The sequence below is a fragment of the Bos indicus genome, chromosome 18, assembly GCF_029378745.1.
Source record: "Bos indicus isolate NIAB-ARS_2022 breed Sahiwal x Tharparkar chromosome 18, NIAB-ARS_B.indTharparkar_mat_pri_1.0, whole genome shotgun sequence".
Classification (NCBI taxonomy): domain Eukaryota; kingdom Metazoa; phylum Chordata; class Mammalia; order Artiodactyla; family Bovidae; genus Bos; species Bos indicus.
Window position 1 is genome coordinate 26,564,550 of NC_091777.1, and position 71,720 is coordinate 26,636,269.

Here is a 71,720-nt window from a genome sequence, read left to right on the forward strand (position 1 = left end):
TCCAGGGTGGCCTTTTGTTGTTTTTTGACTTTGAAATGTTATTACTAAATACGACCTCAAAGAAAATGTTTTTTATAGTATTGAACACACAAAAAAGTATATAAGCAAAAGCACCATTCTCTCCAGTAGTAATCACTGCACAGTTCTTATGCATCCTGTGAGATCTTGCAGGTGTAGTTACATAGGCTCTTCTCCGCCCCCAAATTGTTTTCCCTCCAGAAATATTCGATACGGTAGAGTTGTGTTAAGGGGTCAACTTTTGTAAACTCAGCTGTCTGTGGCAGGGTCATTTCACTAGCCCCAGGCACATGCCCTAGAGTAACTGGGAGCTGGGAGAGTGGTGTTAAGATGTCAGTTCTTTCAAGTGAGTCCAGTGGTTTTTTTAAACACTTTTCTTCTAGGTTCCTAAACTCAAGGCAAGTACTTCATCTGGAGCTCAAACAAGGAGGCGGTGATCCATTCCAGTGCTGAGGAACACTGGACGTGCTGATGGTCACACAAGGGCAGGTGAGGCTTCAACGTGACCCCTTCCCAGGGGGTTTAAGAGCAATCTGGCACATGCGCCGTTTTGTCTAAAGCTCCACTTGAGACCCGCCCCCCCAGGATAAGATGATTCTAGGTGATATGCTATTCATGTTTCTTCCCATTTAGTTTATCTTGGGAGTTGTTCCAAATCAGCATCTATAGACGTCCTGTTCTTTCAGTGCTTACTGCAAGCTACTTCACCACATGAATGTATGGGATGTTCTTCGCAAAGAGTTCTATTTTCATACCATAAAGAAAGAGAAATGTCACCAATTAAAAAAAAACCAACACACAAACCAAGAACAAATTTACAAACCAAGAATATAACATTTTATTCATTTCCAGATTATGAGCACTACACAGCATATACATATATTTAGATAACATATAAAAGAAAGAACAAACCGTAGGAAGAAATATCGGTCTGAAACTGCCTTACGGGACCATCTTTAATTCTGTAAGTTCGTGGTAAATCTCTCTCCCTACACATCAAGGCAGGCAGCGAGATACACTCCAGCATTCACGTATCAAAGGACGGCTTATCCCTCACTGTACTTACAACGCATGGCATAGTCACTGGCGTCCACGACGAGGGACGCCAAACAGTAGGTAAAAGAACCACAGCACAGTGAACTAATACAAATATCTGTTTTTTTGCATTGTCCTCCAGATAGTTTCCTTTTTAAACTAAGAGTCATATCCAGGGTCTATCCCTTGAGCTGCGTTCCAGTTATTGCTGAAGGGAAAAGAAAAAAAAAAAAGAACAAATGCATCAGTTTAAGTTATTAGAAAACAGATGGTCAATGGCAGCGACCCCCTACCCCTAGGGACACTCAAGGGGATGCTGGCCCACGGGGCGGTGCATACGTGTCAGCAGTGGGCAGGCCCAGAAGCGCCCGTCATTGTGCCAGAGGGGAGGGGTCGGCTGATAACAATTGGGGCTGATGAAGAGGTTCAGATGGAAGATATTCTTCAGGGAAGGCCTGGGAGCAGGAAGGAGCAGGATGCCCCCCAAAGGGGCAGGGTCACTTCACGGAGGTGAGGCAGCAGCTCATGGGATTATTCCTGACTCCCTGCTGGTAGCAGGCCTAAGATCTTCTGATGTAAAGGCCCTCCATACTCCATGTCAACAGAGAGAGGGTCTGCACCTGACCTTGTAGAACGGAGCCCTTTCCGGGGACACAGTTTCTCCAACTCACTATCTGGCCTTCCTCTGAGGAAAGCCGGCTCACCTTTGCCTTGTTCTGAACTGGGAGATACAGTTTGAACTCTGCTGGTAGTTCGTCTTCTGAATAGAGTCTGTCTGAGAAGTAAACCCGTCGGATGCGACAGTTTGCATGGATCTGTGGATGCAAGACTTAAAATAAGTCTCTTAAAGTAAGAGGCAAATAATGACTGTCTTCCTTTTTTTCCTGACTCTCCTCCAGCCCCCTCACCCTGCATGGTGCTGTCACAAGCGTCATCTCTTTGGCATCTCCTCAGCTTGGCTTAGGCAGAGATTCTGACAAGAGGGAAATGTTGCTTGTTGTATTCTCCACCATGAGGCTTCCCTGGTGGCTCAGCGGTAAAGAATTCGCCTGCAATGCAGGTGTGGGTTGGATCTCTGGGTCAGGAAAATCCCCTGAAGGAGGGCATGACAACCCATTCTAGTACTCTTGCCTGGAGAATCCCGTGGACAGAGCAGCTTGGTGGGCTGCAGTCCATAGGGTTGCAAGAGCTGGACACAACTTAGTGACTACATCACCCCCACACTCTCTACTATTGCTGAGCCAATGCCTGAACAGGTCCTGAGCCTCTGAGGTTAAAGCCCCCTGGACGGTGACTTGGGAACTCTAGCCAGAAAGCCACAGAGTTCTGCCACCTAGGTCACAAGCTCGGAGCAAACAGAGTGCAGCCCCCTCTCCCATCTGGGGCTCCCTCTTGAAAAGGAGCCAGTACCTGCACCCTGAGGGTCTCAATGTAATTTGTGCCATAGGCCCGCCGAGTGAAGTCTGACAGGTTGAACTGAATCTGGTTCCAGCCGTCATCCAGCCGCATGGGCATGGTACAGATGAAGGGCTTGACCCGGGTGGTGCTCTGGTAGTTGCTTGCCCGAAACCGCCGACGCACGTTCTTATCATCTAGTACCTACGAAATATGGAGAGGAAGAATCACAGTAATTCCATCTTGGAGCAAACAACCTTGGTAAGACCAGGACCTGAAACTCCCACAGCCTGGTTTCCCAAGGCTGAGACCCAAGGGAGAATAAACAGACCCACATGGGTCACACTGGATGCAGATGGCCCGGAAATAGTGAGTTTATCTTGTCTGTTGCCAGGACGACATCAGCTGCTTATGACATATGACACATGCATCAGGCCCTCAGACCATAGCATGATTCCATAAACATTCTTCCCTTTGAAAAATTAAAAATGCTAGACTAGAGACCAACAATAGCCAGCCTGATATTAAATAGTAACTTCCCAGATAGATACTCTTCCAATCCTCAAGCTTTGAAATCTTTGAACTATTGATTAGATTTTCTGGATGCTTTACTGCTTCTTTTAAAACTTGGCATGAAACTCAGATTACTAATACTGAAATTATGTCATATTAATAATGGCAGAATCAAGTGTACAGCAGAGGCAGAAAAGAATACATTCAAAAGGATAAAGATACTTTCCTACGGTTACTTTTTTCCCATAAATTGACCAGCCACCTCTCTGGTATAGTCGAGAGTGTACAGATTCACATGCATATGCTTACCTGTACTTCAAAGGTAAAATATTTCTTCAGGTTTTTGATGATCATGACAAGGAAGGGAAGTTTAATTCCCAGTGTTTTCTTTGGGTCTGCAGGACATGTGATATACGTGGTGCTGTAGAAAGAGGAAACACCAATAAACACACCACCAGCCTCTTCCTTTGTGATAGGCAAAGCAGTAACAGCCCAATAAGGTAAGCTGGAAAGCAGATCTAAAAGATCCAAAGATCCCTTAACCCTTAAGTTAAGCTAATGCTTCTAAAAAAAGTGCCAGACTCTGAAACAAAAGCTTAACACAGCGCTAGATACCAAGAAGAAAGTATCTGAAAAGCGAAAGCCAGGCCAGCAGATCGGATGAAGTTCTTCCAGTGAGAAAAGATTTAATTCTGTTCTAAGAAACTATTAAGTGAAAGAAAACCAAAACCAAGACCACTGTAACACTGAAAACTACACTGACCACCCACTGGGTGATTCTGGTAACACCCTCAACCTCCCCCCGAAAACACTGGGGTTAAATATTAATAACTAAGACTTACATAGCCCTTACTATGTGCTAAGCAGGTTTTATATATATTCACTTATTTAATCTTCACAATAATTCTCTAAGGAAGATGTATTGTTCTTATTCCTATTTTACAGATGAGGAAACTGAAGCCTGAGGGATAAAGTGACTTGCCCAGGGTGAGCCCTAAGCAGCAGAGCGGGATTCACACTGGACAGTCTCGCTCTGCAGTCCCCGCTATCAGCCTCTGTGATGTGCTGCCTCTGGGCATACAACGTCTCTGGGAGAACAGGCTGGCAACCTACCTGACATTTGTTCCTTCAATCTCTAGCACCAGGGACTGGATGTCATTATCAGTGATTCTTTTGATGTGGCCATTTCGTACCTACAAGGGAGAAAATTAAACTGGTGAGTACTGAAATATTTGGCAAAAATTTTGTTAAGATTTCGAAGGCTGAATGCAACTATTTAAAGAAAACTACAGTAGTCCAAGAGGCATTAACACAGAAGTTTGTGACATGATATGTTGAAGCTTCTATGTAAATAAGCCACGCAATTACCTCTAGATAGGGCCCAATCACCCACCACAGGAACTGCAGATAGCTGGGCCATCTATAAATCAGGACCAATTTCTTCCCAAAGAAATCAATTCAATTTCAATGTAGCTAATGTTTACCAAGTGTCTGCTAAGCACTAGGAACATTCCTAACAACAACAGCAATCTCAGTCCTAATAAGACCGACAACAAAAATCACAAGGTCAGACTTCCCTGGTATATGACTCTGCCTGCCAATGCAGGGGACACACCGGTTTGATCCTTGGTCTGGAAGATTCCACGTGATGTGGAGCAACTGAGCCCATGAGCTGCAACTATGAGCCTGTGGCTCTACCGCCCGGAAGCTGCAACAACTGAGCCCACGTGCTGTGCTGCACCTACTGAAGTCCATGCACCTAGAGCCTGTGCTCGACAACAAGAGAAGTCACCACAATGGGAAGCCCGTCCACTGCACGGACTAGCTCCTGCTCGCTGCAACCACAGAAAGCCCGAAAGCAGCAGTAAGGACCCAGTGCAGCCAAAAGATTAAACAAACAAATAAATGTGGAAAAAAAAATCACAAGGTCATTGGTGTTGTTTCCACTTGACAGATGTGGACACTGAGAGGCAGGGAGTGCAGATGACAAGCCCTAAGTAAGGAAGGCAGGAGTAACAGCCAGGCTTTCCACTGCCCGATACTGCCTCACACAGATGGTTCTTTGGCCAGAAAGGTCAAATGCTGAGTGTCACTGACAGGGAGGGTGGCAACCCAAAAGTGAACATATTATTCCCCGAGGTTTACTCTGACTTCACGCTTCCATATCTTCTTTTCCCTAAGTTTCTACTTTTTCAAGTATGACCTCAAGTCCCATCTGAGCCACACACAGACGCCTTCTTTAGTACTGTCAGCCTACACTGACCTCTCTTCTCTCTGATTTGCTTCTCTGGCTCATGCAGCCCAGACTACGTGATTCAGCACCTCACCCTGCGTTGTTTTGCACTGTTTGTGGCATATGTAGGGGTATATGATGGAGAGGAATCAATATGCAGTATGGACTCCTCCTCTCAAAAATTATTTAGGAAAGCACAATTATCTTCAAGTATTACATTCAAGCACTGTAGATGGACAGAACAGAGGCACACGGAGGCACTTCTGTGATGGGGCTGCCTCTTCAGGCTGAAAGTATTAACTAACACATGAAAAAGATCAAGCAGGGTTAGAACTGCATGCACCGGAAAGGTGAGCACATGGTCTCTTAATGGGTAGAGGGAAAGCGGCTGCCTGCGCCGTCACAGTCAGTGATTATCACGTGGCTCGCCATCAGACTTGCGTATAGGGAGAGAATACCGCACTGACTCTGACAGTTACACTGTTCAACATGGATTACTGGTAACATGGCATTCTGTCTTGAGACCTCAGTCTCTGTGAGCTCGTTTACTGTGAATTTGATCCACTTGTGGTGTGCTTGGTATTCCCCAGGTGACCTTGGGTATTACTGCCCATCTTTTTCTGCAAGATGTAACTGAATTTTGTCGCCTCCAAAAAGTATAAGCACAACGGTAAGGATAGAGCATGAAACACTGTATGTTCTACAATGCTCACTACTCTGCTAGGCATCAACTAAGCATTCAAATATTTGCTGACTTCTGGAATTTGTCACGCTAAGAGTTGGCACATCTGAAGAGATTCAAGGAGGGTTTTTTAAAAATTCCTGGATGACATATCCACCATGGACTATTATGGGAGGCCAGAGATCCCAGGGTATATCGCAAAGACAGTGCAGTTGCCAGCATCAAGAATGCCTTCCCACAAATCACCCTTCAGGACCCATTGTCAGAAACAGAATGCTGGGTGCATGGGCCCCGGGTCTCTGCCAAGGCAGCATTTCTGGATTCTCAAGTCACAGACACCACATTGAAGCTCAATCAAAGCTGGCAACATCCAGTGCCCTCCTGCTTTGAATTCCGGGCCTCTTTCCAGAGGAGATTAAGAGCACAAAGGCTTGGATCTGTGTAGCCCATGCCAACACTGCCCACCTCATTCCCCACATAAATGCTCCCAAAGTGGCAATATTCCTCCTCTATTTGCTAGCCCACAGCTGCTGTGGAAAATCAGGCTGACTCGCTGGTAAAGGAGGAATTCATCCAGAAATTCTTCCATATAATATGATGTAGTCATATTGATAAGAACTGACAGTACCCCACTAATTTTATAACACACCACTAATTATTCTCTGAAGAGTAACTTCATTCTTTCTTAAAAAGGTACAGAATGCAACAAACCAAACAGATGGGTAAAAACAAAGAATTAAGCAATCAGGGTCCAGAAACTACTATTGCTAAAAGGCAACACATTGCAATTTATCCAACATTGTTTAAAAGTGTGACCTCCTGGTCACACTGGACCACCACCTCTGTGGTCCAGTGGTTAGGAGTGGAACTACCAATGCAGGCTGCCTGGGTTCGATCCCTTATCAGGGAACTAGATCCCACATGTGAACTCCCAACCAAGAGTTCGAATGCCACAATGAAAGGTCCCTGGTGTTGCAAACAAGACCTGGCACAGCCAAATTAAAAGAAAAAAGAAGCAGCGTGACCTCAGATCTTACATCCTGGATGGTCTCTCAGATCACAGTGGACAGGAAGCCTCCCTCAACTTCAGAAAATTCTGCCAGATTACACAGGGAGGAAATGTTAGGAAACTTGCCTTCTGCCCATCTCAAAGTTTACAGCATACGACTTCACTCCAGTAAATGTGACCACTCAGGTCTTTACAGAAGAAAACAATGCCTTATACTGCGAGCAGAAGCCAACAGACTAAAAGCCAAAACAGACTTTGTGTATTCTTACAGACTTCTGGCCCGGAGGCAAGTTAAAGCTGGACTGTCAGAGCTTCTTAAGAGAAATTTCTTTCACATCAACATCCACACTCACAAACTTAATTCTTACAAAATTAGTTAATGCAGCCCATAAAAACTCAAAAACCCAGAGGAGAAAAGGCAGTTTTTTTTTGAAGGAATACCCACCAGTTTCTCTAGAGTTTTAACCTGCCCAGTGGTGAGAAGAGTCTAAATAGAGCTATGCCCAAGAGCAAAGTTCAATCCTCAAAGAAGAAAAGCACAGGTACGGTCATATCACAAGCTGCCAGAGCCTTAAAATCAAATTGAATTAATTTCTTAGTGAATTATGATTTTTCTTCTTCATTAAGTTTTAAGCACTATAGATACAAATTCACTGGAAGAAAAGAGTGGAGTGGGGATGGGTGCAATTAACCAGAGATATGAGCAGTTAAAGAGTAGGAAACCTCCCAAAACCTTTCTCTAGGCTCTCAAACTAGGATCAAAGGAGAAAGAGACGTGGTCAATTTGGGGCAAGGCCTCCCAACCTCCCTGGCAATCTGCCTGTCACTGCCTTAGCCTGTCAAGGTCTTCCAGGAAGCAACCCCCTCCTCAGTCCAGCTTCTGACAAACATGGATAATAAGATACGTGGCCTCAGAAAGTATCAACTTCCTTTCCTTACCTCCTTCCAGTTCAGAGGCCACTAGGCAGGCCTCGCTGTGAAAAGAAGATAAAACGCAAGAGGCGGCATTTATTGCTCGTGGTGAAAGTAGGTTTTATTTTACTTCCTTCATCTAAATTAGAAAGTATCTTTTGTTTCTGAATTGCTGTGAGTGTGTGCTCAGTAGCTGCAGCCATGTCAGACTCTTTGCGACCCCATGGACCCATAGCCCACGAGGCTCCTCTGTCCATGGGATTCTCCAGGCAAGAACACTGGAGTGGGTTGCCATTACCTCCTCCAGGGGATCTTCCTGACCCAGGGATCCGACCTGCATCTCCTGCATTGCCGGTGGATTCTTTACCACTGAGCCACCGGGAAAGCCCTCTGACTTGCTAATTCTTTTTATTTCATGACAGGTTCCTGCAGTGTGACTTATAAGTGTTTCATTCCTCCAAAATAATAATAATAAAAAATAAAGCCAATCTTACATTTTTTAATTTCATGAACACCTCCCCTCCTACCCCCACTCCCACCCCTACCCATGAGCTGGAGGTACTTTAGAAGCTTCAGAACCCCAGGCTACTAGCAATTAGCCATCAGAATGGGTCTCAGCCTCTGCAGACAGCAAAAGGGAGCCTTCAAGCCCTTTTTTGCAATCACTCTCCCAGGCTTTCCATGGTTGCTGGGGCAACTAATAAAGAACACTGATTTTTTTTCTTTCCCAAAGTAAGCCCCAGGGAGGAGGGTCACGCTGAGGCGGGGAAAATACTACTGGGATGGGGAGGAGGCTGTCCAATGCTGCTTTAAAAATAACAGGAGCTGTATCCACTCCCTACTCCCACTTTTCTCTTCTCTGGCCCCACCCACTTATCGTGGCAGACAGCTGAGCCCTTGGGCCATCTGGCATCCTAGTCTTAATGACACATGTTCCAATTTACATTAAGCCTTTAGAGCTGTCCATTTCAGCGGCAAAGTTTCCACCCTGAGCTAGGGGCTGGGCTCTAAGTCAGAAAACAGGCAGAGGGAGACCTCTGTGGGGAGAGCTGGGCATAGCGGTCTCAAGGCCTGGGCCTTGCAGGCGCCAGCGGGTCAAAGGCTTCTCTCCCTTTGCGGCACTTAACAGGGACTAACCAAACAGCAGACAGGCGACTCTGCATTTACAAGCAGCCTTTTAAAGTAAAGATGATTCTGTGTACCATAACCAGTCTCTTCCTAACAATGCCTTGGAAGGGCAAGTGTAAAACCCAGGCCTTTGCCCAATTACAGTAAAAGCTATCACTTGGAATAATGAAGAACATCCTCAGACTGACTCAGGGATAGTCTGAAAAAAAAAAAAAAAAAAAGTGCTACTACTTTCATGTCCAAACGCTCTCAAGTCTACTATTGGAAACTGCATTAATTTAACGTGTGCTAACACGGTTTGCTAATTAAAAACTAGGGTGTGGGGACTTTTTTTTCTGCAAAGAGCCTTCATTCATTTTTAAAATTAGGAACTGAATGGGAATCTAATATCTTCCAGCAACAACCACAAAAACTATGGTTCTAATCCTCTGGGAATGTGGAGGATCAGCAGCAGCTGAGAAAAAGACAAGATGAGAGGAAAGAAAGATAGAGACGCTTATTATGAATTATCAATCTCATGTAGCAGACTTTAAGGATATTGCTGGTAAAGCCTAAAAGTTATATGTTTTACACCGGTCTAAGTGGGAATGGAATCTCCTGGTATTTTCTTTACAAATCAGAAGTAATGTTTACATTAAACATAAAGAGCCCTTTAATAATGTAGTATTTGCTGATCCCAGAAGTTAAGGGATTGTTAAGAAATCCCTGATATGTGTTTGTGTTTAGTCACTCAGTCCTGTCTGACTCTTTGTGACTTTTTGGATTGTAGCCCACCAGGTTCCTTTGTCCGTGGGATTTTTCAGGCAAGAACACTGGAGTGGGTTGCCATTTGCTCCTCCAGGTGATCTTCCCGACCCAGGGATTGAACCTGTGTCTCCTGCATTGCAGGTGGATTCTTTACCCCCTAAGCCATCAGTGTGTGTGTGCTCGGTCACTTCAGAAGTGTCTGACTCTGCAACCCCAGGGACTGCAGTCCCCCAGGCTCCTTTGTCCCTGTCAGTGGGATTTTCCATGCAAGAATACTGGAGTGGGCTGCCACGCCCTCCTCCAGGGGATCTTCCCAACTCAGGGATCAAACCTTCGTCTCCTGCATTGCAGGTGAGTTCTTTACTGCTGAGCCACCGGGAAAGCCCCTAATTTCTCCTAAATTCTTGGTTTGAAAAACTACAAAGGTCTCTATCAGGAAGCTTACCATTCAGCCAGGAATATAGATCCTGAGAAACTAATTTCAAGTTTGATGAAAAGGAAATGGAAGTGGATATAAATTAACCTAACCTGAGGAAATGCCTTTGAGCTGTGACCTAAGACTAATAAAGGCGGAAAAGAAGAAGTGGGTCCCAGCAGAGGGGCCGGCAAGTGCAAAAGCCTGAAGCTGAAAGGCTTCCTTCAGCTCAGTAGGAAGTCACTGCTAGATGGGGAGGTGAGCCTGGAGAGCTAGTTAAGCAAGTACCAGCCCACAGGCTATGTGTCCTGAGAGCCATGTTAAGGTTTTGGACTGGGAAAGCCATGGCACAATGACTAAATTATCCTAATTTCAGAAGTCTGAATTTACTGGACTTCCTGTTCTAGGCATCTGAATATTGGGCTCAGTTATAAACTATTCCTTTACTCTTGAGCAAATGCCTCAGTTCCCTGCTTTATTTAATACTGTATGCCCTAACTGTTGCTAAGCATTTATATACCTCTTCATTTAATCATCATAACCAGGAGAAGCAGGTGGCGTTATTACAAGATGAGAGAACTGAGTGAAGTATTGTTCAAGGTTACACAGCACAGGACATTACGTCAGAGCCAGGACACAAATTCAAGGTGTCCGACAACACCCAGCACTGGGGTTTCCAGGTGAGATACTAGTCTTCCCCTTAAGGAACCTGTAGTCTAGCGGAAGATATACAGTAAATAGGCAACTGCCATACGGTGTGATACAGAACACCACAGGAGCACACCCGAGACATAACTGAAGTTCCCACTGAAATAATGTTTAAGCTGAGAGCTGAAGGATGACATGGGGGAAGGGCTAACTTCAGTGTGTCAGATAAACGCAGATATTGTAAATGTATCCACACCCACAAAATGAGTATGACTATGGCATTCACTTCTCACATTCACAAGACACAGAGCCTAAACAGAAACCAAACCTAATTTTTCCAAGACTGTTTTTCACTATAAACAAATGACAGAAACTCTCTCTATAAATTCGGGAAGGAGAATAGTAAAGTTTTGTGAAATCAAAATATGTAATAACTAAAAACAGGCAGTTATAGCCAAAATGCACCTACTGGCAGGAGGCAGGGTCATTTCTAGGTAAGTGTGGACTATCCTTCCTTTCTTTATTATAACTCTGCCTTATTCAGAATCATGGGAGTGGGGAAAATGTCTTCTCTAACTCTATCTTTCCAAATCTTCTCAATGCCTCACTTAGCTGTTGCTCAATAAATCCTTGTTAAGTATATCAATTCCCAGCGTTTCCCCTTCTGGACTGGATTCCCAACACTGTCTGAGGACTTCGTAATATAGCTGAGAAAAGGCACACATATACATATACCAAAGCCTATGGATCTGGCCCCAAACTTTCCCTTTTTTCCTTCCTTTCCTTCCCTTGACCCAAGGGGAAAAATTTACAGATAAACACTTTTTCAATCTAAATAAAAAGAGTAGAAACATTTAACTCCCTATTACAAGAATTTCTCTTAAAATGAGAATTCCTCTAAAGGTTTTCTTTGCCAAAATGTCTGCTTAATTTACTCCACATAGCCCTGCCAGTTGATCTAACAATATTTTCACACACGTTTATGTCATTAAGGTACCATCTGACCTCTAGTGGCGTTGTTAAGGGACACAGTGCACTATGGTTACTCTGCTTTTATATTCTGTATGTAAACATGTTGGCTAGTCAAAAAACTGCATTTGAAAAATAAAACATACCACAAAAGATCAAGCCCAGAAGGGTTAAAAGGCAACTCTGATAGAAGTTTCACTTAATAGAACTCTTAATAGCCTTTCTAACACTGGAATTGGACTTAAGTTCTTTGACCTGCTCTGAAAACCTCTTCTCCTACATCAAGTCCCATTCTCTATTTCAATTGTCTCCTACTGACACTTTTGTTTCAACTGGCACACAATCCACTCTCTCCAGACTTTGGACAGTCCACAATTAAGGCAAGCCAGGTGGCTCAGTGGTAAGGAATCCACCTGCCAATGAAAGGGACATGGATTCAATCCCTGGGTCCGGAAAATCCCCTGGAGAAGGAAAAAGCAAGCCACTCCAGTATCCTTGCCTATAAAATCCATGGGGTTGCAAAGAGTCAGACACGACTTAGCGACTAAATAACCACCACCACAACAGCTGAGAAGCCATCATGCTTACAAAGTTCCCAGGTACACTCATTTTGAGCTCTCTTTGTAGAGGTGCAATTTCAGAGTTTACAAGGTTTTTTAATCCAATGTGAACAAAACCATGGAACTGACAAACTCAGTAATGTAGGAAAGCAACTAAGGAACCGCTTTCTTGTGTAAAAAGCAATTCCCAGCATTAGATGTAGTTTGGGGACAGAATCACTGTGAAAGAAGAGAAGCTGGTCAGATTTCTCACACATGCATAAGGCCAAACTCGTTACATTCAGATCTTTCAACTGTCTTATAAAAATGACACTGTGAATACACCACCCCAAAAGCTGCTCTCAGAATAAAGAATTCCGTAGCAGCAACAGGCAGAAAGAAGGCTGTCTGTGTTCTCAGTCTCTCTGTGGCCGAAAAACCTTCATCTGTGGATGTGGGAAGACAAAAACAAGGACTTGTTCTGAGATGAAATCCAAGATTGTTGGCCTCATTGCCAGTAAACTGCTTATTTAGATGATCCCACATCCTTCTCTATAAAAACAGCATTCAACATACCACCTCTCTCCATTTTCCTTGGAGGAGTGCAGTACTAAGTCACCTGTCTTCCATGGTAAGAGTGCTTTATATTAACTTTTATTTTAAAAAGAGTACAGAAAACTGAGAATTTGCATAAGAAAGGAAATAGCACAGTAGTTAAGTGAGAACCAACTCATAGATTGCTAGGCACACATGCCCCCTAATCAACATCTCTAGAATGTGGACAGGGTCACCATCCTCTGGAGTCAGTGGAAGCATCACCCAGTGGATGCCTGAATAAAGACGATGAGGCTTGTACTTGGCTTTGAGCACGTTAACCTAGACAAGACTTGTCACCATTTTACAATTTTCCTGATGGAGATCAGTCACTGAAGGCACAGCACAGACCCCAAGTCACAGTGAGTGTGGAGCAGGTGCCAAAGACCACTGAATTCCGGCTCCGTTGGGATCAGTGAGAGGAAGGGAGCAAATGAATGAAACCCAAACATAACCGAGTTCTGGCTGTGCCTCTATAAGGGAGCCTGGGACAATGGCTCTGTGTCCAGTGCCCAGCACAGAGCCTGGCACAACACAGGATATTAGTAAATACTTGTGAAATCAGTGAACAGCAGTTTCTTTCATCTGCACTTTCCCAAAGCAACCTCATGTGACTTGACGCTTTTCACACTGTTAGATGGGTACTACCAACCCCACCATGTAAGTGGGGAAATCGAAGCTAAAGAACCGCATGTCCGTCAAGTCTGCGGCGAGAGACACTGGTCCACACCACGGCCGTAGGACACTTAAACTCCAGCCACGCCCACCCCAATGCACCTCCGCTGCTTACACTATGCCCTCACCTCGCGCCTCAATCACCCCAGGCTGGGGCCAGGGCACAGCAGAGATCGCCGGGCCTCCCCCAGGCCCCAGCTCGTCACAGCTACCTGCCACCCCAGCCCCAGCCCCGAGACCTCGCCCCGCCGCCGCCCTCAGTCCCTGACCTTTTTGTCCCAGATCTGCAGGGGTTTGCTGCCGATGCTGTAGAGGATGGAGAGGAAGCCGCTCTGGAACGTGTTTTTGAACATCTTGCCGGCGGCCTTCTCAGCCTCGCCAAAGCCGACCTAAATATGGGCACCAATTGGCAAAGGCAAAACAGGGGGCTGGCTGGTCCGAAGAAGGGAAGCTGAGCCCCTGACGTCCAGATCGGCGGCCACAGACACCTGGACTTGGACGCGGGACGCTAAGTCCGTGAAGCTACGCTCCCAAGAAAACAAAACCACACCAACACGGAAAACCACAGCAACTGCCGCCTGCACCGCACTCCCCTCCTTAAATGGAGGCGGCGGGCCTCCCGCCGCCAGCGATGAATCCCTCCGCTCACCTGAGCCCGCCCCCTCAGAGCGCAGAGCCCAATCCCGCCACGGGGATTACGGACTTCCTGTTCCTTTCGCTCTTAAGCCCCGCCCTAGTGCCGCCTCCTTGGGAATAGAACGCCCTTGCCGAGGGACTATTTTCCCATCGTTGTCCCAGAGCCGCTTTTAGAAAGCGGAAGGAGACAGGATAACAGAATGGGTTTGCACCTGCGTGGTGTCAAGGGAACCTGGAGGGGATGGAGTCTAAGAGCGTGAAGGCCAGGTTCCGCCCAGGTTCCGCCCACTAGGGGCTAGGAGGAGTTAGAAGCGGAAAAAAAGTGGGGAAAGGCAGGACCTGGAGTCCTGAGACTAACAAATAATTGCCTGTTGGCCGAGTACAGGATAAGGTTAAAGCAGCTAACCAGTATTACGCAGTAAGTGTGCTGAACGCCTTATAGGCATCATTGCTTTAATTATTGACCGGGTCGCTATGAATATGCAGCATAACCCGCGGAATGAAGTCAAAGCAATCCTTGAGGAAAAGTTACCACCTTAAATGCGTGATTAGAAACAAGAAGGTCTGAACTTTAAATGCAGACATTAATGCAATTAAAATAAAGTTGGTTGAGTTGAATCAACAGTTGTTTGTTTGTTTTTTTAATCAATTCTTAGAACCGTTTTTAAAAGACATAAACTATGATATTTCAAGTGTGGAAGAAACATCAAATGTTGGAAACCATCATTCACTCAGCCTCTAGTGTATGAACTTCTAGTCCCTCTGTTTCCAGCCTTCCTTCCAGGCTCCATATCAGTCAGCCTACAACATTCTCTTCTCCTGTTAACTTGTTGCTGCTGCTAAGTGGCTTCAGTCGTGTCCAACTCTGTGCGACCCCAGAGATGGCAGCCTACCAGGCTCTTCTGTCCCTGGCATTCTCCAGGCAAGAACACTGGAGTGGGTTGCCATTTCCTTCTCCAATGTATGAGAGTGAAAAGTGAAAATGAAGTTGCTCAGTCGTGTCTGACTCTTCAGATCCCATGGACTGCAGCCCATCAGGCTCCTCCGTCCATGGGATTTTCCAAGCAAGAGTACTGGAGTGGGGTGCCATTGCCTTCTCCGACCCTGGGTAAAGTCCAAATCCTGTTCTATATTTAAAGTCTTCAGAACTCACCAGGTGGGGCATCCAAGTTTTGTGGTGCCTACTGTGATCAGGCTTCCCCGGTGGCTCAGGGGTGAAGAATCTTGCAATGCAGGAGCCATAGGAGACTTGAGTTAGTTGTCTGGATCAGGAAGATCCCTTGGAGAAGGATTCTTGCCTGGAGTATCCCATGGACAGAGGACACTGGCAGGCTACAATCTATAGGGTCGCAAAGAGTCAGACATGACTAAAGTGACAGCATGCATACACTGACCACTTCTATTTAAGGCAGTTTTGTAATATCATTTTGTAATTAAGAGAATAGGATATTTGAGTCTTCTTAATCATGACTGATTTCTTTGCATTGATTGCTGAGGAAGGCTTTCTTATCTCTTCTTGCTATTCTTTGGAACTCTGCATTCAGATGCTTATATCTTTCCTTTTCTCCTTTGCTTTTCGCTTCGCTTCTTTTCACGGCTATTTGTAAGGCCTCCCCAGACAGCCATTTTGATATTTTGCATTTCTTTTCCATGGGGATGGTCTTGATCCCTGTCTTCTGTACAATGTCATGAACCTCATTCCATAGTTCATCAGGCACTCACTCTATCAGATCTAGGCCCTTAAATCTATTTCTCACTTCCACTGTATAATCATAAGGGATTTGATTTAGGTCATACCTGAATGGTCTAGTGGTTTTCCCTACTTTCTTCAATTTAAGTCTGAATTTGGTAATAAGGAGTTCATGATCTGAGCCGCAGTCAGCTCCTGGTCTTGTTTTTGTTGACTGTATAGAGCTTCTCCATCTTTGGCTGCAAAGAATATAATCAATCTGATTTAGGTGTTGACCATCTGGGGATGTCCATGTATAGAGTCTTCTCTTGTGTTGTTGGAAGAGGGTGTTTGCTATGACCAGTGCATTTTCTTGGCAAAACTCTATTAGTCTTTGCCCTGCTTCATTCCGTATTCCAAGGCCAAATTTGCCTGTTACTCCAGGTGTTTCTTAGAATGAACACAAGCTGGAATCAAGATTGCCGGGAGAAATATCAATAACCTCAGATATGCAGATGACACCACCCTTATGGCAGAAAGTGAAGAGGAACTAAAAAGCCTCTTGATGAAAGTGAAAGTGGAGAGTGAAAAAGCTGGCTTAAAGCTCAACATTCAGAAAACGAAGATCATGGCATCCGGTCCCATCACTTCATGGCAAATAGATGGGGAAACAGTGGAAACAGTGTCAGACTTTATTTTTTTGGGCTCCAAAATCACTGCAGATGGTGACTGCAGCCATGAAATTAAAAGACGCTTACTCCTTGGAAGGAAAGTTATGACCAACCTAGATAGCGTATTGAAAAGCAGAAACATTACTTTGCCAACAAAGGTTCGTCTAGTCAAGGCTATGGTTTTTCCTGTGGTCATGTATGGATGTGAGATTTGGACTGTGAAGAAGGCTGAGTGCCGAAGAATTGATGCTTTTGAACTGTGGTGTTGGAGAAGACTCTTGAGAGTCCCTTGGACTGCAAGGAGATCCAACCAGTCCCTCCTAAAGGAGATCAGTTCTGGGTGTTCATTGGAAGGACTGATGTTGAAGCTGAAACTCCAGTACTTTGGCCACCTCATGCGAAGAGTTGACTCATTGGAAAAGACTCTGATGCTGGGAGGGATTGGGGGCAGGAGGAGAAGGGGAGGACAGAGGATGAGATGGCTGGATGGCATCACTGACTCAATGGATGTGAGTCTGAGTGAACTCCGGGAGTTGGTGATGGACAGGGAGGCCTGGAGTGCTGCGATTCATGGGGTTGCAAAGAGTCAGACACGACTGAGCGACTGAACTGAACTGAATTGAATCATGACTGATGGTTCATAAAACATGCAACTTTACCCACATATGTGCTGCTGTTTGTACTAGTAGTACTGCTCCTTATTTGTGCCCTCCAAACAGAGGGATTGATCAGTTCTATTTTGTATGAGTCTTATTTTTTTGTAAGTTTAAAAAGGAGAAAAAACATGTGGTATGTTTAACTATATACCCTGCATTATTGACTTTATTTCTGACGGGAAGGAAATTCTGTTTTGATCCAGCTTTGATGAGACTCAAATCTTCTGCTTACCTTTGCAGATTTTACAAAATCATATGAACTACTTGAATAAATTTCTAAGGCCCCTGTCAGGGCCTTGGAAGGGACCCAACAAGATCAATCGAGCAAGCTGATGGAGAAAATGAAAGTGCTTGCTTCTCTTAACTACTCGTTCTCAGTGAGTATCCACGTGAAAACTGTGTTCAGTTTTTCCTTATGTGGGGGTTCAAAGTTTACTATGATCATAGCCTTGGCTAAGATGATTTGATGATTTGATCAAAGATATGGCGGACATAAATGAGAGGGTTTGCTCCTATTGTAGACTTGATTTCGGCAAGCTCCTTCTGGGGGCAGACTGTGTCTTCTGGGCATGTATCCCCTCACCTACCACAGTACCAGCATGACAGACACACAATGAATGAATGAATGGATTAGTGCTAAATGGTTACCTCTGACGTTGCCTTCTTTTCAAAGTAATGTAGAACAAATTTAACCTAAAATCACCTATCTCTCTCACAGAAACATGCATTAAACACTATACAGTCAACCCTTGAAGAGCACAGTTAAGGTCACCAATCCACTCCTCAGAAATCTGTGTGTAACTTATAATTGTCCCTCTGTATAGACTGCTTCCTCCATATCGCCAGTTCTGCATTCTCAGATCCAACCAACTGTGGATCATGTAGTATTTATTATTGAAAAAAATCAACATATAAGTGAACCCTGTAGTTCAAATCCAAGTTGTTCAAGGGTCAACTCTATTCCTTCAAGATTGTTTTCTCTTCATCAAGAAAGCTAAGGACTAAATACATGAAAAATCTTGATATGTTGCTTCCTTCAATGATTATGATTAGAGCAAGGTGGATGAGTCAGTTTTAAAAAGTAATAAATGAAAAAAAGCAGAATTTAATGAGGTAGTACTTACAATCTAAGTAGTGTATGCAGAAGCTCAACTGAGGTTAATCAGGCCATTAAAAGATGCAGAGGATGTAAAAGTAAAGTAACTGCATGAGGGAAAAGATATGAGGTGGTCTTGAGAATCCCATTACTATTACTATAGGATTGACCAAAAATTTTGTTCGCGTTTTTCATACATTAGCTTGTATGGGAAAACCCCAAATGAACTTTTTGGCTAACCCAATACAAGCAGGAGGGTAGAACCACTGCAGAAGCAGCAACCAATTCTGTGCCCAGCTCAGAATCTCTGGCCATGAACGAATTAGAGTCCTGTGTTTAGACAGAATATCTCACCTTGGTGGCATAGGTGTCAAAATACAAGATTATGGGAAGTAGATCAAATACACAATGTCAGTAATACATGTCAAACAGAGGAATACATTTCTGATTATTGTGATGTTTTGTTGTTTAAGATATTTGAAATAGTTAACCCATTTAAAGGATTAGAGGATCTGGTACTTCGAATTTAATTTGAAATGCTTAAAGGAATTTGAAACTAGACCTGTAATTATAATTTTAAAATGCTATGCAAGTTTAATTAAGTTTGTAAACAATGTTCAAAAGATTTTGATTGATTAAATCTATGAGTTTAGACTTAGATATGTTAGTATTTGAATGCTTAGGAAGATTTCAGCAGATTTTAGGTCTTTCATATAAACTATGGGAAGTGTTTATGCAAATCAAACAGATTAAACATGTGGTTTACTTTCAATCTGTCTAAGGAAACTAGATTAAGTATGTGGGTAACGTGTATAGTTTAACCCTGGAGTCCCCAACCTCTGGGCCTCGGACCAGTACGGATACCTCCTGTCAGATCAGTGGTAGCATTAGATTAGAAATAAAGTGTGTAAAAAATGCTTTTGAATCATGCTGAAACCACCCCCCACCCCCGGTCCATGGAAAAATTGTCTTCCATGAAACCGGTCCCTGGTGCCAAAAATTTGGGGGACTGCTGGTTTATCCCATTAAGTTTTGAATTAATTGAACATCGATCAAAGATGAACCAAAATAAATGTTCAGATTTACATACAAAACAAAGCAGTCGGTAGTTATAACAGGATTTGTAAAGACACAAGACAAATTAGACTTTTAATCATACAGTTTAATAACTAAGATATTAAAAAAAACCCACCTGGAAATGTAAAAATCCCTATTAGTGCACAAAAGCCCTAGTTACTTGTGAAAAACCAGTGGACAGCATCTATTCATGTCAGTCTGAGGCCAGAACCCCAAGCACCTGGCCAGTAAAGGACACAAGGGACTTGCCTCACACTGGAGGGCAGTCTGTTCTTCACCCCTCCTTGCTGACGGGAACGGGGAGGTATAGTGATGAGATGAGAAGTTGTGCCTGGAGTCACCCCTTAGCTGGGAGCAAAGATGGAAGAGCACCTGAATGACAGGTGCTCAACTGGCAGACCGCTGAATCCTAGCTCCAGTGGTTATATCCGAAGACACTGGTAAAAGAGCCAGTGCTGGACAGATGAAGCTCCTGCTAATCTCAGAAGTTCAAAGGGGACTGTGTTGGGACTCTGCACATTTTTGTTATTTTTGAAAACTTATTTTTAAACTTACATACACTAAAATGTACACTTTTGGGTGTGGTTTTGACCAAGTCATATAACCATCACCATGTTTAGGATACATCGCCCTCAAATTCCCTCATGCTATCTGTCCCTTTGCAGTCAAGCCCCCCAATCCCACAACCCCCAACCTTAACCCTTGGCAACTGTGGGTCCGTTCTCCATACCAACAGCTTTACCGCTTCTGTGCCTACGTGCGTGCTAGGTTGCTTCAGTTGTGTCCCACGAGGCTCCTCTGTCCATAGGATTCTCCAGGCAAGAATACTGGAGTGTGTTGCCATGCCCTCCTCCAGGGGAACTTCCCAACGTAGGGATCAAATCTTCGTCTCCCTCGTCTCCTGCATTGCAGGCAGATTCTTTACCACCAAGCCACCAGGGAAGCTTCTTTTTCCTTAATGTCATATAAACAGAATCATCTAGCCTTTTGATACTGGCTTCTTCACTTAGAACAATGCATTTGAGATGCTCATTAAGTTTGCAGAAGATTCTGCAAAGAGTTGCTCATGCATTCCACCATCCAGTCCCCTCTGGCCAGGAATATTTTAAAACATTTCTACCTCTCTGCATTCTTACTTTTGAAGGTTTCTCCATAGCATTTCAAACATTAAAAGGCAGCCATTTTTCATATTTAAGATAACTTTTCCTTGTAATTTTTTGAGAAAAGAACTTTAGAATTTGATTCTGAAATTATGTGATTATTTCATGATATTCTGTGACTCATCATTAATTATCATGAGAAAAATAACAGTTTTAAAATTTTATTTCTTGGTTGTGCTGCAAGGCATGTGGGATCTTAGTTTCCTGCCCAGGGATTGAACCCACTCCCCCTGCATTGGAAGTTTGGAGTATAAACCACTGACGCACCAGAAAATTCCTGAAAAAAATATTTTTAAAAGAAAATACTGAATTCTCAGTTCACAGGATTGGAGTAACATCTAGTTACACTTATTTTTATTTTGCAACTTTCTATATTAGAGCCAACACCCCTTCTTCAAGTCTCAAATATCCAGTAGGTTTCTGGAAAGTTCATAGGCCCTGGGCAGGCCTGACAGAGCCCAAGAATTCCATAGCTTAAGGCATCATGATGCCAGCCTACACCAGTGAGAGAAGGGAACAGAAGACTGCTTTTTCTGAACAATGCCCTTCCTAAAATAAAAAAAAAAGAAAAAAGAAAAACATATGGCACAGTAATTCTTTTTTTTTTTAAGATTTTATCTCACAAACATACAGACTGTGTAAAAATATTGTGTAAATTTGTTCATTGCAGCAATACTGGCAATAGTATTGGTAAGAGTCTATCCATAAAGGACTGCTTCAACTATGGTACATTACACAATGGAATAATATACAGCCACGAAAAGGGATGAGGTAGATCTATACATGCTAACAGTGAAAGCACAAGTTGCAGAAAAAGAAGGTAAAATCTACCTTTCTGATAAAATCCATTTTAATTTCAAAGTGTTAGTAAATGCATAGAAAAAAAGTGAAAGATACACATCAAATTTGACTGTGGTTTCATTTTCTCCCTGAACAGACATGTCTGGAGCTCCTGTTCCATTTTCTTTCACCTTTGATGGGCTTCTTCTTCTCCCAGGATGCTCTGAACCCAAGATCTGACTCCTTCCCCACCTTGGGTCAATGAACTGAACCAGCCTCTGAGGTCAGATTTTTCTGAAGTAGGGGGCCAGGGTGGACAGAATTTGGGGATGGAATGGAATACTGAAACATGCGCAGTGGAAAGCAAAGCAGGGATTAAGGCAGCTTCCTGAGTTCATGAGAGAGAATGTTTACCTGCCACCTGAACGGCTGCGTGACTCACCTGCTTTGGAAGGAGCGGTCTAGGGAGATGAATGCGTTCGAGGCAAGGCCCGCTTTCCTGGCTTGCGAAGTCTTGCTGGAATCACCTGCAGTGCCCCATCACCAAGATGGGTTCACATACCTATTTCATTTCTCATCTGTCCTGGAAACTGCCCTCCTCCCTCTGGCTAGAACCTGGCTCAAACGCTCTTCTATCTCACTCTGTTCCTCTGTGGCCATGGGGTCTCATTTAATGGCCCTTTCCACACTGAAAACTCACCATACGTTTCTTTTAAAACCTTTTATTCAATAATATATACTTTTAAAATTATAATATGTAACCGCCCGTCATGCCATATACACCCCATGCCCCCACTGGAGTCTGGTCAGCTGGTTAACGTGGTCTGCTGGAAAAACAGGTGGCCACAGGACGAACCAGGGGCGCAGGGGAGCAACAGTAACCAACAACCATTTCGCATACCCTTCACATTTCCCATGCTTTCTGGGTCAGGAGGAAGTCAACAGGAAGCCAAAGGCGTGAGAACCTTTTACATTCGGAAGTGAGGTTTGATATACGGTGGTGGGCTGCCCTTCGGTTGGTCTAGTTCGTGCTCGCCAAACCCGCCACCGTTTTGTGTCTGCTCACGGAACGTGATCTCTCTACACACGTTAAGACGTTTGATTTGGTTCTTGTTCTGCTTATGGAAAAGTGGGAGGAACAGCAACAGACCTGGGGAGAGACGGGAGGAGGGGAAAGACGGCATTAATCAATCTGACTGGGAGTGAAGAGAGGCCTCCACGGGCGAGTGGCTCCCTTCTGGGGAGCTGTGGAAATAGTCTACAAGCCTGACTTGCACATGTGGAAAACCAGGTAAGGACTGACTGGTTTCAGGTTTCAAATAGTACCCTTTCCCATCACCACTTGCAGAGGCAGTCCTGGCCCCTCCTCTGCTCTCAGGTCCAGGATGCTCATCTAGAAGCATCACTCTTGACCATCTCGGGCGAGCCCAAGCTACAAGTTCAGTAGCCCAGCTCCAGAGTCCTCATTAGATCTGACCAGGTTTACTCAGAATGTCTTTGGACCAAGAATCAGATGACTGTTTACACAGGGAAAGGCCCGAGGTGAATAAAGAGCAAAACGGGAGCTCAAGTATTTTTAACTCTCCCCTGGAAGTGGCTGTCTGGCATGGCCTGAAAACCTCATTCCTCCTGCCATGTCCAGCACAGCAGAGTGGGCGGTTGAGACGCCAGTGGCATTCTAGAAGCAGCATCTCAGAATGGTACCGGCAGTAATGGAAGGACAGTGCACCTGAGAAGTTGTCATACGGAATCATCTCATGACCCACTTTCTTTGGATACAGGAAGGGTTCAACTGCTTTGTGTTTGAGAAAGGCTGAATGGTGCATAAGGCTAAGAAAGAAATGACTCTTGAGCAAATGATTTTCAGGTGTCCAATTCCACCAAGGGAGCAGTGAGAACAAGGGCAGTAACAAAAGACTCCATTGGCCACACAACAGCACGTGCCTGCCTGTGTTGCAAGGAATGGGGCTGGGGAGAGGTTTTCTTTCATAAATGCAGAAAACTGCCACAAGGGTTAAAGTTGTGCAGCGAAACAGTCAACCCCAAGCAGGGTTCTGAGTTGTACCTGAATTCAGGATTAAGTACCAAGAAATAGGACTGTCCCCCTACCACCCTAGTTCCATCACTTCTGCTAGAGGAGTCTTCACACCAAGGTGATTAACTGCAAGCGCCCACCCACACATCTTCTCAATTCCAGGTTTATTCCTCCTCTCCCCCAAGAGACAGGAAGTACAAGCTTAAGGTCCTTGTATGGCAGTGGCTTGTGTCCCACTTGGCAAGGCTGGTGATTGTCAACATTTTTATTTATGAAAACAGATTTCACATGACGTTTTTCTTTCCTCTAAAGGGCAGCAGCACAGAAATTATACATCAGTCATCTAGTGATACAAAGTGGTGGTCACCCAGGCAGTGTTGCTTTTCTGCAAACAGGAGACAGTCGGCTCCGAGGTTCTGGAAGGTTTATTCAAGCTTTTCACTGGGTGTCAAGATTTCTGTCCCAACCTCTTTAGTCACCATTTACAGCAAGAAAAGCCAGCAAGTGAAAAACTGTTAATTTATTGATTCAGTGAACTTAAAAAAAAAAAAAAAACACAATCCCCAATACATGCAGTTCAGGATTAAGTATCACATTTGCAGCACATTGTTGAGTCTCTACATAAAAGTATGCATCACCTGTATAATCCCATTCCATCACTTCCCCCAGCCTCTGTAATACCTGGTTGGGGTTATTTCCATTGACACATCCATATAGCTCCAAAGCATTTATTACTGGTTTTGAGCCAGATGTTTCCTCGCCACCTACCCCCCCCCATCCCCACCCTGGGGGTACTTTTTAATGACAAGATGTCACTCAGTCATAGATTTAAGCAGCTCACTGACAAACTTTGGCTTGTCTGCTCAAAGGGACCCTGCTTTTGCTTTTGGGTTTACATCTCAATGGCCTTGACGCTGATCAGTTACTATCCACTCCTATTCATGTGTAGGAGGGCAGGTTGCTTTCTCCTGTGTATGCTTGTGCAGTAACACAGGTTTCTAGATGAATCATTAATCTGAACTGGCATTAAAGGAGACTGTTGACGGGGCTCTCTCAGATCCATTTCAATGCATATATAAAAATTCTTCCAATTGTTTGTGTCCCCAAATGATTTTGCTTCCATCCTCATCACAGCAGCACCTGGGAGAAGCTAAGTCATTTCCCTGAGTAGGCGCAGGCGGAGGCCCACGGCCGCGGGCTCTCTCTGGGACTCAGCACCTGCCTCGAGAGCACCACCGTGTGGTCCCGCTGGAACCAACCCATGGGGGAGTGCCCATCTCAGGGCGTGTTCCAGAACTTGAACTCTGTGCCCTGCCTTGCTTTCACCCCTCAAAAGTCATGTTCCTTCCTCTCAAGATCTACCTTTGCACTGTTTTATTTTTAAACTGATTCCCTGTCTTCTTTAAACAACCCGCTCTCATGTCCTCTATCCCTGCCCCAAGGATTACAAACTCTTCTGTCTCCTCTAATCAATCAGATGGAGAGTACCTTCCTTCTCTGCAAGGGAATACACATGCTTTGAGCCTCATGAGTACTGGTGTGCTTAAGAATGCCTGTGAGGGGACCCAGCAGAGGGACCGATGTCCACACGCCTCATGGAACTGGCACTGACACCCCTGAGTGCTAAGAAGAACTGGGAATGCCTGGTCTGCATTATACACTCCGTGTATACTTCTCCCGCCCAGTCACCCACCGCTGGCTAGAATAGGATAGGGGTGGGCCAGCTGATAGGATCCTGGGGAGAGTGAGCTGCAAGCAAACCCGATGAAAATCTTAGCACTTCATCAGTTCTGCTCTCACCATGGGATTTCTCAGCTGAAGCAAAACCTTGCAGTTAGACCCACTTGTGGCCAACAACCTCTGATACACCCATCTGTATTTGGCACAGGAACCTTCTGTTCTCGCCACGCCAGGTCTATGTTTTTGAACATAGGCAGTACCTGAGATGACAGTGTAACACTACCCTGTTCCCCACATTATTTTTGCTTTTCTTTAGGAAACAGTAAATCCTTATCTTAGGCACTTTTAACCTGTTATAAGGTAATGAAGCAAACAAAATGTCTAATGAAACTTACTGAGATGAATTTAAGAAATAATATGCTAACCGGAAAGGATACTGGGTGGGTGAATCTACCATAGCTTTGTCTAGATATAAGACTAGACTCACACACACACTCTCTCATCCGTCTTTTGAATTTTCCAAGACTGCTTCCTAATCCAGGAAAAGACTCTAAAATCTCAGGGGAGCTAGGTCCATCTGCACACAAAATGGTTTTGGAGCTAGGAAAAGAGGAAAGGTCTGGACTAGACTCAGTTCAGTTTGGGAAAGAACCAGTCATAGTCAGCCAGCCACAAGTTGGGTGTCAAGACCAGCCTTGGAAAGGAGTGAGCATTTTAAACTCAGTTATGCTTTATGTCTAAGGCATGAACAGAGGTAAAAAGTAGCGGTGGCGAAAAAGTAAACTGCATGCATAAAATGGAACAATTACTCCCTTGCCAAGCTGCAGCCACAGAGCCTGAGGACAGGCAGGTGAGCTGTGTCTGCACATACTACATCCTGATGAGAGAGAGAAAGGCAGAAGTCAGTCACCCGACCCTTCTCCAGATGCTTGTATTGCCTCTGGGGGACTCAAGCAAAAGAAGCAGGGTTACTACTTCATCAAGACTCTCCAGCAGGCTCTCCCTGCCTGGTCCAGACAGGTGACGTGAAGGAAAAAAAAGAAGAGTGGGGGAAGGGAATGGGTGACAAAAGAGGAGATGGGTGGGGCAGGAAAGACACACAGTGGCACATCTCCCTAATAAATAATAACCAACAGCTTGGTGTCGCCTAGAAGGGCATGTCAGAAGGTGTCTGACAATCTGAAACACCTGTGTGTTGCTGCCTGCCATATCAATATAGGTTCAGCCAAGAAGTGCTGTCCAGTTTCTTATTTTCAGGTAGAACAAATGTGTACATTAATATACAGGACGTGCAATGAAGGCAGGAAGCACTGGTTTGAGAACCTTAACTGAATGCATTTCCTGGCTTTGGGATCTTGTTTTGTTTGTATTTTAAGTTCCCACTGACCAAAGGACAAAAATAGAACCTACATTTAGAGATAGGACCTGCTACCAATATCAATACAATTTTATTGGAATATGGAATGTAAACAGATGCTTTCAAACAATCTAACCTTATAAAAATGTATGGCATTATTAAATAGTTAATAAAGAAATCCTAAAGTGTGATGTGGTGGTAGACACCTTGAGCTCTAGCCCAGTGTGAGAGGTCCCCACAGTTGTGGCATGGCTCTGCAGCTGGGGTCAGGGGGCTGCGTGCAAACCATGTTGATAACAGGTCCCCAGAGTAACATCAGCCCCCATTTTTCAAATCTTCTTAAACAAAATACAGCTTCCTTTGCTTAACACGAAGGCTAGCACAATGGATCCCTATCTTTGACACCTGTCCCAGCAGCTCCACTACCTCCCCAAGTCCCATGTATATTGCTCTCTCTGGTCGCTTGGGTTACGGGTGACCCTGCCCACATAACACCAGTCTCTGCATGTGAGAAAGACTCTTCTTTGCCAACACATTCATGGATACCTGTAAGAGCTCAAAAATGCAGATTACCCTGATTACAGAGGGAAACTGTTTCTCATGGGGATAAAAAGGGGTAAAGGGTAGGAAAGGAGGACTTTCCCTCCCCTGCCACCCAATTTGTCTTTCCTGAATAAATTCTAACAGGATGTTTTTATCCTCCCTCCCTGAAGACTGACTTTCCAGCTTTAGTCATGGTTGTGAACAAAAAAATCTTTGTTTCAGAGATGTGCATTAAAATAGGTACACATACAGGGATGTGCTGGGAAATGAAGTTTTCCTTAAAAGACTGGAAAAAGAAAAAAAGCTACATGAAAAAAAGAGCAACAAGATTTTAAGGTTAGGCAAATCAACGAAGGTTACATACAGTAAGCTCCAAGTTATGCAACTTAGCATTCAAATTTTGATGGAACAGATGGACCTGTCCGAGGCATCACAAGGTTTAAAGTGATGCCTCCTGACATCAAATGGGACTCTGGTGAGAGTGACTGCAGTTTGCTCCCAAACGAATACACTTAGAAGAAAACGGCAGGGATGAGGTACATTTCCCAGAGAGCTCATGTCGTTAAAAAAAAAAAAAAAAGAAAAAAAAATACATAAAACATGAATCTGTAAAAGAGTTTAGAAGAAAAAAAAAATACTGTCACTGTTTTAGTATCTCCTTTTCATAAATGAGGCTGGTGTGTCAGTTCAGACTGCTAAAACTTGAGCCTGAATCTCACCAAAGGAAACCCAGACCGCAGTGGAATAGATAGGAAGTCAGATATTCAGAGCTTGTTGACTTCAACAGGTTAATTCAACAGTGGTCTCCTGTTAAATAAAGGAAATATACAACAACTCCGAGTCTCTCATCTCCCATGCATTCCAAAGGGAGAGGCCCCTCAGATTCTCAACTATGTGCATCGTCAGGCTGCCCAATGGCAGCTCCCTGTAGACTAGTGCTGGGGAGTTTCTTTTGACAGACTTTTAGGTCTTTACTCTTCTTTGCGTTTAGAAGGAATGGCTAGAATTTCTTTTTATCACACTGTAGTTTTCCTTCAAGGTTTGTGTTTGGTTGGTTGGTTTTATTGGCAAGCATCAATGCTGCATTACCCGTCGCTTTCCAGTCTTCATCGGGCTGCCGTGAGACCACTGGAAAGTACAGCGTTATCTGCACAAGGCTGGGACTGCTCCTTCACCACAGGGTCTGCAAGAAACCAGGAGGACACTCAGCGGAGGCAGGACCAGCCCGGGTTAGGGGCAGACACCATGGCAGACCCGACCTTCCTCAGTGAGACAGAAACACAGGAAACCAGGGTTAAGAGGGCAACAAAAATCAGAGATGCTGAGAAATGACTGGGAAACGCTCTCATAGTCAGCTCATACCTCTTCAGAGTACACGTGCAACTGCTGAGAATTAGGGAAAAGAGAGGCACAGAAACACCCACTGTCCACTGCTCAAAATTTCTACTCATTTTCTTATGTGTTATTTTCCTTGACTACTAATGACATATCCAACTCCTAATTTCTTCAAAGTATGTGTGATGATAAACACTTCAGAGAATGGAAAGGGTAAATAAAAGGAACCATTAGAAGGTCTATGGATTTTAAGCAACAGCATAAAAAATTTTTTGTAAGTATACCATGTATTTGGAAAAGCAGACAGATCATGATTTGCATAATACAAACATCAGTGTTCATAATCCAATCAAACTCAGAGTAAAAACAGCTTTCTGTGATGGAACCTGGAGAGACGACATCCAGTTGCACTTGAAGAATGAAGGGTAAGATTTTTTAAAATCTGCTTTCAACTACAGTTCATGGGCAAGCAGGCTCACAACCAGAGAGCATGAATTCTTTGGGCAAGATTTACTTAATCTCCAGAGGGGGAAAAAGAAGGAGGAAAGATATTGAGGAAAGATAGCGTACTGGTTAAGCAACAGACAGGTTGAAAGGTCTAATCTTGCTTCAGAGAGAAAACTAAGACAGGTCACTTAACCTCCCTTATGCTCAAGTCTCCTCTGTGACTGATTAAATGACCTCACACTGTCTCTAATGAAAATCCGGGATATCCTTTATCAGAAGGAGAACCACATGCATGCAGATAAATAAACAGTCACATAAACTGAGTATACACACATACTTCAAAGTGAGACCTAAGAAGTCAGTAATACAGATAGGATCTTAGCGAGGGCTTTCCATACTTGCTGTCCTTTCCTCAAATTCCTTGTATTTATTTAACTTCCTTCTTTAAAAATATGCTATGATCACCTTATTATTTTCAACAAGTCACTTGTTTTTTTGGAGGGGAAAAATCTTTGATTAGGTTTCCACACAAATGTATGTATTTTAAAATTAAGTCTTAGATACTTCTGATCTATCAACTTGGGGGTCATAGGCAATGGTCAAACAGACCTGACTCAGGGGAACTATAGCAATGAACAAGCAAACACCTGCGAACACCAAGAAACAGATCTGCAGAGTTATTTCAAGAGTCTAGAACTAATGGGGCCAAAACCCAAGGACAATTCATCCAAATTTCCAGAATTCTTTTGTCTGGCCTCAAAGATAGAAGGTGGAAGAATCTCCCTTTGACAAACCAGGCCCCAGAGACTCACAGAAGTACGGGTGCTCCATGGCCTCTTTGGCAGTCAGTCTCTGTTGATGGTCATATCGCAGAAGTTTGTCCAGAAGATCCAGGGCCTCAGGGCTGACGAGGTGTCTGTTCTCACTATGGATAAAATTTTCCCAGCGTTTCCGTGAATGTCTGAGAAGAAAAGTAAAGCATTAGTATTCTGAGGTTAAATTCCACAAAAATCCTTTTTAGGGCTAAAGCCAGCAGTCTTAGAGCACTGCACTGATTATAAGCTGGTTAAACCTCACTGTTATTGGTACCACCTGTCACACCCCTACCCACCAGCACCCTCAAATAAAACAGTACTCTGAAATGGATACATACTTAATTAAAATGTCTACATTTGGTGCAAAATTTGTGGAACCTTTCTAGATAATGTTTTATGCCTCAGGCTTTGAGTCAATTCTGGGTGAGGCATGGAGGTAGGTGAGTAATCTTTATTGTTTAGCAGATATATTTAGAGAGCTGGCCACAGAAACATGGAGGTTCCATAAAATTACTCTCTGAAAATCATCAACACAACATTTACTTCTCAACACCATTGTACTGTATCTGAAAATATGCTTTAAACTTTGCTCTTACAGAAAATCCATTATACAGAATAAGAAGAAACTATAATTCTCTTATTCAAAGAAGAATCACAGCATTCTAAGATTCTGCATTAAAATAAGCAGATGCAGTTCCAGAAAGTTCTTTCCTGTTGCATGATTTTTGTCTTCCATTTTCTATTAACAGAAGTAAAATGATTAGAAGACAGATGTAAACAATGCTAAAATAGCTCAAGTTAAAATATATATGGGGGAAAAAAGAATATCTCAATTCTGATATAATTAGAAAGGGGAAAGAGCTTCAGAAAGTGATTTCGACTACCCTTTCCCCTTCTGAAATGGGATAAATTCAGAGCCTCTTTCTCTCTCTCTTACTTACTGTCCCAGAATATCGTTGAAGTGCGGATCTAGGTCTATGTGATACTTCTTCAGATACCCATACAGCTCATCTGTACCCAGAACCTTGGCAATGCGAACAAGCTGAAACACAAAACAAACTGACCAAATCACTGAGCACAGAACTCACTGCAAGCCCGCGGGGATGCTGGACCAAGGAATTAGAAGGCTTCCACATCACTACATTTCCGGGGAACAGATACAGATCTGAGCCCAGGGCAGACAGGCAGCAGACTCACGGATATGAAGTTCACATGAACGCACATTTTCAAAATGCCTTTAAAAGGATAACACAACTTATGACAATAATCTTTTAGAAGCTGATGATTATGGGGACATAAAACCTAATACCTATGGGCTCCCCTGGTGGTCCAGTGGTTGAGAATCCGCGTGCCAGTGCAAGGAACATGGGTTCGATCCCTGGTCCCTGAATATCCCACATGCCATGCAGCAACTAAGCCCATGAGCCACAACTACTGAGCCTGTGCTCTAGAGCCCGGGAACTGCAACTACGGAAGCCCACATGCCCTAGAGCTGTGCTCTGCAACAAGAGAAGCCACCACAATGAGAAGCCCGCGCACCAAAGTGACAGAGTAGCCTCCACTCTCTGCAACCAGAGAAAGGCCATGTGCAGCAATGACGACCCAGCACAGCCTAAAAACAAACAAAAAACAAAACCAAACGACTAGAATCTTGTACAAGGAGGTACTTAGCTTTTTTATAGACTCAACTTGGAAGTTGGGCATAAAACAGCACTGTCTCTATCTTTGGGACCACAGATAAGATTCTGTGAAATTCTTTGCCCTGAAGAAAAGCTTACACTGAGTGGTATTTAGGGACTCAATGACAGCATTCCTATCAAGATGCTATTTTCTTGGTATCTGCCCCCAAATGGATGGGAGTCAGATGGTATTTGCTTACCTGGTCATAGTTATCCTGTCCATGAAAGAAGGGCTCCTTTCGAAAGATCATGCTTGCTAACATACAGCCCAAACTCCACATATCCAAGCTATAATCATACATCTATGGAAATAAAGACAACCTATCAGTGAAGGGGGTTTTACAAATGTCATTTTTCTGACCTGAGTTTCTAATCTTCTATAGATATTTTAAAATTCAAAGCCAAAAAAAGGAGCTGAGACAAATCCATCATTATCATTTTATCATTTTGGGATAGAATATAGACTGGATTTGAATGTAACCAAACTGACTATAAATAAAAACCAGGAAAAAGAAAAAGCCAGGAAAAGCCCTAAGCAAATGTAAAAAGAACTCAGCGGTGCCTCATTAACAACTTTACCTGATAGTCCACAAGGAGCTCTGGTCCCTTGAAGTACCTGGAGGCCACTCGGACATTGTACTCCTGGGCGGGATGATAGAATTCTGCCAGACCCCAGTCTATCAGTCGCAGCTATAAATACGACAGAAATAAAACATGTGAAAGGAGTGTCTCCAGATGCCTCTGTCTTACAACAAGGCCACATCCCATTTGATAATCTTTGGCCACATAAAAAATGTTATCAAGTGCACTGGCTAAAGGCTCATGTACTTTCTGGGAACTGCTAAAAGGTCATTTCTAAAGCAGAGCACTTGGTTGCAATCTTAGTTGTTTTTCCTTAACATTTAAATTATCCTGGCTTATCATTTCTCTAGATCAATAAAGCTTAAGCTTGTCTTCTGCCCCCATAACCAGCTGCATGTGTTAACCTATCGCTCATTACTCACAGTTTCCATTACAAGCTCTAGTCTAACAGAAAGGGTTGGGGACATGTGCCCCACTCCAGGACTGAAGCACTGCTCTAGCTCTTCACTAATCTAACACTAGTTGATTCATCCACTCACCAGTCAGGGGCAATCAGAACTGAGTTTCAAAAACAGGAGGGACCCATGTGTACTTTTACGGCCAGGCAGATTGGTCTGAGGGTCATGAAGAAAGGAAGTAAAAATCACCAGCTGTAGTTTCTTTTTGAGGCCCTCTAGGAAAACCATGACCACAGTAAACAAGTGACTACAGTTAGGGTCAGCTGTCTACTTTCCCTGTGCGCTACGCTTATGTGAAGTAGAAACCAACACTGGAGACTGGAGAAATAACAGTATCATAAGTCTGCCAAAGGAAACAGCATGGGTCTTTAGAAACCACCTAGGTACTGGCCAGAATTCGGGTCGGCCCTGAGCCTTCCAATGAAAGGCTTGTTGCTGCCTGGCTGTAATGGTACCTTTTTCTGCTGGTGATCTATCATGACATTGTGAGGTTTCACATCCCTGTGCATGATTCCCTTGCTGTGGCAGTAATCCAGAGCCTATTAGATAAGAAAGCACAGAGAAAAGTAAGCAAACCCTCAACCACCCATGCCCCCCAGTGCAAGTATATGCTCATTGTGACAGTTTGATTTGAACACCATCTCCCAAAGGGTAGTCTTACTGCCTGTAGTAAAAGAGAAAAAACATGCTCCAGAAGGCACCCCTTGCTCTCTGGGCACACTATGCTAGCAGCTGGTAGAAAGGGGGCTGTGGAGAGGACACCAAGGGCTATTATAGAAGTTTCTTTACAAGGGGGATGACATAGTAGTACTTATTCAGGTACTCCTCTCCTACTTGGCACTGGCAGCAACAGACCAGCCACCTGGATTTAGAAATCATATGTTGGCTTAATTTGGTGTGTTTAAAACCAGATTGAGGAACCACACTGGAGTCACTTCTCATAATAGTTGGAACAACACATGAAGGATCCACATGGACATGAAAAATGACATCCCAATCTTATCTGCAACACGGCTAGTCTTTCAGGTAAGTGTCCCATATGAGTTCTCTAGATTAACATATCTTCTAATATTAGTACTGTCCTTAAAAACAATCCCTGAGCCAGTTGGGCTTTACAAACTATGATTATGACTCTAAGGGAGAAAATTGCTTCCTATAAGATCACTGATATGGAGCTAAGTTTTTTAAATGTATAAGTCAATGGTTTTTTTACTAAATTCCTCAAGTCGTGCCACCATGACCACAATCCAGTTTTAGAACTTCTTCATCATCCCGAGAACTCCGTTAAGCTTCCAATCCTGTCTGCTGCTCCTTTCCTCCCCTCTCCTCCCAACCACTGCTCTACCACCTGTGCTACAGGTTTGCCTTTTCTGGATCTTCAGAAAATGAAGTAATACAATGTAAGTACTTTATCTCCTCTTATGCAGCACAATTTTCCTAAGATTTATCCATGTTGCTTTGCTGAATCCCTGGCTTTTCCCCACAAGATGCCAGCAGCATCCCTCCAATTGTGAGAACCAAAAATGGCTCCAGACATTGCCAAATGTCCTGAGGGACAAAGTGAACCTGATTGAGGCCCGCTGGGATTAGAATACCAAGGGCACTGTACTAGGAGTATGTAAGCCAGAATACGATCCATACGACCAGCATTCCAGGAATATGCAAATTTTGCTTTTCCCAGACACAAAAGAGTATACAGTATATGATGCTTTTCACATGAAGGTCAAGAACAGGTGAAACCAAACTATGGTGGAAAAGGTGAGAATATAATCTACGCAAGGAGAGAAATCTTCTGTAACTGCACTGTCCTATATGGTATTTCAATTTAATTTTTCTCTTTGTCTTGTTTTCTATCAACAGTGGCAGCAAGACTCCACATTGGCTCTGGGGCAGTGTGTAGGGAACCAGGGCTCCCGAGGACCCACCTCCCTAAACCGGAACCAGGAGCTTGGACAGGAAGCCTGAGTGAGTCACCAAGCGGTCCCTCTGCAGCCCTGGACCTCAGTTCCTTCAACATTTTCTACACTTCTTCTTCCCTATCCCTATTTTTCCCCATCTTTGAGAAAACGTAGCAAGTATTGATTCTGTCATTTTGCCCAGTCTTTGCCCAAAGGAATAAACTAATTAGGACCACAGTACCTAAGGTGTGAAAAATATCTGAAGAAAGAAACAGCTGAACAAATATAGTAAGGGGATGAATTCTTTCACCAAGTTCACTATTTGGCTTCCCTGTGGAGGTACTGACTGCTCTTAAATTCCTTGGGGGACTTACTTCAATTTAAAAACCTGATAGTTTCTGACCATTAGGCATGAAAGACATTTTTCAAGTTTCATCTGGGATTCTCTGCCTCATTAGCAGAAAGTATGACCCCCACCGTGTAGCTGCTGCCTCCAGAAGGCAGAGAGGGCATCTGGCACTGGGGGGCCACTGAAATGACCAGCCTGCAAAGACGTGTATTATTACTGTTATTGGGATGCTGTGACCTAATCCAAGGACACCTCTACATTCTTCCAGAGGTTCTTAAATTGAGATCCATGCATTCCATCCTAAAACTTTATGTAATGTTATATGTATATTTTTATATGCATGGGGGTGGCTCAGCTTTCATTAGATTCTTAGTGACCCCTGACCCTAAAAAACCATTAGTCTACTCCATTGTACAAACCTTTTTAGAATTCTTAAGTTTTTTTCCTAGACAAACTAAAAAAGATCATTCCTTAGTCAATCAATAACACCTGAAAATTTCAGTCCTGGGATTAGTAAGTCTCCTAGAAAATCCACTCATCGCCTCTCCTTGCATGTCACAGTTAATTAGCTAGGGCTAAACACGGAGGTTACAGGGCAGGTTGTCTCATATAAGAAAGGGACTATAAGAAACAGCAAGAATAGGATGGCTGTAGAATGTCCACGATCCTTGGATGCATGTCCTTCCGTGATGTAACTTAACGCCCTGCCCATGAAAAAGTGGCATCTACTACTTCACCCTTTGAATCCAGGTCTGGCCACGTGCCTTGCTTTGGCCAATAGGGCATTAGCAAACGTAACAAAAGCAGAGGCTTGTAAAGGGCTTACATATATCAAGGTTTGCCCTCTCTTGTTGTTGGGACTTGAGACCACCACAGGAAGTAGCCCAGACCAACTTTCTGAAGGATGAGACCTCAAGCTACACCGGCTGCCATCCCAGCCTAGACCTTCTTGCCCTAGTCAAGCTGACCCAGATCAAAAGACCCACCCATCCAATCCAGTGAATTATGGCAAATAATAAAACTGTTTTCCAAAAGTCACTAAGTTTAGGGTGATTTGATTGTAATGAAAACTAATAAGCATTAAACAGCAAAAAACAAAACAATTAAAAACCAAGAACCAACAAGAGTTATGAGGACAGAGATTCTAACCTGTGTATAATGTTCCCAGTACCCCTAATCTGGCCATTTTTCTCAGGTCCACTGGAAAGTTTCTACGTAAAGATCCCACAATGAAGGCCTCAATAAGTTACCCACCCACCCCCATCTCAAACCCATTAAATTCTCTGGGTGTCAAGATATATTCTTCTTGAGTTCTATTATGTTCTCTCAAAGAACTCCTTTAATGAATAATCCTGAAAAAAATTCACTGTTTATGACTGTTACTTACTTTAAGTAGTTCATACATATAAAACCGGATATCAAAGTCTGTCAGGATCTGGTACAGTTGCTGGAATGGATTTCAGAAAACAGAAAGTTAATTTAGTCTTCTGCCTGTTGCTATCCTGAAGTTTGTCATTATTCTCTGTAAACTTAGTGCTTACGCCACTCAAGAACCCCAGAACCTCTTGCTACCTGATTTGGAACAAATGAAGGCAAAGACTAAAGACAAAGGTCTAATATTTCAGTCTTCAGAAGAAAAAATGAAAGAAATTCCAAAAGCATTAAAAAAAAAAAAAAAAAAAAAACCCATTTGCACCAACTTGGATCTTTTAAAAACTTGTGTAAGTGCTCCATGATTTCAACAGTCACAATTACATTATTATAGAAGTGAAGTCCAAGCTGTCCAACTGTCCTCATATTCTTAATGAACTTCAAACAAATGACCCCCACTGCAGCACCACAGTTTACTTTAGAGAACCGAGTTCCCAGGGGACAGTAGAATCTGAAAACCTCATCAGCCCACATGGTAAAATGGTGACAAGACAGACAGTCTGCTCATGAAACACGAGCAAAATGAACTGCTATAGCATTTGGAGACGGCAAGAGACTTAATGAAATAAAAAAACCCCAAAAACCCTCCAATCCTCCAAAAATCAGTTTCAGGCTGGAAAAAAGAACACTTCATAGGCAAAAACTGATGGTAACTAAAGACACAGAATGTTTGGGGCGTGGGGGAGGAGTGGTAGGGTGAGATGTTTTAAAAAAAAAAAAGGAGGAGGAGGAAAGGAGGGAGGTCTGGATGGATATGGGTTCTGAAAATGATTTCAGGCCTAACTGACACAAATTACAGTTTTCATAACTGGTAATCAAAGTTTGTTTTGGATTGAGAATTTTTTTGTTTTTTTTAATGTCAATTTCTAAGAGACAGAATAGAATCTAGCATATCCAGGTTCATTTAAATCATCACAAACCCCTGTCGGAAACTGTATTATTATTTAGACAATAAATAATAACTCTTTTCCCATCAGTTCAAGCCACATCTTCTATAAAATGACTCAGTACACCTTTATCGAACCTACTTTGTTTCTCTACTGGAAGACTCAAGCCACGTAGGGACTCTCTTCCAGGGGAACAGAACAGTGTATACACAGTGCGTCTATGTAAAAGGGGGGGAAACTACAACATACGAGTATTTGTATCTGCAAGAATGTCTATTCACTGTGTACCGCTTTATATTAATCTTTTGCTAAGTGGCTTTAGTTGTGTCCGACTCTTTGTGACCCATAGACTATAGCCCACCAGGCTCCTCTGTCCATGGAATTCTCCAAGCAAGAATACTGGAGTGGGCTGCCATTTCCTCCTCCAGGGGATCTTACCAACCCAGGGATCAAACCCATGACTCATGTCTCTTGCATTGGCAGGTGGGTTCTTTACCACTAGCGCCACCTGGGAAGCCCATATATTAATATTTTAGATCCATGTAAACATACTACCTGTTCGAAAAAATTTTTTAGGAAAAACAAATTTTCCAAGAATCAAACCTAACTCTAATACCAGGACTTAGTCTCTTTCTCAAATTTCCCCTTATAAGTAACTCTCCCTCCAGTTTAGTAAGAGTTATCTGATTCACTCAGAGCACGACAGAGAATGAAAACATCCTTCCCAGTACACTGGTGGTGCCTTGGAGCTGCTCCACTACTGGAGGTTGACCCTGCTTGGACTGAACCATTTTCAGGCCCAATGGCAAGAACATGCCACTACTTCTGCTCAGGAGAGACTCACTCATAACAAAACACCCAGGCATTTTGTTCTCCCCCAGGTCTGCATAGCAAGAAAGGCTTCTTCAGCAGCACACCAACCGACAGCCTATATGTAGAGACATAGGCCGGGGATACGATCTCCTTGAGTGCCAAATCAGCTCTTTCTCTGAGAGTTAAGGAGATCACACCTAGCGATGGTGCCAAGTTGAACCTCAAGTCAATAAACAGACCATGAAAGTGGAAAGAGCATTTTCTAATAATCCTCAGAGGGCTAGAATATTCTATTTCCAGAAAACAAATGTGGGATATTAATTGGATCTTTATCATGCATGGAAGGCTTTCCTTTTGTACCATGCGCTATCCATACCAAGCAATGGCGTAAGGCATAAAAAAAATGTCCTTGGACTGCCAACACAGTACTTCCAGCTACTCCAACCAATATCACTTTTAATGCAATCAGATCAGATCAGATCAGTTGCTCAGTCATGTCCGACTCTTTGCGACCCCATGAATCGCAGCACGCCAGGCCTCCTGATACAAAAACCACCTGCTGAATATAGTGTTTAGGTCTAACGCATCATGAAGTCCTGAGTGACAGACTGACATTCCCTCTCATTTTTCAGCTCTGGGAAGGAGGAGACCAAACTACACCTGTAACAGGACCCAAGAGTCTACGTTGGGCTTCCTCCAGCTTTTGTAGCTCCTTCTTCACTGAAGTCCTGAGGAGTTCCCCACTCTGATCAAACAAATCTGTGTTTTTCACCTCTGTCCTTCCCTCTGGCAAATCTAGAACACCTGCCCTGCTACCTGAGCCGGTAACCCAGGCTCCTGCCCACAGCGGTCTCCTCCTCTTCTGAATCCCAGGCAGGCCACTGTTCTCTCGGGCACTCACAGGACACTGACAGCAGCAGTGTCCCAAGTGAACATTCCGCACATGGGCACTGGCAGTGACCTGGAATTCTCAAGATACCTTCTCACTCTGCTGTGAACAATGAGAGGCTTCTCCACTTTGCCCACACGCCGAGTCCTATGCTGCCACCCCTGCATATCACACAGCATATGCATGACAGGGTCGAATGGGTGCTGTGGCTGCTGGCAGTCACTGATCTGGCGACTCAAGACCTCTGAACTTTCCCTCCCCCAACCAAGCATGTCCAGGTACAATCCTGATAACCAGGTACAACTCTGTCTATATTCTAAATCCCTGCATGGCAGAATGACATGTTTTATATACCTCACACCACATGTGGCATTTCTGTGCTTGCACATAGAAAGCGGTCAATAAACATGTCTTTGATGATGCTCACTAGTGAATAGAACAGAATTAAAACTGTCTTCAAGAAACACAAGTACTAAGGCTTCATGACAAATTAGGAAGAGAAATTTCACAAGAACCACACTTCTCCTCTATTCTTCTTAGCTAAGTGGAGAACATTAACTAACCAACTGCCAAATACTGACAGGAAGTTAGTTTTACTCACATTTTCATAAAGTTTAAGTGACCTTGAAAAACAAAACAACCCTACGCTTCCTGGAAGTCTACGAAGGTGCTAAGGAAGAAACTATTCACCAATCCTAGTTTGGTTCCAAAGCCTCAAACACACTGGCATTGACCTCCAAGTCAGTTACACACCAGGACTATTCAAAGGGCCCAAGGCAGACATTTCCTGGACCTTTTAATTAACCTCAGAAAGTCCGAGAAGAATGGGAAAAATGAAATCTGCTTAAGAGAATCACAGTGCCCTCTTGATGTAAAACCAACACCCAGAAAGGAATGGCCACAAGGGGGCCTCACTCGTGCCGTCTACACACAGACAGTTTTAGAGGTCCGGTCACAGTGCAGCTTCAGATTCCAAGCCTCCATTCCCGACAACCGTCATTCAAGAGGAATTCTCACTTCAAGCAGGTTCGCAACCAGACACGGGAATCACCAACACAGCAAACTCTCACCGTACACACACAGTCTGCACATTCCCTGCCATACACAGCTTGGCTACACCCAGAAACCAGTGGTCCCCACGAAGGGAGAAGAAAAAGTGAGGGGAGTGTGCAAGTGAAAGGTGTCGAATGCAGCAGGCACTGTTTACACACAATCCCAAAATCCAGAATGAAACCAAGGGCAACATTTTTAGAAATTTAAGGAAGCAGAACAAATCATTAATCAAGCACATCAAAGTTATCACAAATTACCTGAAACATGCCTTACAGAGAAATAACAAAATGTCAATCATCTATAATAAAAGTAAATTTTGTTGCCCCAATTAAGGAAACTTTTAGTCTGTGAATGCACCATCTCCACATCAAACCTTAACAGCATTAACAAGGCCTCAAGATAATCAGGTAGTCAAGGCCTAATTTTATGTGAGTGATATGACATTTTCCATGGATTAATATCGGTCTACCATCTTCTCAAGATGGAATCCATTTGGGATGTCTTATAAATTTTTTAAATGCCCAAATGATATATAATTTTACTTAAAATGCATATTCACTTTTATTTACATTTTCCCCAAGGCATGGAAAACTGAGACCCATGTCTCAACAAAAACTCTTTCTACCTTAAAACAGTACCTTAGCTTCCTTGAAACAATTTTGAGTTTGGGAGTTTTCTATAACTACTCATTCCAATTTCAAGAAACTGGCTTTTTCTATTCATTTGTTTTCAAGTTTTGTCTTTTATTCTAAATATCACCATGTATCTTTTATCATCATTTTGACATATATGAATCAAAATTGATGATTTTAAGGAGAAACTGACCAAAGCATTACCACTACCACAAAATAAAATCAAGGGAAAAAAAATCAGCAAGGCCATAGAAAATCTGAATAAGATCTAAATTAACAAGCTTGATATAAAAAATGACCATGTACCAAAGCCACAAAGTAACCATATACAAATCCCAAATATCAAAATTATACAGATCATGTTTTCTGGACACAATGTATTCAATAAGGAAACAATTAAAAGAATCTTTTGGGAGGGTTGGGGGAGGGGGGTCATGCCATGCAGGCATGTGGGATCTTAGTTCCCCAACCAGGGATCCAACCTGTGCCCCCCTGCAGTGGAAGCTCGAAGTCTTAACCACTGAACCACCAGGGAAGTCCCAAGAATCATTTAAAAAACAAAACAAAAACACCAAGTGGATCCTGAATGGACATTTCCAGGACAATAATTACTGGGAAACTTTTGAATATAAACTCTATACAGTATATTAGATGGCATTATTATATAAAATTCTTAAGAGTACTAACAGTATTGTGGTTATGTAGGAAAATGGCCTACCTAGTTCCAGGGCTGGCATATCTGAGAGTGAAGTATCATGATGTCTACAACTGTCCTCTAAGATAATTTCAACAAAAAGATAGAGGGTAGGGTGGAGGAGAGGGAGAAATAACTACAAATGTGGCAAAACAGTAACAACTGGTAATCTAGGTAATGTAAGGGCTTAACTGTACTACTGTTCTCAATTTTCAGTAGATTTTTAAATTTTCAAAGTGAAAAAGGTTTGAGGGAAAAATTCCAAATCCACAAGTTTGGAATTTGTACTTGTAGTCTGAAAACTATATAGGCATGAGTTACATAACCATTGAATGTGGCTAAAATGGTGCTCAGGGTTGTATAGACTTAAAGCACACTTACTACCAATCAAGAAAGACAGCTGACTTCAACTCAAGAAGTTAACAGGAAAAATAGTGAAAACCCAAAAAAGAAAATAAGAAAGAAAGAAGGAAGAAAATAATTAATACAGGAGTAGAAACAGAATGAAATAAACAATTTAACAAAAACTATCTGAACAAACCAAAAGCTGATTTTTTTGAAAGCATTAATAAGAGATCTCTAACAACCTGAAGTTTTTTAAAAAAGACAAAAAAGAAAGTGAAGGTGCAAATAATATTACAAATGTAAAGGAAGGTGTAATTACAGGCCCATTAAAATTTTAAATTCTAAGAGAATGCTGTCAGTAACTTTATGTGAATATAATTTAGACAGCTTTAGAAATAATTACCTAAATAGACCTAGGAAGATATATAAAACTGGAATAAAACTTTAACCAAGAGTATATTTTAAAAAGGAAAGTGTAGTCCGAAGTCTCTTCTCCCCACCTCAGAAGACACCTAGATCATTCCCATTTTATGTAATTTTTCAGAGAACAGAAAGGAAAAGTTATCTAACTTACGAATTTGGTATAACCTTGATAACAAAATCAGAAAGACTCTAAAATAAATAAAAACAACCTTTCCTAATAAGATGGACACAAAAAGCCTGAAGAACACAGACATTAAATCAACCAATTTCCCCACTTACGGCCAGTTATACTATCCAGAAAAGAAAGTGATTTTCCTGTTACAGTCTGCTCTTCCAAAACACACACAGGCTACCTGATATTTAAGATCTTTTAAGTTGACTACGATGGCATGGCTTGAACATTCAAAAAGGACCTCCAGTTTAATAACATGGCAGAACCAACCAATCCCTACCTCTGCTTCTTCCCAAAGTTCCTCAAAAATATCTGTAAAAGAAGCAGGGGGGGAGGGGATTCACCCACAAAACTAACAGAATGGGAAGAGACAACCAATTTTGATTGTCCAGTTGACTGAGCAGACCAAAAAAACTGAGAATTCTGCCAACATTCTGCCAGCAGACGGGGCCCAGTAAGTAGCAAACACTTCACACTGAAAAACTATAGAAAGGCTCAGGAATTGATGACTCCAGGTATCACTGAAAAAGGGCAAAGAGACTGAACTGCAAGTAGGAAAACATTTTCAATACCACACTGGAAAGGGAAAATTAAGTCTTAAGTCCACAAGGTACTTCCTATAGCTCTCTCCTCAACTAAGATTCTGGCAGGCAGGCTTGCATCCTTGAGACAAGAGCTGACAATCAGTAGTCAGTTCATTAACACTACAGTAGGCACAGGCGTTCAAAACCTGTGACATTTCAGACAACTGTAACAGAGATAAAAACCAAAAACACCCCCAAAAAGGGAATCTGGAAGAAAAACAGAAAAAGACACGAAGAAGAAAACATAATGGGGGGGGGGGGAAATCATATTCTCAGTGAGAAAATAGAAGATATGACATAAAACATAAAGAACAGAATACTATTTTTAAAAATTCAGAGAAGAAAACAGAGTTCCAAGATAAGAAGTCTTAACATTTGAATGAGTTCTAGAAAGTGAGAACAAAGAAGAAAGGGAAGAAAAGAACATTAAAAATATTTTTTCAAAACGGACGGACATGAGTTTCTAGACTAAAAAGTCCTCAGAACAAAGGATGAAAGCAACCCATATGAAAGCACATCACTGTGAAATTTCAGAGACTGAGAATAAAGAGAAAATACTAAAAGCTTTCATAAGAAAAAAAAGGCAGATCACACATAAGATGAAACCAGTGGCTTCAGTGGTTAATAGTGGAACAATGCCTTCAAAATTCTGAGGCAATTCTTCACTACAACATAGAATTCTCTATCATGGCAAATATATTAATTGGGAGGACAAAATAAAGATGGTTTCAGATATGCAAGCCTCAAAAAAAACACCAATTTCCCATGATCCTTTTAAAGGAAGCTCCTAGAGGATATATGCCATCAAAACATCTCCTTTGTACAAAGTCAGATTTCTCTAGGAATTCAAAACTGATTCTCTGTGTGTCATTAAATCAACAAAGCAGCTGTCAACTTGAGAAACACAAAAATGGTGAAGTAAAATTTTTACATGTGTGGCTGTATGACTGGTAAACATTCATTAAGGAAGCAGAGGCACTGAAACCTAAGGGGTTTCACTATGAAGTTCCATTAAGACAATCTTTTAAACTTGCATTACAAAAATGTTTGGTTTCATTAAAGCCTGTTTGTTAAGAAACACACACACAATCCCAATGACAGACATTCTTAATAAACCTCAGTTGTTCATAGCAAAACTGTGATCAGTTACATATATCACCACAGTACTCTACCAGCTAAGCACTGCTCTGCTCGTTAATGAATATACATCCCACTGTTCAGAGTTCACCTTTAAGGAGTTACATCACAAGGAAACTTGTTAATTGGGAAAAGCTATACAACTGTCCCACTGTTGATTGAGGATTCAATCAACCATGGACTGAAAAAACAAAAATTCCACAAAGTTGAATTTGCTGTGCTCCACCAACTACCTACACAGCATTTACTCAGTATTAGGTATAACAAGTAATGTAGAGATGATTTAAAGTACCATCTTTTATGATGTGCATATGTTGTAACATAACATATGCAAATACTGTGCCATTTTAATATAAATGCCATTTTTATATAAGCCTTGGGTTTTGGTATTCTGGGGAGGGGGTCTAGAACCAATCACCAATCTCCCATGGATACCAAGGGATGACTGTACTGAATATAAAACCTGCTTACTGTTTTATAAGGCATAATACCCATTTGTGCATATTTTCACTAATTGACTTTAGAGTGATTACTTAAGAAAAAGTAAATGTGAGGATAAAATTCTTTTATTTTCACCCAGAAGGATCACTCCCCATTAGCACAGCATCTTTCAATTGCTGACTGGGTTTTTCCCTAACTTCCACCACAACAAAATCACAAGCCTTTTCTACACTGATAAAGAATTATAATCACCTAAAAAGCCCCTAAAAATCAACACTATTATTTGTTTTTATATTGGTTTTCATATTATGCTCTACCATGCTCAGTATGTCTGATCTCTTATCAGAAGGTTGCAGTGTTTGAACAATAAAAAACACAACTTCATGAAAAATCAGCTTAAAACCATGCTTTTAGAACACTTTAAAGTCTAAACTAACATGCACTATAAACAGATGAAAACCCCCAAAACAGGGCTTTTCTAAAAGCACAGTGATTCTGTCATTTGCTTTATATACAGCGTGCATGAACACACACACCATTTGATAGCTTGAATCCAAGGTACAATACCGACTCTTTTCACACAAGTTCTGTATCCATTTATCACTTCCTATTAGGAATGTAAGATTCCTATCAAAATTAACATCCACCCATCATGTCTACAACATGAGCATTACAGATGAGGGATTAACTTAGACCCAGCCTAGTAGTAATTCCCAGAGTAAGCAAGGCAAAGAGTAATGCTTAATTTCACCAACTGCAAGAATCTAACTCCTTTCTGGATCCTGTACTAATGCTATAAGAAATTCATCCAATGTTATCTCCTGCTCTCAGCAATGACCTTTCCTGGTTCCCTTGTGCTCCACAGTATCAGCAGTAATTATCACCACCTCCCCACTCCCCATTAACCCCATGCCAGAAAGAAAGAGCATATACGCACCTTAAAATCTGTATTATTGATATATTCAAATACCAAAGCTGGTGTCTTTGACTGCAAGAGAGAATATTAATGCTTCGTTAAGTATTCAAACAATATATTTAATTTGCTTCTGTCATACTGGCCCATCCCCAAATCCCACTTGGATGAAAGAGAGATTCACTCATTAGGGAGAGCTTATTGAGAAAGTATCCCCTTGAAATGTTATGTCTGAAATTTGCTTGGAAACAATTGGGGATGGTGGGTGGTGGGGAAGTAGGTGAGGTCCAGATGAAACAAAGTGCCTCAAGCTGATTAACGAGCTAAAGTGGGTGATGTGTGCAAATAGGTTCATTATACTATTCATTTTACTTTTGTAAATGGTTGCAGTTTTCATTATAAAGGTTTTGTTTTTGTTTTTTAGGAGTCTATTCTCTGACCAACCTGTCAGTGGGCCTGGCACATTATGTGAAGATGTATATGCTCTGCAGTGTTCCAGCCTGTCAACTACAAAGAGAGTAATAAGTTTTCACCCTGGTTTAATGAACCAAATGCATTTTACAAAACTATCATAGGTCTTGGGAATTTACCATTGGTCTTTCCACAATCAAAAAAAACTCCCAAGTCTATGATCGTCACTAAGGTATAATGTGAAATTATGCCATGGCTAGGGATAATTAGAGAATGTCTCTTTTCAAAGATGTGCTCCCCTCCAAAACCATATAAAATCAAATACTTTTAAAGCACTATAAATTTTAATGTAATGAATACAAAATGGTCAATATTTGATGTTCAAAAGTCAGGTTTACTTAAGGTAAAATAATGCTAATTGGCAATAATAAGCTTTTAAAATTGAGAGAAAAGCAGGGGCTTAAAGGCCTATAGGAAGAAATAAAATCATGAAAATCTTTATGACTGTGCAGTTCTGCTCAAGGAAGTAGGTAAAAGTTACCTAGCAAACAGGCCACAGTGCACGCATGCATGTCTTTACCAGAACAAGGAGCAGTCCAAGGATTCCTCGCTAGCCCAGTGTTGAAAGGTTTCAACAAGACCACCAGATTTCTCTATAGGCTAGGAGCAAGCCTGTCCCCCGACAAGTTAGGGGACGACGGTTCCCTGTTGGTTTTCATTCACTTTGATTTACTTGTATTACGTATCATGTAAAACACGCATGCTTTAAGTAACATTACAAAAATAATGACAGGAACCGCTAAGTTCTGTTAGCGCACACACACATGTATAAGACAAGAGAGAGATGCACTGGGTGTGAAACTGCATACTGGCTCACAGTGCAGGCCCTTTCCAAGGACCATGCAGTCCAGAGTTACTGTAAAATCAATCTGAACTGATTAGGCTGGGACACATTTTTTTTTTTTTAAACATAGTAAACCTTTAATGTTCATCCACTTAACAGTCATTTTCCTACTTTTGGAACTTGTGTGTGTGTGTGTGTGTGCTCAGCAGTGTCTGACTCTTTTGCGATGCCATGGACTGTAGCCCATGGAATTTTTCAGGCAAGAATACAATACTGGAGCAGGTTGCCATTTCCTTCTACAGGGCATCTTTCCGACCCAAGGATTAAACCCGCATTTCTTGAGTCTCCTGCATTGGCAGGAGGATTCTTTACCACTGAGCCACCTGAGAAGTCCAGGCTGGGATATATTTTTAATGCCAGTTAGATATAATCTAGCATGTAACCATTCTTCTCAATCTTTTTAGGATCCAAAGGAAAAACTGTAATCTTGGGAAACTTACTTAACCTCTGCAGGCTTCAGTTTTCTTACCTGTGCACTGTGACAACATGGACAACAATGGTACCCACCCAACTGGACTGTTGTAGAGATTAAATGATATAATTCCATTAAACACTCAGAATAATGCCTGGCACATAGTAAGTGTTCAATGCATGCTAGCTACATTATGAGAATGTCTTTAGCAGACAAAAGCAAAGATGTTCTTAAAAAACTATCATGGGAGAACAGAGAAATATTTGAGGTAGAAGAGGTAAAAGAACAGAAATTGGATGGGAAGCTTGCCTAATCATAAATACTTAAGGTTAGGTTAATTCCAAGGAGACGAGAAAACAAAATTAAACAGCATATTTTAAATGGATAAAAATTAAGCATTTTAACAAAAATATTTAAACTGCATCTGCATATACCATGTGAGCCCTAATGGTGGATGCCGAATTAAAGACCAGTATGAGAAACAGCAAGATCGTGACCTCAAGGGGTCTGTGATCTGTTCAGCTCTCCACGGGAAGTGTCCACATGGACACACTTCGTATCTCCTTCTGTAAACCCAGATTTTCAAATGTCAGGCTTACTTAAGTGAGGTAAAATAATGTTAATTGGCAGTAATAAACTTTCAAAGTTGGGAGAAAAGCAGGAGCATAAGGGAGCTTTGAAGCAAACGTTCGTGGACTGAATCAAAATAATAAGGTATAAAACTGGGAAAGGGATTTTTTTTTCCTACAAATACTTTTCAGTTCAGTTCAGTCGCTCAGTCGTGTCCGACTCTTTGCGACCCCATGAATCGCAGCATGCCAGGCATCCCTGTCCATCACCAACTCCCGGAGTTCACTCAGACTCACGTCCATCAAGTCGGTGATGCCATCCAGCCATCTCATCCTCTGTCGTCCCCTTCTCCTCCTGCCCCCAATCCCTCCCAGCATCAGAGTCTTTTCCAATGAGTCAACTCTTCGCGTGAGGTGGCCAAAGTACTGGCCGCCATGATTTTTTCTGGTTTTCAAAATCGTTTAGTAGTAAAGACAAACACAATCATTCCCAGCATATTATAACAATGTTTCCCATTATTTTCAGGTTCTCTCTCTCTCTCTCATACACACACACTCTCTCTCTCTCCCCTTCAACAGCTAGGCACCTACCACAGGGTCCTTCACAGTGTCAATCAGCTTAATGATATTTGTTCCACCACGAAGGTTCTCCAGAATCTTAACCTCTCGTTTTATCTTCTTTTTCTTCACTGGCTTAAATACACAAGAGTAATCAGAAGTAAGACTCCTTTTGAAGTTAATAAATAAAACTTTAAAACAATATTTCTATCAAATGGCTATTGCACTATCTTGCACAAGGGCATGTCTAAATTAGAAGAGATTGGGGAAGAAAATGAGGTTTAAGAGGAGCCTGTCCATAAGAATTTTTAAGATTATGTGAAATAATTCACAGACTCATACAGCTTACATGTCAAATCTTTTAAGTAGTTACATTTAGGACACATGAAATTTTGAATGCCTATGTCATACTTTAAAAATAAAATGTTTACTAGTTAACTGCCCAATGGCAAACATTATAGCTCTCAACAGCTGTCTATCATGCACTCATAAATGGAAAAACTGAAACGAACTGGTAAGACACCTGCTCTTCCAACGGGTCGCATGTAATTTTGTCTTCTAGGAGTGAAGACCAGTTCACTGACATCAAGTTACAAACTTGTTTCCCAGCTGCTGGCTCCCGTTTCCTGTCACCACTCCCATTTCCTTAATATCTAGACTCTGAAATCAGCTCAGAGCTGTAAAGCTTCGCAACAGACCCCATTCCTAAAGGAAGAGATGATGGATCACGAAAGGAAAAGACCAACCTCTGACACAGCAGTGACTGCAAACCCCTGCTACCCACTAACCTTTCAATCTGCTGGATAGGCAAACCGGAAACCTTAATCAAAAATGTCAGCATTATGCATGTTATTTCTTGTCATAAATGGGCTAAAGAGTCTGAAGAATAATTAAAGCAGCTCTAGAAAAATAAGCATTATCACAATCAATTATGCTTCATAAGTACTTAAACAGCAACTAGTATATAGGAAGAAGTCGATAGATGTTAGGTCCATTATTTTCATGTTTCATTCTCACAAAATTCCTATGTAGTAGACTCAGCCAAGTTGAGCTATTTGCAGAAGATCACACAGCTAGTAGTAAAGAGCAGGGGCAGGATTCAAATCTAGCCGGCTTGACTCTGCAGGCCTCGCCCTTAGCCACTGTGCTTTCATTTCCCAAGTGTGGCCATGGGAGCATCGTAACTTACGAAGAGGAGTACTGCCTCACCGAGACACTGTTACAACAGCACAGGCATAGACAAAAGACAACCCAGTGGATTAGCCATGATGGAAAAGACTGTGTCTATGTGGTGGCGGCGGCAGTGGGATGGGTGGAAACGCAAGATACACACAAGCCAGAGAAACTACCATCTCTTGCTGGTCACCAAGCTACAGCTTTGAACACCAAACAGAGGAAGACTATAAAGCACAGAACACCTGCGTCACCTGTAAGAGGGCGCTGCACTGAGGGACTGGAGCCTGGCTGCACTCTTCCAAGCCAGCTGCCACAATCGTGCCCACTCCATTTTGTCAGGATTCTCAGCAGAACAGATCTGGCTACTGTGCTTCTTTCTCCATGTCCACTTAGGAATTTTACTATTTCCCCTTTTCATAATTACAGAACTCAATACTTTGGAAAAGTGAAGCACTCAAACATCAAACACAAACTTGGTCAGAAAACAGCCAGAGAAGGATATACTACAAAATAAGTAGTCTACAAGCTTTAAAAATGTTTATGTCACGAAACACACAGACTAAACAAGTACTCCAGATTAAAAAAATATGACAACTGAATGTAACGCGTGATCTTAGATTTTCCTTTGCTCTACAGAACATTATAAGGACAACTGGCAAATGAGAACAGAGGCTGTAGATGCATCAATATTAATTTTTGATTTTTGATCATGGCATTGAGTTATTTAAGAAATTGCTTTTGTTTTTAGGAAATATAGGAAATTAGGGATAAATAACATACTTTCAAGCACTTAAGACAAGTAAAAGAAATATAGTTATATATCAGCACATACATACATATCTGTATGTGTGACACGTGGGTGTATATATATAAAGAGAGAAAAAGATATTTAAGAAATCTGCATGAAAGATACATGGGAATTTTTGCAATTTTTCAGTAGTCTGAAATTTTGTCAAAAAGTTAAAAGAAAAACCAAATGTAACCAGTATATTCAACGTAAGAAAATTCTGGGGTTTTTTTTTGGCCACACTGTGACGCATGTGAGATCTTAGTTCCCTGACCAGGGATCAACCCTGGGCCTTGCCACAATGGAAGCTCAGCATCCTAACCACTGAATTACCAGGGAAGCCCCAACAAATTCTAGAGTTGTCATCCACTCCTGGAAAGTAGTTACAAATCTGTGGGAGTGGCAACAGAGGGAAAAAAAAAAAACAATGGCCAGAAGCCTGTGTTCACCAAAACCCTCCTCTCCCTCTAAAAGTGAACAAGTACAAGGTAACCACTAAATAAGCTGCTTCTAGGACAATGTCCCATATAGAGCCTTGCCTTGTTCCGTTATTCAGCAACGTATCAGGCAGGCACCCAGTTCCTGGATAATCCAGTTCAGATGAACATTATCTTTCACTGTGTGTAAAGGTAACTCATAGAACAAGTGAAGCACATTTGACTGCCCAATTGTCACCTGTCAGACTGGGGACAGCAGAACAAATCTGAAGTGGCAAAATGGAGCCACAGTGCAGCTGGAGTCCTCACATACTAAGAAAAGACCAAAAGACTGTAAGGAAAGTGATGAACAGTGCAGGATACTACCCTCCAAAGCAGGGGCACCAAGTCTCTACAGGAATCAGGCTTCAGATAACTCTCCCTAGCCTCAAGCTTACTCCTCTGAACCTGAGACCTCCAGAAGCCGAAAAACCAATGAATGCCCAGATACTTATGACTGTGATGATTTACATTCTATAAATAGAATTCAAGAGAAAAAGTTAGGATTTATAAGGGAGGATCCTTGGCATCTGAAGGAAGACAGACCATGAATTTGTACAAAAATGAGGCTGCTCTGACCCTCCAGCCCACTGTCCACACTCACTCGCCACCACTGAAGTGGAAAATACATTTCCACCATTTCACATTTCATCTCCATGTTGAACTAAAAGCCCTTCTCTCGCCTAAGGTTCATTTATCCCAATTCAGAGAATATCTGGCTCTAACTGAATCAGTTTAGCTATTAACAAAACAACTTATACTCAAAGTCTAGTAAATAAAAAAGCTAAACAAAAGAAATTAAAGTATTAATTCAAGTTTTAATAATAAATGAATTTTGGCATACACCTAAAGACAATATTTAAAGGGGAAAAACGCCTTTAAATTTTTCTGTTCAAGAGCTCTGAAGAGAAAGAAAAAAAAGATTTTTTTCAGGTTTCTGCCCTCAGGTGAAGAGTCCTAGGTAGTCAGCAATCTTGGTTCAATGGGATCCAAATCTTGTTCAATGCGGTCCTGGTTCTCTTTCCCTATTCAGCAACATTAAACATTTTAAAACAAAGACCAATTTAGTGATGGCTGCTCAGAAAGACGAAAGTTGATAAAGTCAGTTATCTGTCCTATTTACTTACTCAGAGCTGATCTTTAAAAAGCCGGATCTGAGAATGATTTCAACTGCTAGCATTTAATTGTGACTGAATTTGCAAGCTAATGTCTACTAAAAGGCATTAAGAATTATGACCTCAATAAATCCCAGCAAATATTAACAGGCAAAGTCCTATTTTAATTTCTTTCCAAGTACAACTGAACTGATACATTCAAGGAAGGCAGGAACACAGCTCAGAACCTTCAAACCTGGGATTATTTTTGTTCCACTACCAAATCAACAACTGCCCCACTAAGATTTTAATTTCATCACCTGCAATAAACAATTACAATGAACAATGGTTGTCAGGACTGCAGGATAGAACAGAAAGAATGCTCAGTCTGGATGATGGCTTTTATTTTATTACCCTGGCAGAATCCACTGCAACTGACCTAAATATCAACATTATTTGTGCAGTGTTTATTCTTCACAACAAATTTCCCCCCGATTTTTCAACTCTCATCTTCCCCAATATACGATCAATTTCTTGAGGGCAACTGTTATCCTCAGGATTTAAAAAATTTTTAATTTAAAAGTGAGGCACATAGTAGGCCTTTTGCATCTCACAGAGAGCATGATACAGTCCTTTCTCCTATTGGCTCTGCCCTCTTAGCAAGTCATTAGGATGAGATCTGGAGGTACTGTATGTGTTAAAAACAAAAGTATAAGAACACTGGTCCTTATGATGTCAAACAAGGAAAATAACATTTCACTTATACGTTAAATATGCTGCTGTGGACACAAACCAGAGAAGCCAAGTCCGAGTCCCTATAATAGCTCTCCAGGCTTTCATCTACCCCACATGTCAAGCAGCAACCCACTGACGTCAGGTATTTCCTTCACCTGACGGAACACCTCCAAAAATCATTAGAAACAAACAAATTCCATTTGACTTATAGTGCATGCTCATCCATCTTTCCAGTTCAGTTCAGAACATCCAGCTGATGTCCCATTCGTGCCCCTCACATCTACCAAGATTCTGCAGCAGGGATGGAAGGTCATGAACCCAATGCTTCTATCTCACAGGCCACGGGACCCCGAGCAAGTTGCAGGTTCTCCTGGGTCTTGCTTTATCTATAAAAACAGGTTTGGGTTCTAATAATGTCTATGCTTCCCTAATGTGATTCTGTTTCACAGGTTGACCACACTCTGAATCTCCGACCCCACACTCACAGCACTGGATACAGCACTGACTCGTTCACAATTTTTAAAATTTGTATTATTTTTAATACTTTAACAATCCTCTTTTTATATCAAGAGACGTATTAGCATTAATGTCTTGTTTCACGTAGTGGATGTCTTGGTACACTTGCCTAATAAAGCAAACAGAGGGCAAAAAACCTACCAGCTGAGAAAGTAGAAATAGAAAAAAACATCACTTTCATAAAACCTCCATAGCCACCAGCTCAACTGTGAAGTAACTAAAAAGGATCTGGGATCAATCATCTTTAACACTACCTCCTAACAGTACAAAGTTAAACTTGTATTACTACCACTCTTTGTTTGAAGCTTGATAATTAATTTGGGGGGGGGGTGGGGACAGGGAACGGACAAACTCTATATGAAGTAATACCAACAGGAAGCCTAAGATGAGGATTTCCAGTACTTGTAGCATGGGTCCAAAAACCTGCACTTTTGTTTTTTAAAATGTGGTATTGCTTTTAACTTCTATTTAGAAAATAGTTGAATTTGCAGCCTCCCAAGGACTTCAAGAAGAGATGAAATCCACACACAGAGGTGATACTCACAAAGTGCTAAAAGTTGTCCAAAGTGGCCAGATGCTTTTATTTCTGTGTACGCTCTCCTAAAAGGTACTACAAAAGAACTGAAAAAATGATTTTTCAAAATCAAAAGATGAAACTTTAGGCATGAAAGCGGCTTTCTGCCCTGCTATATTATTAACCCTTACCATCCCCGCCCCACTTCTCAAAACAACTTCTGTCAAAAAAAGACACAACCTCCCTATTGATTGGGAAGTGTTCTCTGAAGATTTTGGTTTCAGAATCTCAATTCAGGCCAAAAACATTCTGCTCACCAATTTCTAAATTCCTAAAACCTCTTATTAATATTTAGACATCTACTGATGTAAATGAAGAGATAAGAAATTCCTCTGTCATTCATCATCCAACCATTCTCATATGTTGGAAAGCACTGGATGGAAACATTCACCAAAGCAGCAGGCCGTTCCTGTCCTCAAGGAACGTACTCTGTCTCGGTCACCGTGTGCACATCAACACAGAAGTTCCTTCCTGCGGCTGAAATCCAGTAGGCCAAGATGAAGAGCAAGCTCTCTCTGGAGTCCTTCAAATTATGAGCAACTGGCATTCTGTTAAGGAACTAATTTCCCGTGGCCAAACATGACAATAGTAGTATTAGTCATAACTCTGACTTATCTGAATAGGGGCACATAACTTTGGATAAAGGCCCTATTCTTTAAAAAAAAAAAAAAAAAAAACAATATTTTTAATCTACTTTAATTCAGCCTGTCGGAAAGAGAAAAGCCAACAATACCATCAGTAGTTTCTTAGCCCATCCTTCAGACAGAAGAAAATCTGGATAGAAATGTCACAGTGCTTTGAAAAACAAAAGTGAGTGTGCTTTTCATCAGCAGAAACAAGGTGGTGTGGGCTGCACCCCGAGAAGGACTTGTGTGGAAAAGATACAAGAAACACTGAGCCAGCTGGAACATCAGGGGGGCCTCCCAAGTCTTATTTCAGAACAATGGAACTTTCTCTGTGCTCAACGTTAAGATCTTACAACCCAATGCCAAAATGAGCAGTAAGAGACAGGGAGAAATAGGAAACGGGAGCCCTGGCTGAGGGTTACTTCAACACAGTGATGTCAGATATGTTTCTCTGTGTCTACATTTCTTGTGGGTTAAATATAAACTTCAGCTTCCATACAGGGTTCCCTAAACATATCCTGTGCATCTTCAGAGCAGGGAGAAAACCATCTAGTAACTGAGGCTACGAAGTTCTCTACAAAGATGACCAAAGAGCAATGTGACGCTTCTCTAACTGAACATACTGTTACTTCCATGTACACCTGAATGTTGTTCCTTTTCAAAAAAGACACCACAGGAAGCTGCACGCTTACTCTAAAGATGCTTACTCTAAAATCACATGAGAGTTTAGACATTTTTCTGAAATTGCTTTAGCGTCAGCAGTTCATTCTTCCAAATGCACAGCAATGGAATGTGGATATTCCTAACTTCAATTTATGCCTTGCTTGCTTCCTAGAGAGATTTTAAGCAGCTTATAGTAAAAACATTTATGCTAATATACTAAGAAAAAAGCTGTATGGCTTTCCCAGGTGACTTCTCTGAAGAAAGCATCTTTTTAAATATTTATGCCTGTGAAGAAAAACAATAACAAAAAAGATGACATGATTCTGTGGGTGCAATTCATATTTAGGGAAGAGGAGAGTCAAAAACTCCACATTTTCAATATCAGTTCCTCACTTCTTACCCCCAGCATTTCTGACAGCACAAATAAGTAACTTGCCTATTTCTCTCAACCGTAATCCTGTCTCTTCATCACTAGGCTAGGCTGGTACTGAGTATCAGTAGAGTCGCTCATTCTTCTGAAAAGCGATTTTCAGACAGTTCAAGCCTGACCCCTCTTTTTAAATAGGGACACAGCTGCCCTAACTCTACTTAAGATGACAAAAAAAGCTTTTCAATCCTACATTCTTATCCACAGAGCCTCTCCAAAATGGCCATACTGGAACTCCTGTTTGTGTAAAAGTTGCTTATATTAATTAGCTCTTTGGTCACCTCAAGATTCCACTAAATGACATGCACACAAGTGAAATAATCTGGCAATAATGAATACCCTTCACAGATTCTAAGAACTATTTTTTTAGTCCATCCTGTAAAACATTATCAAAGCTACACAACCAGTTACCTGGAAGAGAATTTAGCCAACTCTTCATACTTCCTAAGATCATATCTCCATCCAAGAGATGACAAAGTGTGTATCTGTTAGAAACTTAGGCTGCTAAACCAGATTCAGGCTGGTTTGTTCCAATCATTATTTTAGCGATTCTAAGTGTACTCTCTACTGCTCCCAACTTCACTTTTACTGGCTGATAAGCAACTATGAACCTCCCTGGTCCTGCTGGCTCACTGTATGTACCCCATCTGAAACGTTTATCACCAAAAGAGAAAAAACAAGCAATTATTCACTGGGGTGTCTCCTTGCACTCAGGCTTCAAACTCCTCTTTGAAGCTACTCTGTTTCCATCTTTCTTTCTGGAATAACAAATTCAGTGCTTAAGGAGCCTTTGTATCAACTGGGCTCTTCATGAAGAGGCTCTACTTGCATGTGAATACCTATTTAGTTTGTAACAAATGGAGGCTCTTTGGAATATTCACTTTGGGAGCCCATAATTACATTTTAGAACAAGGATGTTCCTGAACTACAATGTTTAGATTTGAAAAAGGTCTGTGTGTAAAAAAGTTCAAACAAAAACAGTGTGGGAGGAGTAGCAGAGGGACATGGGGCAGAAGGTTTGTAAAATGAGTTTGTCCTGCTCATTCTAGAATGTGGTTGGGGTAGTTTGTATCCTTCTAACCTGTGAAAAAGAAATTTTAATGCCACTCATAAAACACTCACCTTGAGAATTTTTACCACCACTCTCTCGTTGTTGGTGATGTTAATAGCCTCAAATACTTCACTATACTTTCCTCGACCAAGTTTCCGAACCAGCTGGTAATCATCTTGATTACTGGGAAAGACAAGAAGGACACATAAATGCCAGGACTTGGGGTTAACCAACCCTATGCCCACTACACATCCTCATCCAGGCGCTTCCATTGATCAAGCACTTGGAAGTGTCTATATACCTCATGCCGTAACTTAGTCCCTAAATGAAAGCCACAACATAAACCTGGCTCTTTTCACTGGACGTAGTTCCTAACTGGTCCCTCATAACTAGGGGGAGACAAGGTGGGAAGGCAGGGGTCTAAGCCAATCTAGAGAGGTGAGCACAGCATCCATCCTGGAGGCTCACAGGTGGCCCTCTGCCCACAACACCTGCCTTATTACTTCACTCCCGCAAAGTAGACAGCGCCCGCTTTGAGAATCTGGACGTCTTTAAAAAATTTCCTCCCACCCAGCCTCATTTCAAAAACCTCAAAAAGGCAGAGAATTTTAATAGCTCAAGAGGACAGCTGCTGACTTCCCACCCCAACAGAAACCCCAACGCGTGAGAAGGAAGGGCTGCTCCTTCACTTCCACCAGGCTCTGGTCCCTGGATCCCTACACTTGTCAGTAAGAGAGCACTCCCCGGGGTGAGAGGGGTGCGCACGGCTGAGAGGAAGGGACGAGAAGCGGGGAGAGAATATGGTGGGGAGGGTCTGCTTCCCACTCCAGAGCCGGAGGCGCGGGCGCAGCAGGGAGACAGATCGCAGGGGGCGAGTGCGGTTTGCGGCGGGGGGCGGCCGGGTGGGGGTGGGGGTGCGAGGGCCCGGAGGGGGGCTGCGGCGGCTTTACCCCCAGCTCGGGACGTGAGCTTCATAGTCCCAGTACTCGCGGCTCCTCAGGCTGTTCACCTCCGCGTAGACCCGGGCCCTGCTGCCCGCGGCCGGGCCGGGCATGGCGGGCGGGACCGGGGGGCGCCGCGGGGCGCCGAGGGTGGCGGCGCGGCGAGGGGCGCGGGGCGACGGGCAGAGGAGGCGGCGGGCAGCGGGCCGCCGGAGGAGGAGGAGGAGGAGCGCGGCCGCGGGCGGCCGCGCCAGGCCGGGCCCGCGGGGGCGGGCGGGTTGGGGGGCGCAGGGGGCGCCGGCCGAGCCGGCCCGGCCCTGGAGCGGCCGGCGGGGCGGCGGGGCGGGCAGCGCTCGCGCTCCGCGGCGGCCTCCGCTCGGCTCGCGGCTCCGAGGCGGCGGCGCTGTCGGCGGCACCAGCAGCGGCAGCCGCCGGCCGGGAAAGGGGCAGCGACGGCGGCGGCGGCGAAGAAGGAGGAGGAGGAGGAGGAAACCCGGAAAAGGGGCCGCGCTCACCAGGAGCGGCCGCCGCCCGGCCCGGGTCCGCCCAGGCTCACAGCGCCCCCTGCAGCGCGGGGGGACCCGCCCGGCGGCCCGGCCCCGCCCCGGCCCCGCCCCTCAAGGCCCACTTCCAAATCTCCCCATCCTGGGTCTGGCACGCCGCGCTCACCGCAGGGTCGACCCCACCTGCAGGCTGCGGCCCTAGAGCCTTATGCCTCGTATACCGTTTTAGGCCTCCCCTAGAGACCCCTGCCCCAGACGCTCTGGCCTCCAGTCATCCAGAGTTTACCCACCCCAACCTCCCGGACGGACCTGTTGTGACCTTTTTGTCACCCAAACTGTTCCCATCAAGTCCCTTCCTACTGACTTGCTCTTAGCTCTCAGAACCGCTCAGTCGTAAGAGTTCCCCTTCCTTCCCAGAGACACGCCGTCTTCCACTCAGTGGACCTTGACCTGTCACCCATAGACCCTTGAACCTCAAGACTTGCCCTTCTCTCTCATCTAGCGCCTTCCTCATAAAACCCTTCTCATACACTGTCCCCAAAATTTCCTTCCAGAACCTTCCCTAAGACCCCTCTGTATGTTCACATCGGACACTTGGTTAAGCTGGAGTCAGCCAGGTTGCTGGCTGTAAAGCTCCTATTTTTCCCTCCATAATTAATAAGCGATACTTTGAGATCATGTAAATACTGTGGTTTTGTTTGGGACCACAGCAGGAGAGGAATTGTGAGAGTTCTGCCTGTAGGGTTGGGCTGGGGGTTGGCATGGACTGAGGGTGGCCAACCAAACCTTGGCCTATTTTATTATGTTGCTTTCTAGCCCTGAACATTCTTCTCTCTTTGATCTTCTGGGCCTTTCTTTTGTCTTACTTTCCCATTCCACATGTTTTTTTTTTAATCAACACAACTTCCTCGCACAGCCCAGTTTGCTCTGATTCTAATCTTTTTTTCATATTCTATTCTCTAGATGAGACTATGTTTCCTCTTTTTTTTGATATAGTTAAGAGCACAGACAGTGGAGTCAGATCCATCCCAGGTTTGAATCCCAGCCCTGCTACTTACAAGCTCTGTGACCTTGGGCGAACAACTTAACCTCTCTGTGCTGTAGATTTTACAGCATAAAAACTGTAATGGCACCTACTTCATAGGGCTATGGGGAAAATTAGACAAGTTAAACCGTGTAAAAGGGGCTTCCTTGGTTGCTCAGTGGTAAAGAATACTCCTGCCAATGCGAGAGACATGGGTTCGATCCCTGAGTCGGGAAGATTCCCCAGGAGAAAGAAATGGCAACCCACTTCAGTATTCTTGCCTGGGAAATCCCATAGATAGAGGACCCTGATTGGCTACAGTCTACGGAGTCACAAAAGAATCGGATATGACTTAGCAACTCAACAACAACAAAGCATGTAAAACTCTTAAAATCTGAGTGTCTAGCACATGCTACATGCTCAATATTATTAGGATCAGATCAGGACCTTCTCCTGTGACTTTTCCCTCCTGGAGATCACCATGCACCCCTCTTTCAGTTCTTTCTAGCCTCCCAGCTTGGCAGGGTCACCTCCACCCCCTCTACTCCCATCTTCCTGTGCTTGACTCCTTTTTCCTCTTCAAGTCTCAGGTTTCAGTTCATTTTAAATGTTGGAGTTGATACTGCTTTATCTCAGCATCCACCCACATTTTTCAGAAAACTGTGTATTTTGTAGCTAGTTTCCTAGGACATTGTCCTCTTTAAAAACAGCTTGAGAACAAAGACTGAGTAGATACTTAGAGCTGGCTCACCCAGCATTTGCCAGAGCTCAAGGTTTTCATTGAATACAGTGTTGCTGCTGCTGCTGCTGCTAAGTCGCTTCAGTCGTGTCCGACTCTGTGCGACCCCATAGACGGCAGCCCACCAGGCTCCCCGGTCCCTGGGATTCTCCAGGCAAGAGTGCTAGAGTGAGTTGCCATTTCCTTCTCCAAAGCATGAAAGTGAAAAGTGAAAGTGAAGGCGCTCAGTTGTGTCTGACTCTTAGCGACCCCATGGACTGCAGCCCCCCAGGCTCCTCAGTCCATGGGATTTTCCAGGCAAGAGTACTAGAGTGGGTTGCCATTGCCTTCTCCGAATACAGTGTTACCCTACTGTATTCATTGAAAACAAAGCGTGCATTAATTACAAAGGGGATCGTGGAGATCATCACTCTAATCATGAATCAAACTTAAATCATCGATAAGGGACCAACTGACTCTCTGATATGAGGCACCAAGAAGGGACACAACATTTGCCCCAAAACTTTAACTTGAATCCAAACTGGGGAGCATTCTGCAAAACAGCACCTGCACTCTTCAAGAAGGTCACTGTCACAAGAGAAAACAAGAAAACAAAACTCCGGAATTATGGGCTCTCGATCAAAGGCGCCTGAGAGAGATAACTAAATGAAGTGTATCATCCTAGATTAAATCCTGGATTTAAAAAAAAGATAGGAAAGGCAGGGGGAGGGAGAAAGAGAAGGAAAAAGAATACAGCTAAAAGGTCAGTACTTACTGGGACGACTGGGGAAATTTGAATATAGGATGTAAATTACATAAAGTATTGTGTCCATGTTAAATTTTGTGAGTGTGAGGATTGCCTTGTTAAGGCGGGTGACTCTCCTCCTGATCTTAGGAGTTACAAGCCAAGTGTTTAGGGATGTGGTAACATAACTTCTGCAATTTACTCTCAGATGATTCTCCAGAAAAACATGGGTTCCTGAGTGCACACGCATACATAGGGAGAGGAGAGAGAATAGGAGAACATGTTGACCATATGTTGACAATTAAAGAGTGTGATTGAAGATTACATGAGTTTGTGATTTTTTGGTACTTTGAAAAATTTCAAAATAAAAGCTGGAAGAAAATGAAGTATTTATGGGTTAAGTGGGCTTTGGAATTTAATTGCCAAACCTGCCAGCCTCTGTTACAGAAGAAGACACAATCGTTCTCAGATTCTTAGTGTAGCCCTAGGGTTTCTTTCTGACAAGTCCCTGTGAACTAGTCCAGACAGAGGTTTTTGATCCTGAGCCTTTGGCTGAATTGCCTAGGTTTTCGGAAACCTGACGCTGTATGCAAATTTGTGCAGCAATGTGTGTGTTTGTGTGTGTATGCGTTTGGGTGTGTGTGCATTCTTTCCTTAGCATCCATAGAATTCTCAAAGGAAGCCATGACCCAAAAATGGTTCCAAGCTACAGGTCTAACTACTAGGTCCAACCCCAGCTGTGGCCCCATTCCTCACCTCCACCCTCGCCCACCTCTGGCCCCACCTACCGTCTCTGCACCTGCCTTTCAACCCTCACCGCCTAATGCACACCCATTTCACGTAACCTGCTCCCACACCTGCGGGATGTCTGAAGACTCACCCACACAACAGTCTGGTGCAACATGCCCTTGGATTTGGCTGACACTTCGCTAACTCAGCTCTGAAACCTGCAGTCAGCCCTCCCACGGCCAAATGGAATATGCATTTGTGGTTTCTTGTAGGTAGGTTGGGCACCCAGTGGACTTGGTAGAGAGACCCATCTCCTCTCTTTCCTGCTGGTTTGCTGTGCAGCGTGCTTGGTGTCAAATAAGATGGGCAACTGGAGATGGTACCAGTGCAGCTCTTACTGAAGGAATAAGACTCACTTGGGTATGGAGAAGGACAGGCTAGTGTCTTTGCAAGGGTGGCCAACAGGGAAAGGACATTCCATGAACCTGAATTGACTTCCCCTAATTACTCTGTGTGTGGGGGCTTGGGGATGAGTCTAATTCAGGGTTACACAAGGGAGAATGAAAGAGAGCATCTTGAATCAACAAGCCCAAGAATTTTGTACCAGCATCTGTGCCCCTAAATTCTATCCAATACTAAAAACTAACCCCCAACCCTCGAAATTTAAAAACCATCATAGGAACACTTTCTGTCTTCACAAAGCTTATTTCCAAAATATTTGAGAGGTTTACAGGCATTTATGCTATATTGCGGGCTTCCCTAGTAGTTCAGAGGTTAAAGTGTCTGCCTGCAATGCAGAAGACCCTGGTTGGATCCCTGGGTTGGGAAGATCCCCTGGAGAAGGAAATGGCAACCCACTCTAGTATTCTTGCCTAGAGAATCCCATGGACGGAGGAGCCTGGTGGGCTACAGTCCACGGGGTCACAGAGAGTCGGACACGACTGAGCGACTTCACTTTCACTATGCTATATTGCTGGTTCTAAGAACCTAGCCCAGAAAATGATGAAAATTATGAGCAGAGAATTATTAATAGTATTGAAATTTTGTGTGTTCAACATCATTGAATCCTGCAAAAACTGCCAGGCTAAAAACTGACAGGACTGTATGGTATGTGAATGATATTACAAGAAAACTGTTTAAAAATCCAGTGAGATCGGAGCTATTGTAAGGATCTCTTTTTTTGCAGTTGTGGAAACCATAACTCCAATGACATGGATAATTGAAGCAGAGCCTGGATTTGACCTCTGGTCTTTCTAATCACCAAGTCCATTTCTTTAACTCATTTAAAATTCAATATATGTCCCCAAAGACCTAAAGGTGTTTATCATGAAAATCATCATCTTTACGGACTTTCTCGGTGGTCCAGGGGTTGCTGCTGCTGCTAAGTCGCTTCAGTCATGTCCGACTCTGTGTGACCCTATAGACGGCAGCCCACCAGGCTCCCCCTTCCCTGGGATTCTCCAAGAAAGAACACCGGAGTGGGTTGCCATTTCCTTCTCCAATGCAGTCGTGTCCAACTCCTTGAGACCCCATGGACTGCAGCCCACCAGGCTCCTCCGTCCATGGGACTTTCCAGGCAAGAGTACTGGAGTGGGGTGCCATCAGTCCAGGGGTTAAGACTCCATATTTCCAAAGGAGTGGGTACAGGTTTGATCCCTGGTTGGGGAGCTAAAATCTCACATGCCTTGGGTCCAAAAAACCAAAACATAAAACAGGAGCAATATTGTAACAAATCCAATAGACATTTTAAAAAATGTTGTGTGTATGGTAGTCACTCAGTTGTGTCCAACTCTTTGGGACCCTACGGACTGTAGACCACCAGGCTTCTCTGTACAGGGACTTCTCCAGGCAAGAATACTGGAGTGGATTGCCATTCCCTTCTCCAGAGGAACTTCCCCACCCAGAGATCGAAATGTGGTCTCCTGCATTTCAGGCCGATTCTTTACCATTTAAGCTACAGTAAAGTACTAAACTAGAATGAAGGTGAGTGTAGTGTTAGTCACTTAGTCGTGTCTGACTCTTGGTGATCCAATGAATTGTAGCCCTCCAGGCTTCTCTGTCTATGGGATTCTCCAATCAAGAATACTGAAGTGAATTGTCATTCCCTTCTCCAGAGGATCTTCCTGACCCAGGGATCAAACCCAGGTCTCCTGCATTGCAAGCAGATTCTTTACCGGTTGAACTTCAGGGAAGTACCATTTAAAAAATGGCCCATGTTTAAAAAGAAAACCTTAAAGAGAATTATCATCTTTAAAGTCATGAAAATGTAGACCAGCCTACAGATCCCAACTGGGGCAACCGATTAAATAAACAGTGGTGTGTCCCTACAGTAAAATATAGGCATCATTAGAAATTACGATTATCAGGGATTTTTAGTGATGACAAAAATTTTATTATATAAAGTTTTTTAAAACTTACACAAGTAATTGTGATAGCAGAAAAATACCACCATCCCTGCCTTGTTCCCCAAAGAGATCTACTTTCTAATCTCTGTGACCTGTGAACATGTGACTATGTTACTTTACACGGAGAAAGTCTTTGCAGATGCAATTAAAGGACTCTGAGATGGGGAGATTATCCAGGATTAGCCAGGTGGGCTTAATGTAATCACAAGTGTCCTGATAAATGAAAAAGAGAAGCAGGAGAGTCAGTCAGGTAGATGTGAAGAGGGAAGCAGAGGTCAGGATGATGGAATTGCTGGCTTGAAAGGTGGAGCGGTCCACGAGGCAATGATTGCAGTCAGCCTACAGACTGGAAAAGGCAAGGAAATGGATGCTTACCTAGCACCTCCAGAAGAAAGGCAGCCTTGATTTTAGTTCAATGACCCCCATTTCAAACTTCTGACCTCTTGAACTATAATAGACCTGTGTTGTTTTAAGCCACCAGGTTTGTGGTAATTTGTTGTAACAGCAACAAGATGCTCATAACTCAACAAGAAACTCTACAAGAAACAGTAGAATATAGTTACTAAATATTCCTCAAGAAACTCATTCAGCAAAGTCAAAAGTGAACAGTGTCTTCTTTCTCTTCCACACTCCCACAGTTTGATGTGTTTCCTTCTAGGCCTTTTTATCTTCAGTTCAATTCAGTCACTCAGTCGTGTCCAACTCTTTGCGATCCCATGAACTGCAGCACGCCAGGCCTCCCTGTCCATCACCAACTCCCGGAGTTCACTCAAACTCATGTCCATCGAGTTGGTGATGCCATCCAGCCATTTCATCCTCTGTCGTCCCCTTCTCCTCCTGACCCCAATCCCTTCCAGCATCAGAGTCTTTTCCAATGAGTCAACTCTCGCATGAGGTGGCCAAAGTACTGGAGTTTCAGCTTTAGCATCAGTCCTTCCAATGAACACCCAGGACTGATCTCCTTTAGGATGGACTGGTTGGATTTCCTTGCAGTCCAGGGGACTCTCAAGAGTCTTCTCCAACACCACAGTTCAAAAGCATCAATTCTTCTGCGCTCAGCTTTCTTCACAGTCCAACTCTCACATCCATACATGACCACTGGAAAAACCATAGCCTTGACTAGACGGACCTTTGTTAACAAAGTAATGTCTCTGCTTTTGAATATGCTATCTAGGTTGGTCATAACTTTCTTTCCAAGAAGTAAATGTCTTTTAATTTCATGGCTGCAGTCACCATCTGCAGTGATTTTGGAGCCCCCCAAAATAAAGTCTGACACTGTTTCCACTGTTTCCCCATTTATTTGCCATGAAGTGATGGGACCAGATGCCATGATCTTAGTTTTCTGAATGTTGAGCTTTAAGCCAACTTTTTCACTCTCCTCTTTCACTTTCATCAAGAGGCTTCTGAGTTCCTCTTCACTTTCTGCCATATAAGGGTGGTGTCATCTGCATATCTGAGGTTACTGATATTTCTCCGGGCAACCTTGATTCCAACTTGTGCTTCTTCCAGCCTAGCATTACTCATAATGTACTCTGCATATAAGTTAAATAAGCAGGGTGACAATATACAGCCTTGACGTACTCCCTTTCCTATTTGGAACCAGTCTGTTGTTCCATGGAACATGGAATATAGCATATGCTTTTCTGCTTTGCTTTGCACCAAAGTGTATGTACATATTTTGCAGGTAAATTCCCAGTCTTGTAACAACTGTGTAGAAAAGGGACTGCAAGGAGATACATTAAGTTCCTTTGAGTCTTGTAATCATTTATTTATATAATTGAAGAAATAACTAATGTTTAGTGGCTGTTGGCTTACCTTGGCCTTTCTCCCAATGCGTATGGGTTAATGGGAGCTTTTCACCAGTTGGGAGGTTGTAATGAGGTGGGAAGGCTTCCTGGTGGCTTAGACAGTAAAAAATCATGCCTGTGATGCAGGAAATGCAAGAGACAAGGGTTCCATCCCTGGGTCGGGAAGATCCCCCGGAGAAAGGAATGGCAACCCACTCCAGTATTCTTGTCTGGGAAGTCCCATGGACAAAGTAGCTTGGCAGGTTGCAGCTCATAGGGTTGCAAAGAGTGAGACCCTGACTGACTGACTTAACATGCATGCACGGGCTGAACTCTGGTAATAGCCACCACATCCCCTGGCAAGACCACTGTACTTCACAAACATTTATCCTCATCTGGGCAAACCAACTGCTCTTCCAAATTGTCCAGAATTACCATCAACTCCCACCTCTCATCCATCACCAAGTCCAGCTGGCAGCTCACTTCCACCATCCTGTCTTGATTTAAGGCTGAATCATTTCCTCCTTAGCTTTTCTGTGGGTCCTTTTCTGCAGCCATTTCTTGGTTGTCAGGCTTACCATGTACTAACCAGTGTGTGTGTGTGTGTGTGTGTGTGTGTGTAGGAGGGTCCTTAACCTGGGTCAGTGTGCTAGAATTCAGTGGGTTCAGAACCTTGGGTAAAAAAAATTACATCTTTATTCACTAACATCTAAATGAAATTTAGCATTGCCTTCCGTTATGGATGAAGTAAGAAAAACAAAAGTAAAAACAAACAAAGCACGGTAGTATTAGTGGTCCCTGCGAGTTTGTCGCCTGTGGAAATCCCAGATATGTGTTTGTTACTTTACAGTTGGTCTTATTTCAAATGAGAAAAGTTTGCTCTCCAGAAGGACCAGCTGTTCTGAATGTTGGAGGCAGAAGGATCTGGTGGAATCCTCCTGACTTTGGACTTTTCCCCTTGGATTCCAGTCCCTACTCTGCCACCATGACGCCTCTGTTTAGAAGACTCTGAACCTGAGATTTGATACTTTTTATTTCCCCTAATAGATTCTAGGGGATATACCCCGAGGAATAAGAAACACACACACACACATAAACCAATAAAGGAGCAACTAAACGAACACGTGATGTACTTGCAAGCTTTACTTTTTGTTTTAGAAAGGACATCATTTTCCGGATGCTTGAGGAAGCCTTCCTCTGTTTGACTGGACAATGACACGGAAAGCCCAAATGCTAGTATTGGGCTGACCCTGTGAATGGAGGGGCTGCCACCTCTGCCGCTCACAAGAGCACAACGTACAACAGAGGTTCCTGCGGCTGGACTTCCAGCCCCAAAAAGCGCAATCCAGGCCCAAGAGGAAAATCACAACTCCACACCCCTAACTGGGGACCAATCTGTTCACTGAAAAAGTGGAAGAGGAGACCCAGACCACAGGGAGAGAGACAGGAGGGAGAAGGTGGCCCTGGTGGCAAGCACAGCAGACACCTGTGGCATTGCTGGAACCATCGTGGAGTCAGGCAGGGACTCACCCTAATTAGCTCAAGAATTGGTTACTTCTGCCAACACCATAATCCTTAGACCCTCGTCCTAATTTTCCATTTCCCCACTAATATCCTTTAGGGCAAAAGGATCTCCTCCAGGACCCCATGTGGCATTTCAGTTCAGTTCAGTCACTCAGTCATGTCTGACTTTTTGTGACCCCATGGACTCTAGTGTGCCAGGCCTCCCTGTTCATCCTCAACTCCCAGAGTTTACTCAAACTCATGTCCATTGAATCAGTGATGCCATCCAACCATCTCATCTTGTGTCGTCCCCTTCTCTCGCCTTCAATATTTCCCAGCATCAGGGTCTTTTCAAATGAATCAGCTCATTTTTTCAAGTTGAGACATAAAGGACATATACTGAGTCTTGATAACATCCATTGCCATACAGTAACTATTGTCATGGTTCTTTAATCTCTCTCAGTTGAGGACAGTTCCTCAATTTCTTCTAGAAAATTATAGGCCAGTACTTTTGTAGCTTGATCTTCACTTGGGGGTTATCTGATATTTATTCATGATTTGATTCAGATCGTGTAGGCTTGACAGAAATATTACAGAAATAATGCCACGTTCTTGTAGCACCCAATCGGGTGACGTATCATTTCTATTGTCCTGTTTGCTGTTGCTGTTCAGTCGTTAAATCATGTCCAATTCTTTTGCTACCCCATGAACTATAGCCCATCAGGCTCCTCTGTCCATGGGATTTCCCAAGCAAGAATGCTGGAGTGGGTTGCCATTTCCTTCTCCAGGGGATATTCCTGATCCGGGATTGAACCTGAATCTCTGCATTGTGAGGCGGTTCTTTACCACTGAGCCACCAGAGAAGCCTATCGTCCCCTTAACCTGAGGTACTAACTTCAATCACTTGCTTATCATGGTGTGTGTGCTCAGTTGCTAAGTTGTGTCCAACTCTTTGCAATCCCATGGACTATAGCCTGCCAGACTCCTCTGTCCATGGAATTTTTCAGGCAGGAATACTAGAGTGGGTTGTCATTTCCTTCTCCAGAAGATCTTCCCAACCCAGAGATCAAAACAGAGTCTTCTGAGTCTTCTGAATTGGAAAGCGGATTCTTTACCACTGAGCCAACTGGGAAGCGATTATCATGGTAGTGTCTGCCAAATTTCTCCACTATAAAGTCACTCTTTTTACCTTTTTAAGGGATACATATTCTATAGGGAAGTGTTTTGAAAACTGTAATTATCCTGGTCCTCATCAGACTTCCCATTTGTTTCTTTATATTGATATGAAGGAAATGGCAACCCACACCAGTATTCTTACCTGGAGAATCCCATGGACTGTAGACTCTCAGGCTTCTCTGTCCATGGGGTCACAAGAGTTGGACACGACTTAGTTTCTAAACCACCACCATTGGTATGAATTCATAATCCATAGATTTCTGTTTTATGTATGAGTTATAATCAATTCTTGTCATTAGTTATTTTGGTGTTAAGACTGTCCCTTATTTGGCTAGTAGGAGTTCCTTCAAGCTGGTGCCTGTATCCTTTTGGAGTTCCATCATCCTTTGAGCACTTTCTTATTTTTTGACACCAAAAAAAAAAAAAAAAAAAATGTTCCAAGTGCATCTTGTACTTTCCCCGTCCCAGGCCAGGACACCTGGAATTTCTCCAAGGTGTCCTGATTCTTTTTAGTGGAGAAGAGTATTTAGAAACCAAGATCTGGGTGCAATGTATGCTCATTCTTTTTGGAATGAGCCTTCTCGGGTGGACTGAACTATATAATATATATATTCTATATATATGTAAAATGTGTGTGTGTGAGTGAGTACGTACATGAGTGCACTCACATCCACACACCTTCTATATTTATTTCTCTCTATATCTGTGTATATTGGAAACCATGAGTTAGGACTCCCTGCCTCCATTGCAGGGGGCATGGGTTGGATTCCTGGTCAGGGAAACTGAGATCCAGAAAGCATAAAACAAACAAACAAAAAGAATAAAGTAGAACATTTGTATGCAAAGTGCTTAGCACAATGTGGATTTCTCCATATCTCCAATTCCAATCTAACACCATAGAATTCATCCTAGTTTTCCCCCTTCTCCATTCGTAACCCTCTTTTTCTGACAGCGGGCAACTTGGTATATGCAGGCCATTTTAGATGGAGGAGGGAGTGGTAAGAAAGGTCTCTCGGAGGAGGCAACATTTACGCTGAGACACGAAGATGCTGGGAGTGTTGTAGGCAGAACGCTGTAGTCCTTGATGTGAGCAGAAGCCCACGGGTGTGTCTGAGGAGCAGCTGGAGTGCTGTAGGTGAGTCAGTAAGCAGATGACATCCGCCGGGTAAGAGGGCCTAGTTCAGGTAGCAGCACCCTGTGTGGTGAAGACTTCGATTTTTATAGTAACTGAGATAGGAAGCCACTGGAGCATTCTGCATGCAGGAGAGGAATCTTTTAAAAAGTGTTGCTGTGACTGAAAATATGGAAGCCGGGAGCCCAGTGGGAGACTCCTGCAATAAACCAATGGGTGAGCTACGGGGCTAGGAAGGTGGTGAGGAAAGGTCAGATTCCAGAATCATTTTTCAGGGGGAGCCAACGGAATCTGTAATAAATTAGATGTAGCATGTGGGGTGTGAGAGATCGGTGGTGGCATATGGTGCTCCATAAGTGCTTGTTAGGAAATGAATCAGTAGGAACCTCTCTTGGTGGTCCAGTGGTTAGGACTCCCTGCCTCCACTGCAGGGGGCATGGGTTGGATTCCTGGTCAGGGCAATTGAGATCCCGAAAGCATAAAACAAACAAAAAAAAGAATAAAGTAGAACATTTGTGTGCAAAGCGCTTAGCACAACGTGGAACATATAATAAACTAATCGTGATCACATGTTTTAATCAGTTGATGAATGGAGGTGAAAACTTACGCAGGAGGCTTCTTATTCCAACTCTGGCCCCATCCTAGCCTCCAGCAACCTTACCCCTTGAGCAGAGCTCAACCTTTCAACCTGTCCCTCCCCACCCTTCCCAGTGAGTCAAAACTCCCACTTCCTCTGAGCCATGTCTCTGCAGGATGTGGGTGAGCATCTGATAAACTAATAATTCACAGTAAGGTATTGATATGTAGCGAGATGCCTACTCCTCCCAGAAGCATTCACATTTTCTAAAAGGTGGCAATTTATTTACTAAACACTGGGTAAGGCTGGAGTCTCTGACAGCGTAGCAGGGTGTTGAAGGAGGTCATTTTGTTCTGGCCAGTACTCAAAGGACAGCTTATAGAGGTCTGGGGTTTCCTTGAAGGGGTCCAGCCCAGGGCCAGCCTGCATTCCTCCCCTCTTTTGCCTCCCACAACAACCTGGGTATTTCCCGCCTCCATTTACCACAAGAACCACTTGGCTAGAAGACCACGAGTTCTAAGTGCTTTCCCCAAGATGGTCAGGGCTTGGTTTAGCTGCCCTGGCCCTTCGGGAGCCCCCATCTGTGGGATGGCTCAGCAGGGTGGTCTTCACTCATCAGGCTCCTCTCCCCAAGAGAGACTTAAACCTTGAGGTCACTGGGCTGAAGTCCTGACTGTTTGCAAAATTGGTTTCTGAGCAAGGCTGGTTTAAGAGGCCAGACCACAAAAGCACAATGAGATACCATTTCAGACCCATTGGTGAAACTATGAATAATCAGAGTTCAATCCATTACACCTGTAACTTGCCTTCACCAATCAAGGTAATTTGTTGCTACAAAATCCCTTGCATGTCATTCAAGTTGCACGTAGCCCAGGCCCAGACAATAAGATTTTTGCTGAGTTGTTTCCCAGGAACTTGGAGTCAGCTGTGTTTAGTTAGAGCTGAGCAGGTTAAGACTGGGTGGGACTGTTAGGGGAAGCACACTGATTGAAACCACCCACCCTGGCCAGGCACCATAGTAACCATTTGCATGAGTTGTTTTAGGACAGGAGGTCCTGGTAAGGAACATGGAACTGATAAGCCTCCACCAACGGGAAAAGTTTGGGAAAGATCAAAAGGAGACACCACGTGTCCGACCACCTCCCAGAATCCTTCTCTCTGGCATCCATCTTGGCTGAACAAGGAGTGCACCACCAGCAAGGACTCTGAGTCAGAATGACTGGCTAAAGACAACCCAGAAACTAATCCCATCACCGTAAAACCCAAGACTGCAAGCCATGTGACAGAGCTGTTCTCCTGGGTTCCCTTACCCTACTGCTCTCCACTGGGGTGCCCTTTCCCAATAAAATCTCTTGCTTTGTCAGCACATGTGTCTCCTCAGACAAGTCATTTCCGACTGTTAGACAAGAGCCCAGTTTTGGGCCCTGGAAGGGGTTCCCCTTCCTGCAACAGGACTGCTGATCCTCCAACTGAGCATGCGCGAGTTTCTGCTCAGTGACCTTTTGATGTAAGATGGCTGAAAACTTCACCCTTAGATCATGTTAAGTGCCTCCATTTTTTTCCTTTTTATTTATTTTTTTCTTTTCCATTATGGTTTATTACAGAATATTGAATATAGTTTCTTGGGGTATACAATAGGATCTTGTTGTTTATGCATTCTAAACATAATTGTTTGCATCTGCTCATCCCAAACTCCCAATCCAAGCCTGCTCGTACCCTCTAAACACCTCTATCTTTGAACATGCATCCCACGAAGAAGCATGTAGCTCAGATAGATCTGCATGGAACACCGATTACCTCACCTTTTCCCTTCCTCTTTTCCCTGTTCCTAAGACCAACCTGCTTCTTTATCCCATAAATATCCCAAGCCCGTCTCTGGTGAGGAGGCAGATTTGACACTTGTTCTCCCATCTTCTTGCTTGGCTACCTCATAAATAAACCCTTTCTTTGTGGTAAAACTCGGTATCTCAGTGTTTGGCTTATTGCACGCTGGGCAGATGAACCTGCCTAGGTAATACCGCTGCTGCTACTGCTGCTAAGTCGCTTCAGTCGTGTCCGACTCTGTGCGACCCCATAGACAGAAGCCCACCAGGCTCCCTGGTCCCTGGGATTCTCCAGGCAAGTACACTGGAGTGGGTTACCATTTCCTTCTCCAATGCGTCAAAGTGAAAAATGAAAGGCAAGTCGCTTAGTCGTGTCCGACTCTTAGCGACCCCATGGACTGCAGCCTACCAGGCTCCGCCATCCATGGGATTTTCCAGGCAAGAGTACTGAAGTGGGGTGCCATTGCCTTCTCCCAGCTAGGTAATACTAGGATGGCTTTAATCAAAAAGACTGGTAATAACAAGTGTTGACAAGGATGTGGAGAAATTAGAACTCTCCTACACTGCTGGTGGGAATGTAAAGTGGTGTAGCCGCTTGGGAAAACAGCTTGGAAGCTCCTAAAAATGTCAGGTATAAAGTTACCATATGTCCCAGAAATCATACCTCCAGGCATATGCCCAAGAGATTAGGAAACATGTGTCCACAAAAAAACTTGTAATTAAATTTTATGGCAGCATTTTTCATAAAATCCAAAAAATGGAAACAATTCATGTTCATCAACAGATTAAAATGTGATCTATCTCTCCAATGGAATACAATTTGGCAATG

General features: G+C 43.2%; 2 protein-coding genes and 1 long non-coding RNA gene across 6 annotated transcripts; 1 reads left to right on the top strand and 2 right to left on the bottom strand.

The window, feature by feature from the left end:
- Positions 1-832: 832 nt before the first annotated feature.
- On the bottom strand, positions 833-14,122 carry CFAP20 (cilia and flagella associated protein 20). The gene is made up of 6 exons (XM_019980117.2): positions 13,782-14,122; positions 4,075-4,154; positions 3,271-3,382; positions 2,464-2,652; positions 1,758-1,868; positions 833-1,261 (listed from the first exon to the last, which is right to left on the bottom strand). Exons 1-6 carry the CDS (start codon positions 13,863-13,865, stop codon positions 1,256-1,258), a joined length of 582 nt encoding a protein of 193 aa, XP_019835676.1. The 5' UTR covers positions 13,866-14,122; the 3' UTR covers positions 833-1,255.
- A 234-nt stretch (positions 14,123-14,356) lies between these two features.
- On the top strand, positions 14,357-27,477 carry LOC139177079 (uncharacterized). The gene is made up of 3 exons (XR_011561494.1): positions 14,357-14,566; positions 17,385-17,521; positions 21,415-27,477. It is a non-coding gene; the product is annotated as an uncharacterized lncRNA (long non-coding RNA).
- CSNK2A2 (casein kinase 2 alpha 2) lies at positions 21,964-57,237 on the bottom strand. Of its 4 annotated transcripts, none has more exons than XM_019979450.2 (12): positions 56,779-57,228; positions 55,900-56,011; positions 47,737-47,838; positions 44,874-44,924; positions 35,823-35,882; positions 32,644-32,727; positions 31,728-31,838; positions 31,349-31,450; positions 30,411-30,511; positions 29,467-29,615; positions 27,962-28,055; positions 21,964-22,407 (listed from the first exon to the last, which is right to left on the bottom strand). In XM_019979450.2, exons 1-11 carry the CDS (start codon positions 56,880-56,882, stop codon positions 27,979-27,981), a joined length of 1,053 nt encoding a protein of 350 aa, XP_019835009.2. In that variant the 5' UTR covers positions 56,883-57,228; the 3' UTR covers positions 21,964-22,407; positions 27,962-27,978. The 4 variants fall into 4 exon arrangements, with proteins under 4 accessions (XP_019835009.2, XP_019835010.2, XP_070626768.1 ...); XM_070770667.1 differs by lacking the exon at positions 21,964-22,407 and adding an exon at positions 23,543-23,761 and having other exon boundaries at positions 56,779-57,229; XM_019979451.2 differs by lacking the exon at positions 32,644-32,727 and having other exon boundaries at positions 56,779-57,230.
- Positions 57,238-71,720: the final 14,483 nt, after the last annotated feature.

What these genes read in the sequence shown, in the direction of transcription:
- CFAP20 (XM_019980117.2), bottom strand. Translation starts at nt 13,865, where the DNA reads ATGTTCAAAAACACGTTCCAGAGCGGCTTCCTCTCCATCCTCTACAGC. An exon ending in TGCAGATCTGGGACAAAAAG is followed by an intron (nt 4,155 to 13,781) that starts GTCAGGGACTGA and finishes TCTCCCTTGTAG; the next exon opens with GTACGAAATGGCCACATCAA. An exon ending in ATTTTACCTTTGAAGTACAG is followed by an intron (nt 2,653 to 3,270) that starts GTAAGCATATGC and finishes CATATTTCGTAG; the next exon opens with GTACTAGATGATAAGAACGT.
- CSNK2A2 (XM_019979450.2), bottom strand. Translation starts at nt 56,882, where the DNA reads ATGCCCGGCCCGGCCGCGGGCAGCAGGGCCCGGGTCTACGCGGAGGTG. An exon ending in TAGATCACCAGCAGAAAAAG is followed by an intron (nt 31,839 to 32,643) that starts GTACCATTACAG and finishes TCGTATTTATAG; the next exon opens with CTGCGACTGATAGACTGGGG. An exon ending in AGCTCCTTGTGGACTATCAG is followed by an intron (nt 31,451 to 31,727) that starts GTAAAGTTGTTA and finishes TTATTTCCATAG; the next exon opens with ATGTATGATTATAGCTTGGA.